This window comes from Gastrolobium bilobum, unplaced genomic scaffold, assembly GCF_033153095.1.
Source record: "Gastrolobium bilobum isolate Gb01-03AN ecotype WA unplaced genomic scaffold, APGP_CSIRO_Gbil_v1 utg37107, whole genome shotgun sequence".
NCBI lineage: Eukaryota > Viridiplantae > Streptophyta > Magnoliopsida > Fabales > Fabaceae > Gastrolobium > Gastrolobium bilobum.
The window spans coordinates 1-52,030 of NW_026896058.1; the positions used below are offsets into that span (position 1 = coordinate 1).

General features: G+C 33.9%; 6 protein-coding genes and 2 non-coding genes across 8 annotated transcripts; 3 read left to right on the top strand and 5 right to left on the bottom strand.

Annotated features, from left to right (window-relative positions):
- Positions 1-7,664: 7,664 nt before the first annotated feature.
- LOC133297526 (large ribosomal subunit protein uL14x/uL14z/uL14y) lies at positions 7,665-9,421 on the bottom strand. Its single transcript, XM_061496693.1, has 3 exons — positions 9,079-9,421; positions 8,319-8,360; positions 7,665-7,920 (listed from the first exon to the last, which is right to left on the bottom strand). The coding sequence occupies exons 1-3, from the start codon at positions 9,374-9,376 to the stop codon at positions 7,838-7,840; spliced, it is 423 nt and encodes a 140-aa protein (XP_061352677.1). The 5' UTR covers positions 9,377-9,421; the 3' UTR covers positions 7,665-7,837.
- Positions 8,831-8,966, bottom strand: LOC133297532 (small nucleolar RNA snoR137). The gene has a single exon (XR_009749652.1). It is a non-coding gene; the product is annotated as a small nucleolar RNA snoR137 (small nucleolar RNA).
- A 154-nt stretch (positions 9,422-9,575) lies between the features above and the next one.
- On the top strand, positions 9,576-11,663 carry LOC133297521 (uncharacterized). Its single transcript, XM_061496689.1, has 3 exons — positions 9,576-10,365; positions 10,441-10,690; positions 10,798-11,663. Exons 1-3 carry the CDS (start codon positions 9,584-9,586, stop codon positions 10,978-10,980), a joined length of 1,215 nt encoding a protein of 404 aa, XP_061352673.1. The 5' UTR covers positions 9,576-9,583; the 3' UTR covers positions 10,981-11,663.
- LOC133297530 (protein CHROMATIN REMODELING 8-like) lies at positions 11,624-14,190 on the top strand. Its single transcript, XM_061496700.1, has 4 exons — positions 11,624-11,659; positions 12,102-12,488; positions 12,672-13,080; positions 13,807-14,190. The coding sequence occupies exons 1-4, from the start codon at positions 11,624-11,626 to the stop codon at positions 13,926-13,928; spliced, it is 954 nt and encodes a 317-aa protein (XP_061352684.1). The 3' UTR covers positions 13,929-14,190.
- Positions 14,191-23,835: 9,645 nt separating this feature from the next.
- LOC133297531 (small nucleolar RNA snoR137) lies at positions 23,836-23,971 on the bottom strand. Its single transcript, XR_009749651.1, has one exon. It is a non-coding gene; the product is annotated as a small nucleolar RNA snoR137 (small nucleolar RNA).
- A 1,899-nt stretch (positions 23,972-25,870) lies between these two features.
- Positions 25,871-26,764, bottom strand: LOC133297516 (thiol-disulfide oxidoreductase LTO1-like). The gene is made up of 3 exons (XM_061496681.1): positions 26,452-26,764; positions 26,073-26,333; positions 25,871-25,983 (listed from the first exon to the last, which is right to left on the bottom strand). Exons 1-3 carry the CDS (start codon positions 26,762-26,764, stop codon positions 25,871-25,873), a joined length of 687 nt encoding a protein of 228 aa, XP_061352665.1.
- Positions 26,765-29,037: 2,273 nt separating this feature from the next.
- LOC133297517 (uncharacterized) lies at positions 29,038-29,669 on the top strand. Its single transcript, XM_061496683.1, has 3 exons — positions 29,038-29,051; positions 29,127-29,379; positions 29,457-29,669. Exons 1-3 carry the CDS (start codon positions 29,038-29,040, stop codon positions 29,667-29,669), a joined length of 480 nt encoding a protein of 159 aa, XP_061352667.1.
- A 369-nt stretch (positions 29,670-30,038) lies between these two features.
- LOC133297515 (probable inactive histone-lysine N-methyltransferase SUVR2) lies at positions 30,039-37,653 on the bottom strand. Its single transcript, XM_061496680.1, has 10 exons — positions 37,567-37,653; positions 36,365-36,617; positions 36,238-36,273; positions 35,610-36,114; positions 33,319-34,532; positions 32,921-33,183; positions 31,600-31,666; positions 31,431-31,481; positions 30,969-31,065; positions 30,039-30,387 (listed from the first exon to the last, which is right to left on the bottom strand). Exons 2-10 carry the CDS (start codon positions 36,545-36,547, stop codon positions 30,356-30,358), a joined length of 2,448 nt encoding a protein of 815 aa, XP_061352664.1. The 5' UTR covers positions 36,548-36,617; positions 37,567-37,653; the 3' UTR covers positions 30,039-30,355.
- Between the last annotated feature and the right edge of the window lie 14,377 nt (positions 37,654-52,030).

A 52,030-nucleotide genomic window follows, 5' to 3' on the forward strand; every position in this document is an offset into this window, starting at 1 on the left:
GCTATGTTTTGTCTGCTTGACTAGGTCGATCTTGCTCACATTGGTGTATTTGATTATTTGTAACCATTATTTTCATAGTGGATTACATCTGGACTAGGTACCGTGGGTTTTTACTTCTTCATTGGAGAAGGTTTTCCCACGTTAAATCTGGTTGTGTTCTTCTTCTCTCTCTCTCCTGTTTTCGTTTTGATTTTTCCGCTGCGCTGCCTGACCTGGTGAAGTTCAGGCTAAGGTATTGCCGAGATCCGAGATCAGGATCTTGTTGATTGACTTCCGCACAAATTAAATCTCATAATTGAGACTTATAGCAACCAAGAGAATCTGGATAGACTTCAACATGGCGTCTGGCAAAAAATGCCTCCAAGCTAGCTTTGAAGTTTTTCACCTTCCTGTCCATCCTCTCTTTTCCTTTTATGTCCACATGCACCTTGTTGGTTTTACCCCTCTTGGTGTTTTTACTAGGACCGAATGGAGTTGAAATACAAGTATTTCATCTCATTGTTCATAGCTTGAGCAACACTTGATCAACAACATTTTCTAGTGCATTATTGTAACTAGTAGGATCAATGTCACTGGACAAACAACTTGAGAGTTAACAAGGTTCTCTCCCACTACGAATGTACTGCACTAGACCTAGTGTATTTATAGGTAAAACAAAGAGTGGGTCAAATGATGGATCTTCAATTTCTTGAGGATCCGCTTATACTTGATATTGTTCCTTTACATGTGATACTAATATTTCTACTAGTTTCACTTATATTATCATGTTGAATTTTCAATCATGGTTCTCTTGTTTGTTCACTTAGAGATATATTTATCCATCTTGAACAATCAAGGGAACAGTGAAATGAAGCTTTAGAGATTCTTGAAATTCTTGATCTGAGATAAACCTCATCAAGAATAACTTAACTTAAGAGCTTATAATTTCTTATCTATTCCTCCTTTAAGAAAATCATGTAAGTGCTCACTTAGATTATCTTGTCCTTAAGACTAAATAAGAAATCATCCCTAGTTCTCTTAGGGTAGCCAAAAGATATGCACTCTTCCATACAAGATTCCATCCCATTTGACTGTTGTTGTAAGACGTGTGTCGTAGCACCCTAAATCCGAATATGGTTTGATCTGGGCTTGCACCCTTTCCATAATTCTTTAGGTGTCTTTACAATAAACTTTTCAATCGAGTTTAAGAAGGTACATTTCCTTCTCTTAGGCATCTCCCTTGAACAACATTGACAAAGATGAATAATTGAACATGATCTTCACCAAGTCTAGAAATGTTTGATTTTTGCATACTGCAACTTCATTCAACTAATGTGTTCTTAGAGTTGACAGTTACAAAAACTATCCCCTCTTAAATCAGGTAACACCTGAACTTACCAGACATGTAACCAACACTTTAGTCAGACCAAAGTGTTTTTGATTTGAACACCTACATGCTTTTCTGCCTCAGACTAAACCTCTTGGAATTTCCAAAAGCTTTAGACTTATGGCGCAGGATTGCTTGGCCACTTTACCTTCCAAATAGGACTAACATGTAGCTGTTAGTTAAAAGATTTTGAACCTTTTACTAAAATATGAGATAATATGACTCAATCACAAAGGCCAAAGTGATGTTTCATTTGAAACTTTTATTTCTTTGGTGAAAGTTCTTGTTCATCATCCTTTCCATTCAACATAACAAATTTAAAAAGGGTATAGGACATAGGTAATAAAGACTATTTAAACAATGTACCAGAACAAACAAGACGAAGATGAACTTCGAAATGTAACCGAGGAATCAATTGCATTGTCAACCCATGTTTTAACCAAAACAACTAACAAAAATTGAATTCCTCTTGAAATCTGGAACAAATAAACAATCACCCAAAACCATAGTCTTATAAATAACTTGTCTTACTGCAAATGCAGACACAAGTTCCCATTTTCAAGCTTAGAATATCTGTCCATTGCTGACAGGTATGCCATGTTTGAACTACTACAAAGAGTAACAAACATAATCAGTGATTCCTGAATCAATAATTCATTCACTGATCAGGCCTTGATATGCCCATGTCAGGTTCTTTTCATCACCTCTGGACAATTTTTCTTTCAGTATCCCTTCAGTCTGCACTTGAAGAACTTGCCTTGCGGCTTCTTCATAGCAACTGGTTTGACAACTGATAACCAAGTCATTTTGTTCTTGTTACCACCCTTGGGTTTCCCTTTGGATTTAACAAGACTCTTAGCAAAACCTGCACCGACTGCGTTCTGTCTAGCAGAGCTGCTAGACGCAGCAAACATGTCATTAAGAGTCTGAAACATTTCTACTCCACTCTTAATCATGTACACTTGCTTCTGCAAGTATTTGGAAAGACTGACAATAATATAGCAGCGAACTACCATATCTGCCCTTTCCAAATCTGAGAAATGCATCTTAGTTTCCTAAGACGCATCCTCTGCAGGTTGCTATGGCCCTCGCATTGTCAGAACAAATTTTAGCTTCCATGTTTTAGAACAATATCAAAAAATTTGCTTTTCACTTATTCATAGTTGGTACCATCTAGAGGTTTTCGACTCAAAATCATTTCTAAGATATTTTCTGAAAAACATATAAAGCACACAATTACAAACAAATAATGCAATAAACAAATGAAGTGCGAGTAGATTCTCATAACTACTCTTGTTTATTGTTAACAATCCTCCAGTTTATCTTTACAAGGCTTACGATGGGCAAGTCACTTGTAAAAACCAAAATTGTTATTTGGGCCTTCAGTGCCATTGCCAGAGCCTCGATGGGAGGGTTAACAATTTTACCAAAGTTGAATGTAATTAACCATTGTTTAATTTCAAAATTATCCTTAGTGTCTAAGCATTGCCGACGATGGGCCGTACAATACTTTACTAAAATTTTGAAATTATTAAGATTTAATCTAGTGAAATCTGATTATCCTTATCCGATGGGGCTTCAGCGATAACCATTTCACTAATAAACCCACAAATGGAGCCCGCAGGTTTTAAAATTAATTAATTTTTAAAACCTTCACCCATTCAACATTTTTGTTTGAGAATTTACATAAGCCCAGTCGAATTCATTGTTTAATTTCAAAATTATCTTTAATAACTTAGTATTATCGACGATGGGCCGTACAATACTTTATTAAAATTTTGAAATTATTAAGGCCCAATAAAATCCAATCATGCTTATCCGTTGGGGCCTCACATGATTATTTTATTGATAGGCCCACAATGCGCCTGGAGGTTAAATTAATTTCTTAATTTAAATCTCCTCTGATAGATATTTAAGTCCAATCTAATAAAATCCAATCATGCTTATTCGATGGGACTTCACATGATTATTTTATTAATGGTCCTATAATGCGCTTGAAGGTTAAATTAATCTCTTAATTTAAATCTCCTTCCATTCAACATAAGCAACATTTTCTAATTTCCAAGAATTATTTAATTGAGAGTATCCTTTGTTTGATTTCAAAAACTATATAAGTAAGAGCGCCGATAAACGTGCACTAAGCTTAACATAATTTTGAAAGTATTAAGGTCCTGAAATCCGGTCACTTTACGTCAGCGTGTGCTCCAAACAATCATGATACATGAATGTTGTATGCAGCGTGTGTTATTCCATGACCATTTCAGAAAAACCCACAAATTACTCGCAAAATAAAAGAATTCTCTCAAGAAATTTTCTCTAATTATTTTTCTAGATTTAAATCATCCAAATAGCTGACTTAATTATTAATCTAGATTGCAACAATCATAATAATTATCATTTATGAGGATAATTTGAAATCAAAATAATTTCCATAACGATTATTTGTCTTGATGTTAATAATCCAAAATTAATTAATTCAATTATTAATCTAGATTTTTAATAAAAATCATAATAATTATTAATTAATTTCTTAGGATGATTTAAAATCAAAATAATCCTATAATAACTATCATACTAGTCGCTGAAGACATAATAGCTATTATGCTCATGCAATCATACAAGTTATGCAACAATATGGCACCACCTATTCTATATGGCATGTTATCGCAATAAAGCATGTTATCTATCATATAATTTATACCAATCAATAAAAGCATTAAATAATAAATCATAATTACTTTAATCCATGGCCTTCCTATTTTAAAGAAAATAAAATAAAATTAAATAATACAACTTTGGAATTCATCTTTCGCCTATCCTATAGTATCTGTCTCAAGCCCCTTTAGGGTTTCATGGGCCCAAAAGCCCAAAGACCCAATCCTTTGGCGAGAAACCCTAGGACGCGAAAGAGGAACCCTAGCCGTCAGGTCTGCCGCGCCGTCACCCGAAGTCAAATCAGGCTGAAACTCCAGGGGAAGGACCTCCACGTAGAGACGAGTGCACCGCCGCCGGAACCACCCAAAAAGGTGGCCGGACGCTCTCTCACTCTCCCATTCTTTGCCGGAGAGTGGTGGCCACTCTCAGAATCTTGTGGAGGCGCGTGGAGGAGCGTGTAAACTCAGATGGCGGTGAGACACCCACCGTTGCGTTCGTCTTTCCGTCCTCTTTCCAACCATATATAGATCGCCTCATTCCGAGATCGGGAAGACCTCGAAAAATCTCCGACAGTACTGACTGCGCATCTTACTCGCGGTTTCTCGATCTTGAACTTTTACAAAATATTGGAAAAATACACAGAAATTCCAAAAATAAACAAAAACAGCAAGGAGGAAACCTAATCATATGGGATTAGCCTCCTTGTTACAAATCGAGAAATACACGAGAGATCCTAACCATGGACTAAAGCATTTTTACCGATTAAAATTTAAACTTTTATGAAAATGAATTATAAAATACACATGCTAGATTCATACCATAATCCTAGAACCCTAGGTGCCACATTTCAAGAAGCAAAACTAATTACATGAATAGTGAAACTAGATTCACATACCAATGTACAGCCAAGGCTCTGATACCATTTGAAGGAAATCTTAGATTTATGCGGAAGCGGTTTAGGACCTAGTACATTGGTATGCTTACCGAATCATCCTTGTTTCACAATTACCTCTCGGTGCGCAGGTCTCGTGTACTCTTCACGAACAGCTCACCTCAGCGCCGCAGCACGAACAACCTCCTTGAAGCTGGACTGTGGCAGATCTTCCAGACTATCTCTCGAGGAGGAAGGGGAAGTGTGTGGGCACTGATTAGATTCAGAGCTTGCCTCTTTCTCACAAAAAAGACCTTGGAGGCTGATGACTTAAGAGGTACTATTTATATGGGTTCCAAGAAACCTTAGCTCATTGGGCTCTAGGTTCCTTGGGCTCTTCTCATACTAATAACCCATTTGGGCTTTAGTAAAAGAGCAAACCCAACAAATTTCACCTTGTAAAAATTTTCATGCAGTTGTCGAAGTTAATACTAGTAGTGATATAGAATATTCAGAATCAGAAGTAGTTATGGCAGTTATAACTTGCTGATAGGTACAAAATAAATGGAGTTTGTTAGAAATATTGGTTGAGCAATGCAATCAGAAGACATTGATGGACAGGGCTACAAACTTTAACAAAAAAATTTCACCATTGCCTCTTGTTGAAGTAAAAGTCGAGAATGTTGATGTGAAATGAAATTGCAGATAAATCTATTGCACTTATTCAAATAAATCTTACCAATAGGTCCTTTGAATGGAGTTACAGAAAATAATCAAAACGTAACATTCCTTCAAATTCATCTTCTTGCCAACTTATATGCAGAAATATATTTAAGTGAAAAAAAAAAAAAAAAGAGAAAATGTGAACCTGATCTAAAAATAGTTAGAATTTCGCCAGACACTTTTCTTTTCTATTTTTGATCAAACATGTGATGAATACTCTCTTCTGGGTCAGAATAAAGAAAGACATTTTTGATAAACATGAACAAAATGTTGTCTCTTTGCTTTTTGTTAAAAATAAAAACAAAATACTCAAGCACGTGGATCAACGGGTAGAAAGTGTAACAACTTAACAAGTGGTCTTAGAGTTTAAGTCCTTGAAAATATAGTTGTGTTAAACCTTGGTAAGAAGAATTTTGCTGTTCCTGAAAACCGGCTCAAATTAGACTAATTAAATAATCAATAGATAATAATAAAAATAAAAATAAAAAACAAGAAAAAGGAGACATACTGGATGACTTATATTTGATTTTCCTTTTCAGTAATGCATTGTAAATCGATTACCAAAAAAAAAAAAGTGCACTGTAAATCAAGCCACTAATTGAATAAGTTGTCATAAAACACGGTCACCAATTGAACCCTAGGACTAAAGACATGAGTAACCGGGACTAATATCAGGCCTTGAAAAGAAAAAGAAACTTGTGGGCCAGTTGCACCTAGAGCTGCAAGCAACTCATCTGCAGAATCGGGATAGAGAAAATTTAATTTGCAACGTTAAATCCAATAATGCACAGAAAGGATAGACAATTATTATGTGACTAAAAAGTAAAAACACACTTATTTTGCATAATCAAATCGATAAATTGCATCACATATCATTCACATTTCAATTTTTTAAGAAGCTGTTATTGCGTTACTGAACAATGCTTTTATATCTTTTTATTCAAGATATAACCTATTGTCTAAATTACTTTGATACAAAAATTACTATCAGTTTTTTTTAGAATAAATATCTTTTCTGGTACTCAGCAAATTTTACGATGCTTGTTTTAGTCCTTAGCAAATAAAAAGGCCCATCGTGGTCTCTAACAAATTCAAAATAAACCCATTTAGTTGAAATCAAAATCCTTCACAAATTCAAAAAAGACCCATATTAGTCCCTAAAAGGACTAAAATGGGTCCATTTTCAATTTGTTAAGGACCACGATAGGCCTTTTTACTTGTTAGGGACTAAAACGGGCATCGTGAAATTTGCTGAGGACCAAAAAATATATTTACCCTTTTTTTTAATAAATAAGGGGAGCACTGCCCCAAAAGAAAACTACACAAAAGAAACTACAAAAACTATCTTAAAGATACTTTTTAGTCTTTAAGAACTTGTATTAAGCATAGATGATACCCATCCCAGTACACCTTTCCCACGATAGCCAGTGTTTTGAATTACTTTACATTAGAAATAGTAAAATATAAAAATCATGTTCCAAAAATAACACTTCATTCATGCAAGGATCCGATTCCATATCCTAAAAATATGGTGCCGTATTCTGACTTTTTTTTTTTTTAAACGTAAAATCCACACTTAATTTGTGTATGAAAAAAATAATCTTATCATGTGACCAAAAAACAAAACCTTTAGAAATAACTTCCAATTAAAGCATTGCTAAAAATATTTTAAATAGAAAATTTTTACCTCAAAAATAAGAAAATCCAAATATGCACTAACGTGATCATTTGGTTAAAATGACTTTTAAGGAAAATGGGTATGAAACCAAAATGAAATCATAACTCTTGACATGTTTGGCATGGCTCAGAAGAGAACACAGTTGCAGTAGTCATGCAGAAGTATGATAATAAATAATGTAAGGCTAATTTAAAAAGGTACCACCCCTGTTGTAAACGAATTACGTTTAGCTTTTTTCTTGTTGAAAACAGAGAGACATGATAATTTGACTCATACTTTCTTGAACGTAATGATGTCAATTCGCGCAAACAAGACTTCGAACAAACTGTTAAAAAACGATTGCTTAACAAATTAGAGCGGGATGAGAAACAGGAACAATTCTTAACTAATAATTAATCTCAACTCTTTAAAAAGGCATCTGCTGATCAAGTTATGGAAAAGTAAAACTGTCAATTCCAGTGCAATTTAAAGCTTAAAACAAAATCTGAGATAAACTTAAGTCCTACAAAGAAGAAACATGAACTCATATAACTAAAATTCCCACTCAAACGATAGCATTGGCAGCACTAGCAATCCTTGGCCATAGATCAGCACACTCCTTGCCAATTGGACCAGTGATGGCAGAACCTACATTAACATGAATGACAAGCAAATTAAGACCCGAACCAAAAACCAGAAATGCATAAGTGAGGTCAAATGGCAAAGATGAAGAAACTAACAAGCACGATAGATGTAATCATCTATTTTCATTTTTTCTTCTTTTTTTAAAACAAGAAAGGGTGTCGTACTCAATATGAAAGGGGTTGGGTTACAACAACAGAACTACAGTAAGAATAGCAAAGAAATATTCGGAGAAAAAGTTTCGATTTATATACTTGGAAGAAGAGTATGATATTTGAATATTACATTCCAATTGCATGTGTGGAAGACAACAAAACACGTAAAGATCACCTACAAGGGCCACTACAGCCTGAATCTATATTACATTTACCCATGAAAATCGAAGATGAATAATAAAAAAATACCTTTCATTTCCCCCTTGGGATTCACAATAACACCAGCATTATCTGCAGAAACCAACATCACAAGTCAATAATTGTTGACTAAAACAAATACACCAAAATTAAGAAAACAAGAGCACGCAAACAGATCAAACAAAAACAACAAAGATAAATTCAGCAAAGAATTGTCAACAAAAAAGGGGGGAAATTAAAAAAAAAAAAAAAAAACTTAAGCTGAGAAGCTGTCTGAAGCCATCATGAAATTGGAAGGAAAAATCCTAGACATACCAAAGTCCAAAGCAGAAAGGTCACTAAAACTAGCTTCGACCAATTAGGCATACAGGGATCAACTATATCATATTGTTTAATTTAAAAACTTAAAACGGAGCATTAACACATCCTAAGGGATCAATCAATGAAGAATTGAACTATAATCAAAGAGTATCCCATGATATGCCTCAAGCTTCATGAAACATCCTCAGTACTTCTCGACCAAACAAAAAAAACAAAACCACCATAAGTGGAGGAGAAGGCATTTATTTACCAGCAGACAGGTAACACAATGCAAAGAAATAAACACCATGCTGTTAAAAACTGGCAATTCCACAACTATATGCTTCCCACTGTGAATGACCAATCAATAAACTAGGCACCCAGCTTTTCAGAAGCAACATTTTTTTTTTCAAAAACAAAAAAATTATATTTTATTTCTTTCGGGTACATCGTATTATATGTCACGAAAATTAAAACATGGTACAGAAACGAATCTTATATCAAGTGGTACCTTCGAAGTACATATAGACGCCGTCCTTTCTGCGAAAAGGCTTGCGCTGGCGAACGATGACAGCTGGCAACACCTTCTTCCTCAGATCGGGCTTCCCCTTCTTCACGGTGGCCATCACCATGTCGCCGACGCAAGCCGAAGGAAGACGATTCAGGCGACCTTTGATTCCCTTCACCGAAATGATATACAGATTCTTCGCCCCCGTGTTGTCGGCGCAGTTCACCGTCGCAGCCACCGGAAGACCCAGCGACATCCGGAACTTGTTACCCGCCGATCCACCACGACCTCTCTTCGACATCGTTGCTCCTTCTCTCTCTCTCCTTGTGTCACAGTGTGTGTATATATGCAAAACAACGAGGGTTTTCCTGTTCTAGGGTTTACATGGGCTAGGGCCGATTATAATGGGCTCTAATTGGGCCTTTAATGAAGTGACACATCATAGATCACGAAAACACAAATATCCTTTTATTTTTTAAGTGACGTGGCTCCTCTGATCACTTCAACGATGTCGTGTTACACTCTCTCTCATCATCACCTTTTAGTTCCTCCGACGACCGCCGTACACGGTGGTTTCTATCAGCGAAGACGTACCGGACGCTGCCCGAGGATGTCACTCAACAACAACAACCCAAACCGTGATTCATCTTACGTGATGAGCCTAAGTGCACTGACGAACCTCCTCTGGGGACGGTCACTGCCGCCGGGGATACTCGTCGCCGCCGTGCGCACCGCCTGGAACTCCACGTGGCAGCTCATGATGTCGCAGCTCGCTCCGTCCGACTCCTCCGGCGGGTATTCTAGGCCCGCTTCTAAATTCCGATTCTCCGGCCGTCCTACGGGTAGCCTCCACCTCTACGTGGGCCTGCCATGCCCGTGGGCCCACCGGACCCTCATAGTACGCGCGCTCAAGGGCCTGGAAGAGGCCGTGCCGGTCTCGGTTGCGTCGCCGGGCATGGACGGGTCATGGGAATTCAAACCGGTTGGTAATTCGGGCTCGGGTCGGATTAGCCCGAGTATGGATGAGGCGAATGGGTGCAAGACGTTGAAGGAGGTTTATGGGCTTCGAAGAGGTGGTTATGATGGGAGGTCCACGGTGCCAATGTTGTGGGATAAGGATTCAAAGGATGTTATCTGCAACGAGAGCTATGATATTATTGAATTGTTCAATTCCGGGTTAAACGGGTTAGCCCGAAACCCGGGGTTGGATCTCTCGCCCCCTGAATTGAAGGGAAAGATTGAGGAGTGGTATCAAGTGATATATCCAAATGTGAATAATGGGGTTTATAGGTAAGGTTTAAAAATCGAGACTTGATTATTGTTGTTACTTGTTTCGTTAAATTGTGTAATTTTTTGCAATTTCAGGTGTGGGTTTGCACAGAGCCAAGAAGCATATGATAGAGCGGTAAATGACTTGTTTTGTACACTAGACAAGTTGGAGGATCACTTGGCCAATTCTCGCTACTTGTGTGGAGACACACTCACCCTTGTAGATATATGCCTATTTACTACATTGATTCGGTTTGATATTGCCTATAATGTTCTTTTTAAATGTACCAAGAAGAAGTTATACGAGTATGTCAGTCTACATGCCTACATGCGTGACATTTATCAGGTACATGGACGAAAATGTTTACAATTTATCCATCAATTGTGTTGTTAATTGTAATTTCATGCTGAATACTAACTAAGCTGCGTGGGTGTTCATGGCATGATGGAAAGATTCCCAAGGTCGCAGCTACTTGCAATTTCACAGAAATTATGGATGGTTACTACAAAACCCTGTTTCCTCTCAATCCAGGGAGCATTAGACCAATCATGCCTTCAACTTCTGAGCATGAAATCCTTTGCACGCCTCATGGCAGGGAATCCCTATCATCATCTACGCCAGCATTTGTTAAATAGTGACCCACCTACCAACTCAAAGTTAAAGGTTGACCCTAAAGCACAAAGTATGATCTATTAGCCGTTGGTTCTGTATGTAATAGTATAATAATATGTAGCATGCAATTTTATTTTATTTTGGTAATGAAGTGTATAGTTTACTTTTACTTAATTTCATCACGTACTGTTTATGTAGCCTTAGGGCATGTTTGGTATGATGTATAAGACCTGGTAATATAAATTTATACTGTACGTTGTGACATTTTTAGTTGTTAGTGTGACCATCGTATAATATAAATTTATACAACAGAATCCTTTAATACATCAAATGATGTATAACTTAATCAAGTCTAAGAGGGTGGGATTAGACCTGATAAGGGATTGATTTATTAGGTTAATCCCTCTCTTCCCCTTCTACCCGTTTCTTCTTCATCCCCTTTCTTCCCCCATTCACGTTCACCTCTAACCTTCTCGGGTGATCGTGCGCTAGCATTAAAACGTGGGATAACCCAAACAGAAAATTAGAGGGGTGAAACTGAGGCAAAACCCAAGACGACGGTGATACCAACTACTCTCTGCGAAAACGGAATCGAAGAAGCAGAAGAAGAAGCAGCAGCTTTTTTAATTTAAATTGAAATCAGTTAGGAAAACAAATTGAGATTAAATGCCGTTGAGTTATGGTGAAAATGATCAACGTCATGTGTTTTGGCAGCTAGGTTTGGGGTTCCGCTACATGATGATAACATCAATGTGACGATAATTCAATGGAGGAAGAACAGATCAAATTTTGCTCACTAGTTTGGGCGTAAAATCTGCCAATCCCGAAGACATTGAGCGCGACGTTTTGGAGAAGGTATCACCTCCTGCCTTCATCGGTTTTTCATTTTTTTGTTCAAGTTTACTGTTTCTGTTTCCTTTCAAATTGATTTGGAACTCTATTTGGAACTAGGTGTTGAAATTTATAAGCACAGTGGTGTTTAGTTGAACAAAACCTTAAGATTTAACCGTAGGGAGCACCAAGGAAGAGTGTTCTCATTTATCTGAACATGTTGTTGATCCATCGTCTATTGCCAAAGCCGAACTTCATCAAAAGTTGAGGGCAGTAGAGTTTGTAATAGATGCTGTCGCTTCTACTATTCTAGTCGAGAGATGTTGAAAATGATGGAGAATGTAGTGATGTTGGTAAGGGCAGCCCCGAGCAAGGGATTGCTCAGGGTGATTCCTCTGATGTTTCGAACCTTCAGCGTGTTGTCACTGCTGATAGACTGAGGAGCCTGAAGAACACAAAGGCTCAACTAGAGAAAGAGCTTTCAAACTTGTGTAAGGAGGATAAAGCTTCCCAAAGCGTCAAGCATGAAAAAGAAGTGATCTTGAGTTTAGTTAAAGAAGAGCGAAGGCCCAAGAGGCAGCTTAAAGAAGATAAAAAATTGCACAAAAGCTCAGGAAAGCGGCTTAAGACAGTCTCATCTGATGACGATGGTGATTTTGATGCTGTTTTGGATGCAGCCTCTGCAGGCTTTGTTGAAACAGTGAGTTAATTGTTAAATTTACAGTTTTTTGTCCCATTATGTTGCTTCTTTCTTATTCTAAAATGATTTTATATTGTAAATATTGTATTTGACGTTATAAAGTACTATGAATGAAGCAAATTTGAAGGAAAAGTTGGTGGAAATAGAAATAGAAGAACTAATTTTCTACTGCTTATATTTAAGGAAAGGGATGAATTGGTGAGAAAAGGAATTTTAACTCCTTTTCATAAGCTGAAGGGTTTTGAGCACCGCTTTCAACAACCTGAAACATCAAGTAGTCATAATGCAGCAGAGGATGAAAATACCAATGATCTTGCTTCTTCCAGTGTTGAAAGAGCTGCCAGATCAATGTCTGAGGCAGCAAGAGCTCGCCCAACCACCATTTTGCTTGGGTCTGAAGCTGTCCCGAAGCTTGATGCACCCACTTTTCCTTTTCGCAGGCTCAAGAAACCACTAAGTTTTCCCAAATCTGCAGACGTAGAGGTGGAGCCAAATAGAAGTTCAAAAAAGATAAAGAGGCGGCCCTTGCCTGGTAGGAAATGGACCAAGCGTGTTTCTTGTGAAGATACACATCTGGAAGAAAGTCAAAGTGGTATGTTCAAAATTCAATGTTCTCATTGCAAAAGTTGGTCAAGTTCTTATTTGTATGGAAGAGAAAAGGCACAAAGAATATGAAAAAGTAAGGTAGTAGGTGTTCCTATAATTCCATTAAGTTTCCTAGCTAGTAAAAAGCTGCTGGCCTCATGATATATCTGGATTCTTAAGAGGGACTGAAAGAGATTGTGATCTTTACTTGTCAACTTCATCTAAAATTTGAAAATGTCTTGCCATAACTAGTTGCATTTGGTTATATTTTTCAAAAATGTATAGGCCAAAATTAAGATCTTTTGTAATGTTTGTTATCGGTGTTTGTTTATGTGGAAATGGTCATGTACTCGTGTGTCTTCTTTTGTGCTGATTCTTTGTTTTTAGTGTTAGATGTGTTTGTTTTATGCAGTTTTAAAATGCCAGTTTTTTATTCTGAATTATTGCTGAGTAAGAGTGTATGTGAATAGGTAATTGACATGTTGATAATTCATTGACCTATATATCCAATATTTCGCTAGATCAATATTGCTTTTATTAAAGATTATACTAGTTAGTAGTGTACTGATGATGAAAGATATGTATTGTCCCTCTGTCAATGTGAGGGAAGGTTGGTGTGTGATCCATCATAATCTGGTTTCACTTCATTTCACTCCTCTAGATTGCTTTGTTTGCAGTAGTATTATATACTCTTCTATTTTTGTTCATATTCATTTTGTTGAATGTTTTGCAGAAAATGCAAATGTTTACTTGGACACTTCCAGTTGTGAAAATTTAGAAGCACAAGATGTTGAATTTGTTGATCATGAATCTTCATATGTAGCATTAGAAGGTGGGCTTGCTGAAAATCCCTGATAACATATTTGAAGCTTTGTTTTACTATCAAAAGGTTGGTGTTCAATGTCTGTGTGGGAATTGCATTGCCAAAGAGCTGGTGGAATTCGCCTGTTAATAAAGGATGTGTGTAAATGGAGGGTTTGAATTGATACAGTCATTACTTGTTTTGATTGTTATTTTATTGAATCTGGTTCTTGTTATTTGTATCCTATTATAGTTATGTTGAAGTGATTTTGTATGTTCCTTATCCCTTGACCTGAAAACCTCATTTCTTGATTAAACACTCACTTGTTTGTTTACACTGATGCAGTTCTTTTCATTTGATGGAAGTATATGAAATTTTTGAACACAATTCTGTTATAACTAATGCTCAATATCTTTTGATTTGATTCGATTCATCCCATGGTTTAAAAAAATGCTAAAAAGGAATCTCATTTCTTATAATCGTCAACATGGTTGGCTTTTACTCTGAATTGATATTTTTATTTCTTACCTACACCTATAAGCGCAGCATGTGGCACATAGAGAGGCGATTGATGTTTGACAATGAACTTGGTGTCCAAAATGGTAATGAACTATCAGTAATCACTTGCTTTTTTATTTTCTTTTCATACAAAATAATATTTTTCCGTTATATATCTCAAAATTTTACTTATTAGATTGTTCTAGGAGAACTTATTTAAATACTATTTTGTAAAATTAATATTAAAAGAAAATAAAATTTATAAATATGTAAAAAAAAAATAGCATCGAATATTTTATAATGAAATTTATTTTAAGAATTAACACATTTTGATTACTATTTTCTTAAAAATTAGAAGGTTAGAAAATGTAAAAAGTTGAAGTAACTATAAATGAATAAAAATAAAAGTCGGAATTGATGTTATTTTTAATTTTGCTGGTACTATTTTTAATAGTGTACTTGCTATCAAATTTTTTATGGTACTATTTATGAAATTGTTGTCAACAGGTGTTATATTTGATATTATGTCTATCAATTTTTTAATTTAATATATATATATATATTTATATAGGGATAAGGAAAAAAATTACTTCATGTTATAGAAATAAAAGTATAAGTGGTACCCACAGGTAAGAGGAGAGAGAAAAAAAAGTGGTGGGACACAAGTACATAGCCTCTTTTGTGTGTGTAGGAAAGTTGTTTATCTCATATAAAATGAGATAAACATAACCCATATATATATATATATATATATATATATATATATTGTACTAATGAATCTTTTTCTAAAAAAAATACTTGAAACTTTTATTTTTACAAAAATTAATATATTTTTTGGGCAAATTAATTGGTAGTTTTTTTATAAAAATTAATATCATATGTATATTTGAAAGTATTATATAAATTATTTATTAAAGTGTATTTTTGTTTAAAATATTTATTTTTATCCTATTTAATATTACACAGTACATTATCAATATCAAATATAAAACGATGAATAATATAAAAATTTAATAAAACGTTATACAAACAGATTTTTTAATATCACATCTTATATAATCAAGTTTTATTACACAAAAGATACCCTGAGGCTTATATTTTATCCATTTGCTCAACTTGTTAGCGCCAAAAATTGTTCCTGTAGTTGGAATTCAAATAATCTCTCATATCATATCTAGTTCTCAAGTCGGAAGATAATTCCACTGCGGCTCTGCTATTTACTATTGTACCCGATTGCAAAAAGCCATATATCCATGATGATATCAATGATGAAATCATCAAACATCTTTTGAAAAGCAAAGATTTATAATCGGCAGAATAAATGGTCTAATTATTGATTACAGAAAATTCGAACCATTTAGGCAGTGTTTATCCAACTGTTCATGAACCCTTTTTTCTGTTTTTAACAGGAAACACCAAAAATACCAATTCGTCTCTCATACACTTATAATATATCACAACATAAAATTCCAAACATAACCGAACCGTACGTTCGCATTCAACAAAGGTTACAAAGTCCATCCGATGCTGTAGTTCAACAAACGTCGATTTTTATATCTTTTAAAATGACATACATTTTTTCCCGTTTTTAAAATGGTAGTTGAAAGTAGAGAAACAACATTCATGTGGATAAATTAGTACTGAAGGTGAAGGGAGGGGCAGGGGCACCTAATTATGGGTTCTTCGTACACAGACAGATACAATAATGGATCTGAAAAAAGCTATTAGCATTTGTAACCAAAGGTACGAGACAAACACCATGCGACTACTGATTTCAAATGGATGAATAAGGAGGACTTTGCTTGAAATCATTAGCTTCTTTGCCGTTCAAGCAATGTCCTCCTTAATCATCCATCTCAAATCAAGCAGCTCATGGTATTTGTCTTGTAACTTGGGTTACGGAGGCTAATAACTTCTTTCACATCACATCCATTGAATTATCAAAAGATGATGCCTTTCATCTCCCCCATCCCCCTTGGGATTTACAATAACACCAGCATTATCTGCATAAACAAACATTTAAGGAAAAAAATTAGCACACAAGACACAGATCAAATGAAAAATTACCTCATGGTATTTTCACTAGCCTTGATGAGGTAATGAAATGGAAGGAAGTTTAAGGGTATATCAAAGCATCCCTGTAATCTCGTAAAGCATGAAAGTAATGTGCTGAAAAGGAAAGCGTGGAGGCTTACCTTTCCCTATGACACAAGCTTTGGCGAAGATGGAGGTGCTGTGGTGGCTGTTTCCCTGATACAAAATGGTTCTCTCGTTTCTTCTTGGAGCCTTATGTTTTTATGTTTTCATCTGATGCTTATAAAATTTGTGTTGAACCCTTTATCTCTTTTTTCCTATTTTCTTGTCATGGCTTATTTAGGCTAACACCAAATCAAGTTTCATTTTTTTGCTCTGTGTGTACAGGTAAGGTAAGGTTTTTGTCTTCTTCAAGAGAGGTGTCGAGCTGCAGCCATCTTTATTGGACACGTCTTTTTCAATTTTCTGAAATTTCCTTTCTTGTGAAAACTGGAACAGCTACTAAAATGTCACTATTCACCAACTTTTTTACCTAAATGCCACACGAACAGTGTTATTTCTCAATCTGCCACGGGACAAGTTCGCTTCCCGGTGTAACGAATTCGGTGTGTAACGAATTCGGTTTGCTGACGTGTCACGTTATTAGTGGACACCAATTTGATTTTAACCAAGTTCGCCGAGGCGAACTTCATTTTTTTTTTATTTTTTTTTTTTAAATTTGATAATTGTTATCCACTAAAAATGTGACATGTCAGCAAACCGAGTTCGCTACACCGGATAGCGAACTTGTTTGCATGGCATTTAAGTAAAAAAGTTGGTGAAATGACATTCTGATCAGTATCCGTAGAAACTTCCCTGCTTCCGGTCCTTTCATTTTTTTTTTTACCTCTTTCCGTTTCTGTGCATTTCCTTCCACCTCTTTCCAAGCAATATACACTTTTGTGTAGTTTTTGTCAATCACCCAAAAATGGGATCTCTGCATCACAATTCACAGCTTCGAGCAGGTTGAGTGTGTGCATGCAGGTTCCTTTCTTTTTCTGCCATTGTTCACGTGATCTGATTGATTACACAATATCACTGTGAAATCACAGACTCTGTGATTATGGATTATGGCTATGGACTGGGCTGTATTTGTGGGCTTAATATTTAGGTCGAACATTTTTTTCTTTTCTTTTTCTATTTTTTTCTTTCTTTTATTTTAAAAGAGCACAAAATTTTTATATAAAGACAAGCAGCATGTTTTAATATGGTGTTCACAGATAAGCTTTATTTTTATTTAATATTTCGTTTTTAATTCCAAAATATGTTTCCTACCAAAACCTTTTTTCTTTTATATTTTTAGAAGAGGGATATTCTCACTACCAAAATTTTTCACTACCAACTTACTACCTATCTAATCACCATTAGATTAACATTTTCTCTCTCTTCAAAAACTTTTTAACATTCTCTCTTTGATCCAATGGTGATGTGATAGATACTTTTTAACATATCTTATAGTAGTAAGTTAGTAATAAGAATTTTTGGTAGTTAGAATATTCTTACTCTATGCTTTTATTTTAAGTAACATGAATGTATTTATATTTCAAAAGTTATAAGATTTATCAATTCATTTTTATTGTAAGGTTTTTTTTTTGTAACCTATGTAATATATTGCAAGATTATATTAGTCTTTATCTTTATAATTTTTTAATCTTATAATCTCAAAACGACGTCGTTTTGAGCTCACTGAAAATAACTTTATATCTAGTGACTGGAGAAATACTTTTCTCATATATATATATATATATATATATATATATATATATATATATATATATATATAAGCATGTAAAAAAATCACATAAGTCACTATTCAAAATTCAATAAACAACTTCATATTTAAAATATATAAGTCACATATCTATATAAGACATAAATTCAAAAACATAAAAAGATTCTAACAACTTTTATAACCAAGTTCCATGACATCAAAAGAATAAAGTTTTACAACTCTTAAATGAAAATATAGCGGCCTTGCTCGAGAATTTTTTTTCCATAAAAAGATAATGTGCATATGATTTGAAGAAATGGAAATAAAGTTTTTTTTTTATATTTTATTTTAGGGTTCGCTTTTTCTACAGTCAATCAATGTAGATAACTTATTTACATTGAGCCTAAAACGACATCATTTTAAGGCGGAAATCAAGGTATTTTTGTAATTATAATTTATTTTAAGATTATAATAGTCTTTTTCATTATATTTTTTTAATTTTTCAACTCAAAACAACGTCGTTTTGAGAGTGAATGTAGATAACTTATCTACATTCACTTTAGAAACATTAAAGCCTTTATTTTATTAAAAAACAAAAAAAAAACCATGTCATAGGTTAAAACGTGTCCCGATTTAGTTTTTTTGGTTTAAGTAAAAATGTAAAAACTTGTACTTCTACCATTTTTACTCGTAATTTTTACCAATTTTAAATGAAAAGAGTTTTTACTTGCTTTTTAACACATATCACTATACTAGTTTTTAAGGTATAAAGCCACTATTCAAGATACATTTGTTTACAATACGAGGAGAATTTTGGGTACTACATAATAACATGAGGTTTTAATTTTATCCTTTTATTTTTTTTTAAAAAAACCATCTAATTTTTTTTTCATTCTAAATTAATGTTCTAATTTATTAAACTATTACATTTTCTTGATGCCATTTTTTTAATACCATATATTAACATGTTGTCTTACATCACACCAGTTACGTTTTGTCACTTAAAGGATGATATTAATAGAAATAACATGTAGGAAGATATAATTACTTTTTCTAAATAAAATTTTGTTAATAACTTACATGACTAATTTACAAAGCAATTCAATTATGTGACAAATTTAAAAACTAAAAAGAAAAGTTAGATGATGAAAATGTGTTTATTTTAAAATTTTATAATATAACATTTTAATCAAATTCAAAAGCACAAAATTCACATGTTTAATGACAAATTTGAATTTGCTGTTAAAGTGACAGCTGATTAGGTTCCAAGGGAAGGTGCAAAATTGCATAATATGATACTTTTGAGATAAGATGCATGGTCCAGCCAAGGCCATCCTCTTGTCAACAAAATAACACAAGAAGAAACTTGTAGTAATTAATATTGTTTATAGGAAAATGATTCATTTACAAATATTTTTTACAAATTTTTACAAATTACATTATATACTCTCGAAAGTATATAATGTAATATAATGTATTTCTGAAATATATAATATAATTTATAAGACTTTTTATACAACAAACATTTCCTTAATCCTATAAAGCATATCATAAATATTGCGAGATGTATACATTTTATGAGACAAGCTACTAGTCTACTCCAAGCTATAACCATATGCTATGAAATTATCAAGAGTAATTTGAATACCGTCTCTTTTAATGTTGCTAGAAGAGAGAGTGAAAATGACGCAAACCATTAATTGCAATCTGAAAAAGCCTGACGCAGTCTTGAAAGTAGTGCTCATAAAACTGCGTTTACATGATGTAGTCTTTTTTTGGAAATATTCCATCGGTTCATTGCTTCGCGATTAGTCCGATTCGAGGCGGATCCAGAATTAAGACTTTAAACTCCTCCCAAAAGTGGTTTCGTTTATTTACATTAAAAGTATAAATTTCGTCCAGATTCGTACTTGAACGGTATCGTATACGGAGGATTGTCTTGAACAATTATGATATATTAAAATCATATGGAACATTAATATTATTGTTCAAAAGTTACTCCAACAATTCAGTAGTCGCATGGTATTCGTTTGTTATTACGGAAATCTACTACCAATTAAAATTTTCAGATCCATAACGTGATTGCTTCGGGATATAGTTATTTCAAAGCATCTGCCTCTTCCTCGGCCACCCAGGACACGGATGTCAACTATCATATCGCCATTAGGAGAATGCCAGCTATATACAGGAAACAAATGCTGCTCAGCCATGTTCGCTAAAAAGAATAATGATTATTTTCAACTAATTGGAAGGGGAAGGGTGAAAAGTTGAATTGTGTAAGATTGAAGAACTGATGGAAGCAAAAAGATTATAGATGCGAGGAGGTGAAAATCTTTAGGGTGTCTTTGGCAGGTACAAGAGAAATTTTTTGGTGACCGGTAATCGTGATTAATGAGAATACAGTAGAAATTGAGTTTACTTGGAATCTTACGAAAGAGATGTTTGGTTCGCCGAAATATTGGGTAAAAATTACTGATTCCATAGTTAGTTTAGAACGAAATATGACTTGGAATATGAGGTTATTTTACAAAAATAATCCCAAACTATTTTTACTTTTGTAACTGATAAATTGGGTCTAGATTTTTATGTGTATTGGGGTATTTTTATCTCAAAATTTATTGTTGTGTTTTCCCTTTACTTGGTATTCTGATTGGTATTCCGAATTAACATATTATTTTTGGTAATCTGAGTAGTGACTTTTCTTTATAAATCAAATTACCGGTAATCTTTGGATATTCAAGAATCGTAATTTATTCCTTCTACCAAACGTAGTAATTACATTTACCAAAGAAGGATTACCGGTAATACTCTTCAAAAACTTGAAACAAACACCCCTTATGGGAGAAAAGGTTTAAATAAAAAGTTTTGACTTTTGAGTTTTTCTATATTATTATTTTCGATATAAAAGCAGAGGGAGACCAGTACTTCTTCCTACAATCGAAATGGCGAAGCTCGTTTGGTCGCGGATTCTTAAAAACGGATGAATCAAAGTGAAGAGTGTGAGCGAATTGCTTGGTGGCTGTTTTGTAATCTGAAACTGAAAGGAGCATGTTTTAATATAAAGACAAGCATGGATTATGGCTATGGACTGGGTTCTATTTGTGGGCTTAATATAAAGACAAGTGGCATGTTTTAATGGGAAAAGTTTTTATCGTTTCAAAGGAGGTAAAGTATGTAAAGTTGTGTTATTTTAATTAAGGGAAATAAATAAATAAAAGAGGAGAGATAATAGACAAAAAAATATATAAATGACACAAATTGTGTGACAAACATTTTTCCCTGTTTTAATATGATGTTCACAAAGTACTGTTTAATATATAATCAGTAAATGAACTCTCTATTTCTCTGTCTGTTTATAATGTTACTAAAATACCATGTTTTGTCAAATTTTTTATCCAAATGCCACGCAAATAATATTTTTTACCAGACTGCCACGTGTCATAATTCGCTACCACTAGTAGCGAATTTCGTGGCTAATAATTTCGTGACACGTGATCATATTACAGACCAAATTCGCTATCAGTGGTAGTGAATTATGACACGTCAGCTTTTTCCTGCGAAAGTGTGCCACGTGTCAAAAATTCATTCGCGAACATAATATGCTACATAGGGTAGCGAAATACTACCTGCTTGACACTTGTCATTTTTGTTGACTGTGCATTCTGATGTTGCATAATTCGTTACATTATGTAGCGAATTATTTGCAAGCATATTTCGCTACACAGTGTAGCAAATTATCCCACGTGGCATTCTGAAAAATTTACTGTTGGCGTAGTAGTCTGGTAATTTTTTTGGTCAGGCGTCGCAAAATGGTCACTGTTCCGTTACTTGTGAAAGAATCAGTATCAATTTTTTTTTTTTTTACTGAAAGTATTTTTTATTTAAAAATTTTTTGAGAACCGGGGACAAAAGTCATTTACTTTACTTGCAAAGTAAAAAAAGAAGGAAATATTGTAATATTTCCATAAATACAATACATGAAATTGAAAGAGAAGAATTTTATTTTGGTTGGTGATAGATCAATTTTCAATTTAGTACTAAACACTCTTTAAGTCATTTTGACCGGACTAATAATGAAAGCCTTTAATAGTTTTGTATAATGTCATAATTTCAAATTTTATTGTCATCATATAACTAATTCTGCACAAATATAATAATACATCGTTTAGACATTTCTATGTTGTATTAAAATAACGAATTTTTCTTCTACTATCGCATGAGTATAGATTGCGGGCAATTTTTTTCTTTTAGAAAGAATCTAATTAAGAAATATTCATGATAACCATTGGCATAAATAAAAAGATTTTATTAATCTCATGTTAAAGGAGATAGTTATCTCATGTCATAGAGACAAACTAGTGGACTTCACTACCGAAAAAATAAAAGAAAAGAAAAGAAAAATGTGACACAATTATCGAAGGGTGTGTAAGAGAGAAAACTTATATCATGTGACATAAAAATAGTTTTTCCCTAAATAAAATTAATAAAATTATATGTGAACGAGCAATATAATACTTAAGATTGGCCAAACTTTCTAAGGATGCTTCTACTATTGGTTGCCCCTCATATATAAAGGTACACACGCCAATCCTATGTAACCAAATCAGAATTTACTAGCTTGTTCTTCGAAAAGTAGAATCACACTGCGTATAAAATAAAGTCTCGAATGGAATTCCTAGTAAGATTTTAGGTACACATCATATCATGCTGACATGCCTACACATCAAAAGGTTAAAAGGAAAAATTTAAAATAATTTAGCACAAAAGATGTACGTGTCTTGCCAAGGCAAAACCCAAACTAAAGAAAATAATCCTAATAGTTATTTACAAATTAAATCTTAACTTTAAGATTTAGAATTGAAACCTTTTTTAAAATGGTAGCTGAATGCAGAGAAAGAACATTTATGTGGATATTTATTACTGAAGGTGAAGGGAGGGAGGGGCAGGGGCACCTAATATGGGTTCTTCGTACACAGATACATAATGGATCTGAAAAAAGCTATTAGCATTTGTAACCAAAGGTACGAGACAAATATCATGCGACTACTGATTTCAAATGGAGGAATAAAGAGGACTTTGCTTGAAATCATTAGCTTCTTTGCCAGTCAAGCAATGTCCTCCTTATTCCTCCATCTCAAATCAGCAGCACATGGTATTTGTCTTGTAACTTGGGGTTACGGAGGCTAATAACTTCTTGCACATCCATTGAATTATCAAAAGATGATGCCTTTCATCTCCCCCCCCCTTGGGATTCACAATAACTCCAGCATTATCTGCATAAACCAACATCACAAGTCAAGTACTGTTGACTAAATAAATACATCAAAATTAAGAAGAAAAAAATTAGCACACAAGACACAGATCAAATGAAAACAACAAAGGTAAGTTAATCAACAATTGTCATAAACAAATCTCAAACAAAGAAGCTGTCTGAAGCCATCATAAAATTGGAAGGACAAATCCTAAACACTCCAAAGTCCAAACCAGAAAGGTCACTAAAAATAGTTTCGAACAATCAGTCATACAGAGATCAAATAAATCATATTGTTTGAGTGAGTTAAAAACTTAAAATGAAGCATTAACACATTCTAAGTGGTCAATCAATGAAGAATGTCCTCAGTACTTCCCAACCAGACAAAAAAAAAAAACAGAACAACCATAAGTGGAGGAGAAGGCATTTATATACCAGCAGACAGGTAACACAATGCAAAGAAATAAACATCATGCTGTTTAAAACTGGCAATTCCACAACTATATGCTTCCCACTGTGAATGACCAATCATTAATCTAGTCACCCAGCTTTATAGAAGCTAACATTTTTTTCAAAAAATAAAAAAATTCCTTTTGGGCACGTCGTATTATACTAATTCTCGTAAAATATAACAAAAATGAAAACATGGTACAGTAAAAAAAATGTAGATCAAGTGGTACCTTCGAAGTACATACAAACGCCGTCTTTTCTGAGAAAAGTCCTGAGATATATAATCTCACATTTTCAACTAATGTAGAGTTTATAAAGCCTTGAGCACTCTCACCCTTAGAGCTAGCTTTTGGGGTGGTGTATCTCAAGGTTCTTTATATTATATCAGAGTCTCGCCACCCCCACTTTCTCTTGTGGTGTTTCTTAGCACAGGTAGGCTGGGCCTCTTGTATTGTCCACTCTTCAAGCCCAATGGGCTCCCATGTGAGGGGGCGTGTTGAGATACGCCTCCCACTTTCTTTTATGGCGTTTCTTAGCACACGTAGGTTGTCCAGATATATATTCTCACATTGGTTGTACGTGCAACTAATGTGGCCTTTATAAGGTCTTGGGCACTCTCACCCTTAGGGGGCGTTTGGTTGCGAAGAAATTTTATGAATGATAGGGAAATGATATAGATAGGGAAATGATATAGATAGGAAAATAGTTGGAAAATGAGTTTGATAGGAAAATGTTAAAAAAAAGTTGTTTGGTTAGAATAAATTTTACTGGGCAAATTAAGTAATATTTATAAAGTCTATGTTTGGATGTAAGTAAAATATAGATGGGAAAGATGCATGAAATTACAAAAATAACCCTCATAAATTTTACTGTATCAGACATGTTGTAATATTTTTTGGAACTTATTGCCCATATACATGTTATTGTTTCTATGTTATAAGATAGGAAAAGTTACTCTCCATTTCCTGTATCAGTTTTGGCCGAATTACCACCACATATTGTAGTGTTCTTTATAAAGTAAAGCATTTGTGATTTGTGATTTGTGATCTGTAATAGTAAGCATTTGAAGATATCCTTCCATGAGACGATGAAATCATATGTAATTGGTCTCTTTTTAAAATATAAGCATGGTTCATCATCATAATTTCAATTTTTTTTGTGGCTTCCCTTTTAATTTGGAATCTATGTAGTAGGAGGGTCCAGATCAGTACAAAATTGACATCATAAAAAAGTAAATCGAGGCATAGTTACTAACGAAGGTGAACATAAAACATTATATGAAATAAGTTCTTATGAAGCAAATGAGTACATCATTAAAGTTGTTACATAAATCAATAACAGTGGCTGTTGCTTGTAAATATCCATCTACACACATAAATGCATTTGAGTAAAACGCTGTCAATGAACTTATACACCCTAAACCAAACAATGTCAGGCTCCTATTTTACATCTTGAGGTCATCCAAAGGGCATGTTGGAAGACAATAATTCTGAATATTCTTCACAGTGGTGTCAATCATGCCAGGCTGCTTCAAGTCACATTACCACACCACTTCGATCACAGGTCCTGCTCATGACCAAAATAAGGACTTCACCAGCTTGAGTAGCATCACAAAAAGTAATATGCCATGAAAGAAAGACAGACCATAGACCATGAAATTAATGAAAAGCATCAATTGAAGTGGTATAGAATATTTAAGATATATAATAATGGAAAGACTCAGAATGTTTGATACCTTAACATTCATTCTAAGTATAATTTCCTGGTGTTGGGGAGGAAGTTTTGCGATGTTCTCCAAGAGAATAGGTGCCAAATCTTCCTTTTCCTATTCCAAATTCACGGGGCATTAGATTGTCTCCACAAGTTCCATGATAAGCATTCCATAATGGAAAACAAATAATTTATAATTTGATAATTTAGATACAGTTGATTGAAAGAGATGAAAACGAATTTTTAAAAGAGTCCCAAATAAAGCTCTCTACTGATCAATTTTGTCTATCTGATAATGATATTCACCTTGAGGAAGCAGATTTAGAATTGCTATAGGAGGTGTTCAGAGTGAGAATTACTAAGCTAGCAATAAACAATTGCAGGCCAACTTGTTTATACGTCTCTTGCAATCCAAGTCCTATAACAGAAACTTCAAAAAGAAAACCAATCAGGCAACAACATGGAAAAGAAGTGTTAACACTAAGACAAAGGATGTAACAAAATGAACCTTCACTGTGACAAAGAATAAGGTGAAGGACAATAGAACCGAAAGTAGGCAATAGGAGCAAGATGACCCAGAGAATCTCGTGGTTAAAATGTACAAAAAATACGCACTAGCAGCTGCCATGGAGGTTGTGATTCCAAGCAATACAAGTTGAGCATTCGATTTGTTAATCCCAAAAGCTAAATTGTTTGTAGCCAATTGGAGACTAAGAGCAGCAACCAAGCCATACGCAGCCATCCCAATCATAGGAAGAGGAACACCTGCCAAATGCAAAAGAACGTTCATTCACACTATCTTTCAAACACTTTACCAGCAATGCAGTTCATCCACACAAAATTGAAATTCTGATAGAATCAAATGGCTATAAGGTTATGATACCGAAAACGACGGCGTAATCACTGTTGAGTATGTCGGAGCAGGCGGCGGTGCCGACGGGGCAAAAGGCTTCGGATTCGGTGAGCTTAAGGTAAGTGAGGTACGAGGTTTCGAGGAATCCGATTCCGGCGAGCCCTGCAATCAGCTTGTAAGCCCAACCGTCAGGAGGCATGGCGGTATCTGAATCCGAAGAAGAAGAGGAACATTTGAGAGGCAGTAATACAGGTTTCGGATAACCATGGAAGCGAGTCAGAGCTCCGAGACTGAAGAAACGAGAAGACGATAGTGACAGTGTGCTCAAGCTGAAGGTAGCCATCGAGAAGCTCTAATTGGATGGATGCTTTCTTCCGGTCGCCGTGTGGAAAGGTGCTCTTCAACCCACACAAAGAAGACAACGGCTGCAGACCACACAAGGAAGCAAAAATCCTATCATCTCTCCTGCCTTTTCAGAGGGTATAATGGGTGTGAAAAAATTCAGACAACAGTAGTTTATCCATCTTTTAACAAAAAACCACCTACAAAAAAGCTTTCTTAACAGTGCCAAAAGATGTCATTCCATGAGAAAATTGAAAAGCAATGCAAATTGGATGGATGGCCTTTTCTACTGAATCTATTCAACCAAACATTGGTTTTCTGAAATCCTTGTTTCATTTGCATAGGAAACTTGGCTAAAATTGTGAACCAAACAGCACCTTAGAGTTAGAGCTAGCTTTTGGGGTGGTGTATTCGTGTATCGTGAGGTTCTTTACAAAAAGGCTTGCGCTGTTGAACGATGACAGCTGGCAACACCTTCTTCCTCAGATCGGGGTTCCCCTTCTTCAGGGTGGCCATCACCATGTCGCCGACGTAAGCTGAAGCAAGATGGTTCAGCCGACCTTTGATTCCCTTCACCGAAATGATGTACAGATTCTTTCTCATCATCCTCATGGAAATGTGAGGATGAACTTATGTTAAGGATTTCTTCCTCATCATCCCCATCCAAAGCCTTCTTTTTCCAATGGAAATACCTCCTAGAGAAGGAGAAAGAAGAGTCATGAGGGGATTTGGCTGCCATTATAGTCTTTATCTTGAACAGAAAAAGAACATGGAAAAGAGAAACTTATCAAAAGGTGGTATTTTTTTGGGTTAAGAGTTACATGAGCAATAAAGAACAAAGGAGAGTAACGAAAGAAAGTTTAGCAAAGGGATTGATTAAGGTAGTCTGATTCTGTATTCTTCTCTCTCTCTCTTGCTCTGCTCTCTCTCTTTATTTTCGGCCTTATGGGTAGTGTGTTAAATGAGCTCGTGACCAGCTGCTAGATAGATGCTACAGTGTGGGGCTTCCTTTCCGTTTTTGTGCATTTTGTTGGAAATCGACAACACACAAATTTAAAACGGAAAAGAAAAGATAGAGAGCATAGACACAGCGATTTATACTGGTTCATCCAATTTAGGCTACGTCCAGCTTGTCTGTACTATATTCACCTCACCGCCACTCGTTACAACTTATAACTCTCTCGGTTTACAAGCCAAATATAAATAGGATTACAAAACCCTAACAACAGCTATTCATAGGCCCAAGCCCAAACTGCAAATTATAATAAAACAGAGGCCCACAACAGTATCTAGCCTCTAATTAGCCCATTATCAACCAATGTGAGACTCATCACACTTGAATATCCCAACAATCTCCCCCTTAAGTGTGAAACCCAACATTGATATGCTCCCCCTCAACCGAGTACGGGGTCCAAGTACTCAACTCGCCTCCTAGCCACAACCGAGTACGGGGTCCAAGTACTCAACCCGCCTCCTAGCCAATCACATGGCTAACTCGAGCACAACTCAGCTCTAATACCACTGTTAGGCGAGTCCAGGGGAAGCCCGTGGCGGGGGCCACAGCCACAACCGAGTACGGGGTCCAAGTACTCGACCCGCCTCCTAGCCAATCACATGGCTAGCTCGAGCACAACTCAACTCTAATACCACTGTCAGGCGAGTCCAGGGGAAGCCCGTGGCGGAGACCACAACCAATGAGCTAAGCTACTCCAAGTACACCGAGTGAGTTCGACACTACATCTCAACCCAAAACCTTAAGGCATTGGGTTCATGGGTCCTTCCACTTATATACTCTTTACTTAGCTCATTACCAACCAATGTGGGACTCATCACACTTGAATATCCCAACACCCCCGTCGGGGCGACTCCCTCGGACCCCCGCCCGCTCACCTGGGAGCGGGACCCCAGTTGCCTTTCTGCTGACCCTGACAACTAAGACCATCATCAGCATGCGAAGTATGAGCCATACCCAGCACATTTCCTTCCACCTTGCTTCAAAGCAAAACTTTTGTGTATTTTTTGTCAATCACCCAAAATGGGATCTCTGCATCATGCTTGTGCAGCACACTGAGTTGGGTAGGTGCCTTTCTTTTCTTTTTCTGCCATTTGTTCACGTGATCTGATTACACAATATCAGATTGGATTTGAAAATGAAGTGTGAATATGTAAATTTCTCTAACAATATTTGCTATTATATGATTGGATAATAATGCAAAAGTGTTTTTACATATACAAAGAATCAAAATTAAATCCTTGTTTTTGCAAATGTGAATAATGGGGTTTTATAGGTAAGGTTTAAAAATCGAAACTTGATTATTGTTATTACTTGTTTAGTTAAATTGTGTAATTTTTTGCAATTTCAGGTGTGGGTTTGCACAGAGCCAAGAAGCATATGATAGAGCGGCAAATGACTTATTTTGTACACTAGACAAGTTGGAGGATCACTTGGCCAATTCCCGCTACTTGTGTGGAGACACACTACTCACCCTTGTAGATATATGCCTATTTACTACATTGATTCGGTTTGATCTTGCCTATAATGTTCTTTTTAAATGTACCAAGAAGAAGTTATACGAGTATGTCAATCTACATGCCTACATGCGTGACATTTATCAGGTACATGAACGAAAAAGTTTACAATTTATGCATCAATTCTGTTGTTAATTGTAATTTCATGCTGAATACTAACTAAGCTGCGTGGGTGTTCATGGCATGATGGAAAGATTCCCAAGGTCGCAGCTACATGCAATTTCACAGAAATTATGGATGGTTACTATAAAATCCTGTTTCCTCTCAATCCAGGGAGCATTAGACCAATCATGCCTTCAACTTCTGAGCATGAAATCCTTTGCACGCCTCATGGCAGGGAATCCCTATCATCGTCTACGCCAGCATTTGTTAAATAGTGACCCACCTACCAACTCAAGGTTAAAGGTTGACCCTAAAGCACAAAGTATGATCTATTAGCCGTTGGTTCTGTATGTAATAGTATAATAATACGTAGCACGCATTTTATTTTATTTTTGGGTAATGAAGTGTATAGCATACTTTTACTTAATGTCATCACCTACTGTTTATGTTGCCTTAGCTTATTTTTATCCATTTTCTCAACTTGCTAGCGCCAAAAATTGTTACTGTAGTTGTAATTCAACCAATCTCTCATATCTAGTTCCTCCCGGGTCAAGGAAACACCAAAAATACCAATTTGTCTCTCATACAATCGTAATATGATACTCACCAAGGAAAAATAAAACATAACCTTGCATATATCACAAAATAAAATTCCAAAAACAACTGTAGGTTCCCATTCAAAAGGTTCCAAAGCCCTACGGATGCTGTAGTTGAACGTTTAAATATTAAGCTTTAAAACTGCGTCACGATATTGTTTTTAGTGAACAACTATTTTGGTAGCTGTAAACTCACACAAGTAACTATTCAGAAAGCTGTACAAAGTAACTTAGTTCCCAGCCACCAACTAAATAACAAACCCCAAAAAAGGAAAAAGCACCCCTACAGTAGGCTGCGACTCACTAACAACTCATCAACCATGGCATGGTTGGAGCAACAAAACTGGTTTTATGGAGAATGGCTATCATCCAGCAATTGACACAGATCTGATGAATCCTGCACAATGAAAGAGTAAAAATCAATTACTAAAATTAAAAATCAAAATAACGGTAAAAAATATAGATATAGATATACACATCAAATATAAAATAAAGATGAATAGATGCAGTCATTGAAAGAGTTTAACTAGAATCACTAGATAGTTTTCCACCATTAACTTGTATCCAAGGGATTCATCAACTTCACTAACATGTCTTACACCATAACTAGTTGATGACCTTTCGGAAATTAGTTTTTGCAAAAAAACCCAAAGGTGCTTTTGGTATTAGATGACACCACCAATCAGATATAGATGTGCTGAAGGAAGAATAGCATATATCAAATAGAACCCCGGATAAATACAGAATTGCATGAAGTATATTTCATAATTATCATTGTATCTGAGACTTGAAATACACAATGCAAAACAAATATTGAAAAAAAGTAGAAAAGGCTATACGAAGTATATTTCATAATTATCATTGTCAATTCGCATACGAATTGACAATATCCAGAGAAAAGGTAAAGGACCACATTTTTTATGAAGAAAAGAGAAAAGAAATTTTGCACATTTCCCATCAGTGGCAGATTGAACTTACTATTTGGTCGCTTCATATGCCTGCAGAATTTACTGCCACATCTGCACTGGAATAGCTTGGCAGGATGATCATGGTCATCAAAGTCAATGCCATAATCCTGCAGAAACACCATGAACATAAGTTTTTTCTAGAGAAAAAATCGATTCCTAGATTAATCAAATGATTTGATGAAAGTGAATTACACGAAATGAGCAGACACTGCTCATCATAATTCATAACCATACTACATGATCTGCCAACTAATCAATGCACATAGCATTTGTCAATTCAATAGCCCTAAACAACTAGAAAATCATTTCAACCATGAATATAAATCGAATTATCTCAACCTTGTTAGTTGTTGCTAATTAGTTCCCTACTTGAAAAAAAAGAGCAATTAATAAGCACCACAAAGAATTGAAGATGTTCCTCTAATATAGGATCATTCACCAAACACCATATTAAATAACCAAACTTACTCACCCAAGTGAGCTCCTCCTGGGCTGCTATTTTTCTGGTAGTGAAAAAGGCAAACTGCACATAATGAAACATTAAAAACATCAGTAAGCAAAATGTTCTACAGAGTCCGTCATGCCAACAAAAGGAAAAGAAAAACTACAGATGGAACTTCAAGGCATTGCTAACTTCTCACATGATAGTAGTAATGATCTGGGCCCTCAACTTCGACTGGGATCTCAACCAAGTTTGCATCAAGACATCTGTAAAAGTGAAATAGAATTTGATAGGTTCTGAATTAACAAAAGAAAAATAGAAGGGGACCACTAGGAGCAAGCTCCAAGCACAGTATTATTAACTGAAAAATAGAAACAGTATAAAAGTAGGACAGTAAATATAAGAATATCAGAGAAGCAAAAAGCAGTCTTTGCCTATGGCTTCAGTCACCCCCGATTACTGAGATCATCCAATTCCCATCACACCCTTCTCCATTCCCTTCATATTCACATTAACTTCCATGATCCAAGCATCCTCTACACCAATTCCCTGCTTCCACCTGTCCATTCACTTAAGTCTCCTTTTTTTCTTGCACACCAACCTTGTCCACTACATTTCCCAGCTCATTCCCTAACCTACCCTTATTCCCCCTCTCCTTTGTTTGGTATTCGTGAAGTGGTGGAGGCCCGTCAGAATTACCAATTTCCAAAAAATGCATCAAATATCTGTCTAGCAACTTTTTTCGAACAGAAGTTAACAAGACACAGTCAAAGTATCGAACCATCTGTGGCATGCAGATGGAAAGAATCTCAGTCTACTCATATTCAGTTATTAATTTCTTTATCCGTATTCATTAAAATTGGACCACTTCTACCCTAATTCTGTTTCAGATTTTGTATTACATATTTTTGTCTACACAGAATTAAATATTTCTGGTTCATATCAATTACATGGATAAAGTTTCCTGTCCTCTTATCAGAAGTGCATGTGTTAGAAACAAAGAGAACTACTTCCACTGTAAACTCAAGTTATTTATCTAGTTCATATAAAATTATAAATACATATAAAATTTGATGACATTTTCCCTGAAATGATTTTTTCTTTTTTTCTTTTTTTGCTTCACATAGTTTGTAAGTTGAAATTTTCCTGCCTGGTTTTGTATTCTTATGTTGGGAATTTCTTTATTCATTGAAGCACCAAATTTCAAAAGTGAATATAAATATCTTTGGTCATATAAATATATATCAAACAACTATATAAATGAATATTTTGTCTTTAGTTTTTCCAAAAATAAAAAGCGCAACCAAGCAATGCATTCCTATTTAAAAATAATAGTAAAAATTTGTATTGGATTAATTGCAAAGTGAAAGTTATTTGTTTGAAACGTGGCAACCAAAGCTAAAGCTGTAAGGTTTAAACATTTTGCTGCCCATGATTCACTCAGTAAATTGCTTGCTTGCTTCCCTTATACTTGAATCTTAGGGTGCCAAATTTGAAACAATGCATCAGAAATTTAATACCTGTGATTGATAAACCTAGCAGCGTTGCCAAAGGATGCTGCATCCAAGCACAGAGCTTCTTCATCTTTAACAAATCCTGAATCCCAATCGGCATCCAGTAGAATTGGGTATGTAAATTTCCCATTTTCGGTGTATTTCATGTTCCTCTCATGCAACTCTTTAATGGTTAATATTTCTCCAACAAACTCACAAACAAATGCACCTTTTGGCAGGTCCTCCAAGGTACGAAGACCCCATCCTTTTCCTTCTGAAGTAAAAAATACCTAAGTTCCAAATAACTATTAGAGAAAACATTTGAAGAATGTCGTATCAAGAAACACCTTAAGTATATAAATCAAGCATCAAAACTGAGGAAAATGTATTTGTTTACTAGTGGCAAAGATCACTTAAACACCCACCTCCAAGTTGCAAGTTATTCCTCGCTGGATAACCCTATTGCCACATTGTTTACCACAGCCACATTTGCTCCAACATTCTTTAATAAACTTCCTCTTTAAGTGTCCTTTACATGGTTCTATGCAACCATCATTCTTAGATCTTTCAAGCGGACAATCTTTGCAATAGAAGTAATGTTGTTGAGGGTTGCAGCTGATGGCAATGCATTCTTCCAGGAACTCTTCTTTCAGTAGGCCTTGAGCAGTGTATGCAAATTCACCCCCAGTTTTATTTGCACAAGCACAGGGTGTAGACAACAAGACACAATTGCCCATACAAGTTGAACAACAGTCCCCACCCCCAATACGAGACAGAGAAATGTTAACATAAGCATCTTGGAATACAAGGTTTTGGGGTATGTAGTTAAAAGATGGGGGGAAATCATTAGTTGTTTCATTCACCCATGAAATTTGAACACTTTCTTCTCCTTTTGTAAGGTCATGAACATCATGAAAAGACCTTATATCATCGGCTGTAAGCTGATGCTGTGGAACAACCACTAAACTAAGTGAATTTGGACACATAGGATCCTCCAGCTCCTTTCTGACATCACTTTGAGAAATATCATTTGTTCCATCCACCTTGGAAACCAGTACAGAAACATCTAGACAGCTCAGGTGGGCTGGAGAAAAAGGACTTCTGGGTGGAAACAAGGCAGCAGAAGAATTAACATTAGTTGATCCATTTGAAGTGGGAAGAAATATGTCCAAATCTTTATTTCCTTCAACACTCAGAGTGTCATGTGCCTCTGATTCCTTCAACACATCAGCACTTGATCTTATCACAGAGCCATCTTGCGAATCATCATTTGAACCAGTTCTGAATTCCAACAGGCAGTCACATACATCTCTCAACAGTTTCAGAACAGAAAAATTTGGGTCAGTGATTTTATATGATCGCGAACATTTAGCCTCCATCATTTCTAGAAGTTGATCTCGATTAGGCATTTGAAAATCTGGTCCCAAAAGAGCTGAGCTGCAGCTCAGAGAAATTTTTACCTCTCCCAGAGTTGACGAGGCTATCTCTACATTTGAAGTCACTTTTTCATTTGAGGAAGGAGGAATATTTTCATCTCTATGTCCTTCATCTCTACTTTGTGATGATGCCACAGTGACATGGCCACCTTGCTTTCCAGCTGCACCATTCTTCATTGATGAGACCCTTACACTTGATGATTCTTCAAAAAAAAATTAAAAAAAAAAATCATTAATCAATCTATTTATGAAAATGAAAGTTTGTTGGCAACACAATAACTAAAAGAAAAATAGCAACACAATAATTAAAAGAAAAATAAAAGACACAAAAGTGACATTTTCTTTGGTTTTAGACAATGATAAGACCAATTCAGATGTCAGAACTCTGGCTCATTTTAGATATACAAAATTTCAGTACTTCTGTAGTACTGAACACTCCCTGCATCACCCACTACAATTAGAAAAATATAACTCACCTAACTGTATTTAGTCCACTGACAGCGTTGATGTTAATATCACACAAGTCCCACTTATTTCTAATTTTATTAAAGGAGCACGTACCACGCAAGTCCTGAAAATTTACTCTACATATACAAGCAATGACCAACATAGAGCATCTTGTGACAAACTTTCTGGAAACACAAAAATCAGTATAGACTTGTATATTGCATATGCCAATTAGAGCATATGGTGAGGCCACAGTGCCTCACTTCTACCAGTTGACAACTAACGTGATCCAATTATGCAAACACCATAAGAAAGATGCTGGCATTTTAAGAGGCAAAAAGAAACAATACTCAGGTTCAGTTTAACTAAAAAAAATTTACAGCCAAAGCAAAATTTATACATTGACTTCTTACTTCTTTTCAGGCACTGTGGCATTAAAGACTTTTCCTGTATTTTCGTAAAAAAATATTTCCATCCAATCCACAATACTACCAAGCAAAAACGGTAATTACTATTGAATTCATCAAAAGTTGACCATGCTTGGACTGTAATTTGGACACCCCAAACCTCAAGGTTTGGGGTTTGCAAACTGAGTTTCATCCACAAATAACATGTTTGGCAAAACCAGGGCTGGATTGTGTTTGAACACGTCTTTGGGTATCAATCAATGGTTTGAAAGGAAGTAAAAAAAAAGTTTCTTTTCTGATGGGTAAAACCATGGTTTACAAACTATAATCCAAACAAGCCAGTTACAACTAAGATATCATGCCACTAAAAACGAAAGGTAGACAAAAAGCATGAAACTTGTCATCGAGGAATAGTCTATTGAATACCAGGAGGAATCACTGCAATGGGACGGGGAACCTCATAATCAAGCAATTCATCAACAGGCTCATCCTTGGGTATGATCAGCGTATGAATACCAGGCATTCTGTTGTTTGGCAACAGAAACTTTCCAGTTTCAACTGTTGGTTCTTTAGATGGTCCTGATGGGGATGCTCTTTCAGACATAAATCTTCTTTTGCTGCGGGTAACTTGTGATGATGCAGGTTGCTTTCCCCTGTCAACAATACCATCTCGTGTTGGAATTGGGAGTGCTTCAATCCTCGCATTTCCATCGGATGAGAATATTTTCTTTTGAGACTGCTGTCTAGAACGACTCTCGGATAATGTGTTGTCTTCTAATTTTGGCTTTTTTAATGGAGGGGTATCTGAGCTGGGGGCACTATTAGTCAGAGGATGCAAAGGCTGACTCTCTTGACCTCTTAAACGCAACCTTTTCAAAGGTCGGGCTTCTTCAACATGCATCTGTTCTTCGTCGACCTCCATCTCTTCTTCCTGGTTGTTTGGAAAGGCAGAAGTCATTTCAGCAGCTATAGACATTGAAAAAAAGAAAAAGAAAGAAAGAAAGAAAGGCTGATTAACTCAGCCAACAAAGAATTATGAGTGAGTGTTATGTACATCAACTTTCTTGGTTTTCTTTTTCTGTTCTGGCACCTGTTAAATTATATCAGATAATCAAGTAAGTATTCAGAAGAGACACTCTGGGGAAAAAGGAAAAAGATATAGAATAAAGTGGGAAATACACCTCATTTTCATCGTCCTCAAATATAGCATCTGCCAGAGCTCTATAGTTTTCTTCCTCAATAAGTTCCCAATTCTTATCATACAACTTCAGGAGTTTCTTTAATACTGGTTTCACTTTCGATTCACCAATCCCAATAACTGACATTGCACGGTAGGCCGCTACCACTCTTGCATTGGGTGCCATTTCTAATCAGCCAAAAGTTACTTTCACTACAGGCTCCCAAGTGTAAAACGCCCCTAACTTTCAAAGATTTCTGCAATGGGAAATACAATATATGATTTATGAGCAATTAAGCTACAAAACCTAAACATTCTTCTGGTAGTAACTTAGCAAGCAGCAGCAGGGGAGAACACAGAAATATCAGTCACCCAAATTTTCAATAACTGGAAGAAAAAAAAAACAAAAAAAAAAAACTAAGCATATAAACCAAATTCAGACAGACAACAATTAACAAAAGAAATTAAATGACAAAAAAAAAAAGGTTCCTATTTTGACATATAGATATAATATCTTATTCCATCATCCTTTGTAAGAAAACTTTTTTGTAAGTAGTAGAATATAACCCTTCCTAGGTTTTTTTGTTTACAATAAACTATCCAAAGGCATCAATGAGTCAAAACTTCTCCATCATCATACTCTTTCTAGACTTAAAATTCAAAGCGAAAAACAAACAACATTAGATACATAAATGTATAGCTGAATAGTTAGGGTAACAACTGCTCATATCATTTGGCGCATTTAGAAAGAGCTAAGACAATGGAACAACAGGTGCTTCTGGCTCCTCAAGCAATACGCGTTGAGTAAAAAGACAAAGCTTAGAAATTTAAGAGCTGTAACTATACAAGACACACACTCGTTTCCCTAAGTGAAGTGAGTGAATGAACCCACAATTACACACAGAAATTTCTTAAAGTTAAGCTTTGAAAAATGATCACAGAACATGAATTTTTTACATGCGCTAGCAAGGAAAGCGAAAACCTCAAGAAGAACATGCAATGGAAAATTTGCACACAACACAACATTGATCTTTCCCACCCAAAACCTGGAATTGACCCCAAACCACATTGAAAAAAAAAAAAAAAAAAAGCACACACACAGACAGAGACAGAGACAGACAACATATTTCACAGTAAAAAACGAAAAAAAAAAAAAAAAAAAAAAAAAAAAAACCTTGGACCTTGGAAAAAGCATAGGAAGAATACCTCAGAGAGAGAAAACAATGTACTGAGGAAGCGTCACCAGCAAAACGAGGTTTCAGAAGACCAACAGTGGAGAGAAATAACAAAAATCAGAAAAACATTGTGGTGAATAAAATAAGGGAAAAGCATATATCCTTTTAAAGGATATAATTATATCCTTCTAAATCTTAACCGTTGATTTTCAACGGTTATAATTTATTAGGCCAAATTTAATGGGCTAAATTTATTATTAATTAATTAATAATTTTAATCCAAATCCAATAAATTATAACCGTTAATGAACAAAAATTAATGATTAAGATCTAAAAGGATATAAACTTATATCCTTTTAAAAAAGATAGATATTATTTTCATAAAATAAAAGAACACAAAAATTAAAAATTAAAAAAGAAAAAGTTAAGAGTATATATAGGAGAAGAAAAGTTTCTACATTTCTGAATGCTGCTGACGAAGTATTTGGGGAAAATAGGGCACAATAGTTAAACTCTATAGCTTTCATCTTCCCTTTGTTTTTATTATTGTTTGAACATCTCTTCCTCCTTTTGCGTCCATTATTTATTTATTTATTTATTTTTATTTTTTTGATATCATCCATTATTTATTTTCTGTCAAAAGTATCAATCACTTCTACAACCAACATTTTTGAATTTTGATCTTATTGCTTTAATTTGCAAGATAGTGCAGTTTTAAAATAAATTATATTGATATAGATACATTATCTTGTTATTTAAAAATACATTTAAATTGATGAGTTTTATTATCTGTTATTAATTGTAACAAAATATTTTTAAATTATCAACATTAGGTCGAAATGGGTTAAAATAAAATGTGACCCAAATCTGACCTTAAAATATACTAAAGGATGTATTGGATTGAGATTTCAAAGGATTTTAATATATTATTTTTAGACAAAAAAATCTGTTAGTATTCGATTAGAATTTTAATAGATTGAAAGAAAGTCATGTAGTATTCGATTAGGATTAGGATTTTAAAGGATTATTTTAGAATCCGTCCAAATCCGTTGGTATTCATTCAGGATTTTAAACAATAGAATCACAATCTCGTGGTATTCAAAAATCCGACGATTTTAATGAATTTTCTATTGGTGTGGATTTCGTGAAACTTTTTAGTGAAAAATATAAATAGGATGCCTCTCTCACAATCTCATCTTAACCCCTAGAATTTTTTGAGATTCTTCTATTGTAGTGTTTTCTTCTTCCTTTGGCAAGTTGACTGCTCGAAATTGAGTTTCGCCATGGGAGCTTCATCAAAACTAAAATATTTTTGAGCGATTTTCATCACAAAACAACTTAGAAACAACAAATCAATGAGATTTTAATATAATCTATCTCAAAAATAACATATTTTTGAGTCATTTTTTAGAATTTTGGAAGTTTAAAAAGTGATTTTTCAAGTTATGGGTCGCGATTTTTCTTGGCACAAAAACGTGTGTTTTTTGTATTAAAAATAACATAAAACAGTGAAAAAATAACATGAGAACTAAAACCCTCAAACTAATTTTCGTTTTACATCAATAGGACAGGCCATATCTAATATTTTTTTACGTAGACTTAGCCTATTTAAGTCAAAGCCTAGCCTAACCCAACCCATTTACACCCCTAATTTGAGTGGAGATGCATCTCATGAAAAATCAAATAAGAGGTTAAATTAAAAATTCAAGTATCTGAAGAAAAAAAATTAAAGGGAATCAAGGGTCCCAAATATAATAATAATAATAATAATAGAATAAAGTTTCTAATGTTATTTTAAAAAAATTTATTTAATGTTCAACAAAATGAAATCGTTTTGGGATTAAAAAATTATAATAATAAATATTATTATAGAATAAATTAAAATTACAAATATAACATGATTTTGTTTTAAAACAGCGTCGTTTAAATAAATATTAGACAAAAATTTTAGCATTATATTTGCTCTTATTTTTATTAAATATATATCCATGCCTTGTGAAAAATAAGGCATAGATTTTTTTGGGGGGTATTCTTGTAATTAAAGTAGAAAAATGACAGCAAATCAAAAGCAATAAATGAAGGGCGTGATGAAGGAAAACACCTCAGTAATGAAGGTGTCAAAAAAATCTGTAAAGCCACTGACAGTAGAAATTTTCAAGAAAGCATTTCAAAATTCCAAGTGTTTTTTCTATCATTTATTACAATATGTTTAGAAATTTAAGTGCTATAACTATGAGACACACGAATCGTTCCGCACTGTAAAAGTTACCTGCGTTTTTAAATGCTTACTATTTTCTTGATTGTGGCAAATAAGGGCAAGTGTTAACTCTAATTACAGAGGTGATAATATGGGTTAAATCAAATTGATGGGTCAATTCGTCAAAATAAAGCGGGTTGGCTTGTCGGATCAGTTTTTATTTATTTATTTATTATTATGTAGTATTTTATTTATTTTTAAGTTTTTGTAATATACAATTTTTTTTATTTTAGTATTCCCTAAAAAAAAAGAAAATAAAATTTTTATTTATGACAAATATTATCTATATGGGGAGAGATCATTTGACTCCAGAGTAAGATTTAAAAGTCTTACTCTTCATCCCAGCCCTTGATTTCCGTTCATCCAACGGTTATCATTTAGTAATTTAATGCATTAATTAATTATTAATTTCAAATAAATGATAACCGTTGGATGAACGAAAATCAATGGCTGGGATGAGGAGTAAGACTTTTAAATCTTACTCTGGAGTCAAATGATCCCTCCCCTATCTATATATGAAGACAAAAATAAGTTCTTAAAGAATGTTTAATTGAATATTAATATACATTTAAACTTGACATTGAAAAAAATTAAAAAAAGTGTGAAAGAAAAATAATTAATATTATAAAATTAATAAAATATAATTTACTTTTAACTTTTAATTATTTTTAATTTTTTGGACGGATTGACATGTCAATTCACCACAAAACGAGATGGATTGAAATTTTCAACCCACATTCAAACAACGGGTCGAGACGGACCAACTCATTTTCAGTAGATTGACAGATGGGTCGGAGCTGGCGTACCGTTTTGCCACCCCTAACTCTAGTTTCCACCATCCCTTGCTCTTTTTATTATTTTGAGTTACCGCCGACTCCACTAGTGACTACAATTGATAAAGAGTAAGAGTCACTTAATTGCATTTGCTTTTATTGTTTCTTTATTAGTAATGTTTAATTTAATTATTTTCAATTTGAATTTTAATAAAAAATGTTACAATATGAGAGTGTATGGTATAAGAGCATTGCTTTCACAAATATTTTTTTTAGAGAAATATAAAATTATTAATATAACATCATTCAACCGCTTAAGTTTTTGGATTAAGTTAATTTTTTTATGTGATATCTGAGCTCGGTGTCACAAGTTCGATTCTCACCGTCTTTATTTAATTAATAATTAATTAAGTCTTATGGATTTTCTTAGTATAAGTAAGTGTGTCAGGTGGCACAATTCATGAATTCCCAAAGGCTCCATATGAAACTTGAAACAGGAAATAAAAAAAATACAAAAAATAATGTGTTCCCCAAGGGGGTCTCGCGGAGAACTTATTACAAAAATTGAAAAAACATATAAAAGCAGTTTTGTGAGGACCAGTCAGCGGAACTAAACACCCTCTACCGGAAAAATAACTTTGGGGGCATACCAAGCATGTAAAATGCATATGGTAACACCCCTCAAATGGTCAAATAACTTCTCAATTGTATCTCTTGTAAATGGAGTAGCTGTTTTTGTAGTACAAAAAAAAAAAAAAAAAAAGTAGTAGCAGTTTTGATGGCTCCGTAGAGGTGCTAAACGAGTCAGTGGGTTTATAGGGGCATTTGGCTCGGCTCGTGAAGACCTGAGCTTTTATGTCTAAAATTGATTGTTGGAACCAGGCTACGACTTGTTTAAAAGCTCGTTTAATAAAAAAGCTTTAGGCTCCAATTCAAAAGCTCAGCCTTAGAACCTCTCAGGCTGACATAATATATTAATTTTTATTTTTATTTTTATTTTATATTTTTTATACTACTTGTGATAGTCATCTCTCTCTCCTCAATCAATTTCATCCCATTTTATTAATTAAACAGACTTTTTGAATGATTTTGTTTTATATTATGCTGTTTGGATATACATTAAATTTATAAATATTTATGGAATTACTAATGTTGTTAACTATATATTTTGTTTGGATAAATTTTTGTTGCCTTATTTTGTTTTAAACAGGCTAAACCAGACTTTTATTTTTTGTAAATAAGACAGGTCATAGACTGAAATTCTATTCATAACAGATAACAAATTTGATCAGGCTGACACATTTAAACACAGGCTTAACCTTTTAAGACCAACATTCGGCTCGGCTCGTTAACACCCCTAGCTCCGGGTTTACTAATTAAGGAAAAGTTTTAAAATTTTAACATGATTTGCATTAAAATCATTTAATTATTTATAAAAAAAAAATATCACTTATATTGTTGTGGTTTTTTTTTAACCAAGTCCACTTTTGACACTGTTAAATACTGGGCTTATATATTTATTTCGCCCCTGCCAACAATAACAAAATATAGGAGATGTAAGTGATCAATAAAAGAGAAGTATTAGGAGATAAGTGATAAGATATCAAACCACAAGATAATTTTCAAACTTTTCCCTTGTAACAATATTTTTTTTTAAAAGGAAAAAGCTTGAAGTGTGGAACAATATGAAACGAAACAAGCTAATCTGGTATATGACACATGCAAATAAATGGTGTTCTGTTTAATGTCCACTGTATTTTGTTACCCAAGAAAAAAATGTGAATGTCTCATTGTGAAAAAAATTTAAAATTGATACGATTATCGTTATGTTTTTTTTATACTCTTCCGACTTATTTAAATTAGAATTAAATAGTGTAAAATAAGATTACCAAAAAAAAAATAGTGTAAAATCTTTTTTTTTTTAAATATAAACATATTTGTTATTGGTGTATTTTATTATTTTAATTTTTTAAATATTTATTTTATTAAAAATAAATAGATAGAATTAAAATAAAATAAAAAATTAAACTATTAGGATAATAATAATTTATTCTTTAACAACCATCTACATGTATAACAATAATGCATTTAAATACAACGGTCAACAAACATAAAGTCACATATAAATAACAAACATAAAAGAAGTATGTGAAAGATATTTGAACAAAACACTCTTTATTTGGAATGACTATATATCTTATTAATTTATTCAGTTCCAAATTGATCCTAAAGCCAAGTTTTTTCTTTTTTAGTGTATTTTTTTTACTGTTTGTGAGGTCAAAACTGAGATATTAACTCAAAATATACCATTTAACCCTCTATGGTTTCACATTATCATGTACTCATTAAAATTTACCATTTAGATCCCTCGTGGTTAAATATTTTTTTTTTCTTAATTTTTAACTTACATTATTATAATATTATTAATTAACATTCTAATAAAATTAAATTAAAAATTGGCTAGAATTATTTACTTTTTAAAATTTATTTTAAAAATTTTTTGTAAACCAATAAAATTTCTTCAAAAAATTACAAAAATAAAATTATAAAATAAGACAAATTAAAAACATATAATCATAAAAAAAACTAAACTAACCCCAAAAGATTATCTTTTAGAATTTATTTTAATTGATAATTTGAAAATAATAAAATATAAATTGTAGAGAAACAAAATAAATTTTTAATTAAATTATTTTTTAAACATAAAATAATGAAAATCAAAATTTTAGATTTATCTTAATCATTTAGCTTGAAGATCTTTTTAAGATAACATATTTTTAATATCACTTAAATAATATTATCAATTTTAAAGATAATTTTTTAATAACAATTTTTTTTAATATACTTTAAAATAAATAATATCATTCATTTTTATTTTAAACTTTAATTTTTCTTCGTATTTTAATTTTAATTGATAATATTATAATAGTATAGCATACAAATTTGGTATATCAAAATTTTTATATGTGTAAAACTATAATAAATTTAACTTTTGGTACTATTATCAATAAAACATAAAATAAATAATAACTTTTAATTTAAAAAGAATCTTATTTTATTTTACAATAATTGTGAAACATAAAAAAATTTATGTTAAGACCATAGAGATTTAAGTGATATATTTTTACAATTATAGTGGGTATAAATGATAATGTGAAATCACGAGGGGAAATGATACATTAACCTTACCTCAATAGGTCTAAGTAATAAGTTTTAAATCACATGGAGTGGAATGATATTTTATGAAACCACAAGGGGTGAAAATTAAATTAATCCTTTTAAAAATGTATGTCAAATTTTTTTCTAACAAAAATTATTTTTCATTTTGATCCAATGACAATGTTTAGCACCAAAGAATGTATCGAACAGGAGAAAGAGGTAATGAAGTTACTCTTTTGGGAGAATATTTTTAGTGCTAGCATTGAATTTTTGGTACATATTTTCTTCACAATATAACACGTGTTTTATTTTTGTCAAATTATTAATAAATAATTTATTTTAAAATCAAGTGAAAGAGTGATTTGTGTCACGTTATGAGTGGAAGATGTACTATAAGCTCGGTGCATTCATAATATTAAAGAAAATTTCATGTTTTGGATGAAAATATCCTACTTATTTGTCGTAACTCTGAAATGATACAACTAATGACGTACCCTATGCCTTATTTGCTTCAGAACTTGTTTTTTGGTAAATATTTTTTTTTAAAAAATGTATTAACAAAATAATATTTTAATTTTAATTAAATTATCAAAAAAATTATATAATGCAAATTTATATATTACTTAGAAAATTCTATATTTTAAAAAAATATTAAATAAGTGGCATGCAACTTACACATGATTTTTTTATAAAATATATAAGGATAGATATATGCAATTACTCTAAGATAGTATGTTTTTAATTTTCGTAAATATTATTTTTAATTTAAACAAGCCCCCTTCGCTAGTGGGCTAAGTGGGGTTGGGGGAGTTAAGTGGAGGGTTATTGGGCTGTCCAAGGGTTTCGACCCAGGTCGGGTGGGGCCTGCCCATTGAATTAAAAATAAATTATTTTTAATAAAATTGTAATAAAATAACATAAAAAATAACAACAAAAAACTTTTGATTAAAATAATATAACTTAAAAAGTATAATTTAAAAGGAATTTTTATTTTTTGAAAATGTAGTATTCTACTCTACTTTTTCAGGTAATACCCTCTGTTAACACAATATTTGTTTGAAAAACTCATTCCTCAAACACCAAATTCATATATTCAAAAGGGTTAATTTCCAGATTAATAGATAAAGTTATTTTGTCAAATAACTTATTTCTAGCATTTTTCTAGTTCTAGTTGCTTTTATTGCAAGGAAGTTGTGAAGTTGAGAAATGGACCATGAGAGAATATCAAAATTGCAAAAAAAAAAAAAAAAAAAAAGGTCATCTTAAAAATCTACTTATAAATACAATAACTATTGAAGCTCTCTTGCTTCCACATTTTCCATAGTTCAGAACTGATCAAAATGAACCAAAATCATTTCATCTTCCAATTTACAAGAGACACTTGAACTTGGAGAGCTATGATTGCTCACACTTGAATTTATAAAACTATGATTACTTTTTTTTTTTTTGGATTACAAAACTATGATTACTTGTAGTAGAAGTAAAACCATAATTTTTTTTCTAACATTGGATGTGCATAGTATATTTCAAACTTAGTGGCATGCACTCACAAAAATCTTTTCCACATAGGCGTTGTTTCAATTGATCTTTGAATGCCCAAAATGTAAGAAAATGAACTAAATGATCTAATCATGTTTAACATGTAGGTAGTAAACAATTTGATCAATGCGGAATAAAATTGATATAAATACCTCCAGTCATTGCTCACTATTTTGAATCTTTGAAGATGAAAATAAAGACCTCTCTTAGATCTTCTAAACTCTGGCTCTTAAGCACTAGATGGTGTATTTGCTGACGTAGTAAGAGTGAGTTTAGGGACCCAAAAGGCACTCTAATTTATAGACCCCTTGCCATCAAAGGATCAATCATGGTGTGCTTAAAAATAGGAATGTTACATGACCGTTACAAGAACGTTACAAGTGTTACAAAATTAATGGGATTAAGATTAAAGGTGGATCACAATAACGGTCGTCAATTATGAAAAACTAACATTCTCCCACTTGATCCACATATCCCATAATTTACTTAATAAGAAATAAAATACATGAATCACGTCGATAGGTCCTCTATTGTATGTGAGTATTATCTTCCGTGTATCACATGCATTATATTTCTCAAGTCCATATAACTTAATGAATAAACCCAATGTTTATTCTAGGTCCATACTTTATTGATATTTCTCTAATGAATAAATATGCGCATAAACTAAATGAGAAAACATCACAATCAGAATTTCATTAAACATAATATCGTTCTTACAACGAAAATTACATATGAGAACCAAGTCTCATTCTTTCTACATGATCCTTAAATTTCATTGGTGGCATGCCCTTAGTTAAAGGATCGGCAATCATCAATTCAGTGCTAATGTGTTCAATGACAACTGTTTTATCTTTAACACGTTCTCTTATGGCTAGATACTTAATGTCGATGTGTTTGCTTCGACTTCCACTTTTGTTGTTCTTAGCCATAAAAACAGCAACTGAATTATCACAATACATTCTCAATGGCCTAGAAATAGAATCCATGATTCTAAGCCCTGAAATGAAACTCTTCAACCATACACCATGTGAAGTAGCCTCAAAACACGAAACGAACTCAGCCTCCATAGTGGAAGTGGCAGTTAAGGTCTGCTTGACGCTTCTCCAAGACACAGCTCCGCCAGCTAGCATAAAAATATATCCTGAAGTTGATTTTCTTGAATCTATGCAACCAGCGTAGTCTGAATCAGAGTACCCAATCACTTCCAAATTTTCAGTCCGTCTATACATAAGCATGTAGTCTTTAGTCCCTTGCAGGTACCTCATTACTTTCTTTGCAGCTTTCCAGTGGTCTAAACCTGGGTTACTTTGATATCTCCCTAACACTCCAATTGTGAAAGCAATATCAGGTCTTGTGCAGACCTGAGCATACATAAGGCTTCCAACAGCTGAAGCATAAGGAATGTTCTTCATTTGTTCCCGCTCAAGATCATTTTTCGGGCACTGGCTTAAATTAAACCTGTCACCCTTCACAATGGGAGCTACACTTGGTGAACAATCACTCATCCTAAATCTTTCCAAAACTTTGTTGATATAGGTTTCTTGAGACAAACCAAGAGCACCTTTTATTCTGTCTCTATGTATTTTGATACCAATAACGTAAGAGGCATCACCCATGTCCTTCATATCAAAGTTTTTAGAAAGAAATTGTTTCACCTCATATAGCATACCCTTATCATTAGATGCAAGTAAAATGTCATCTACATATAGAACTAAGAAACAAGTCTTGCTCCCACTGACCTTTTGATATATACATTGATCCATAACGTTTTCTATGAAACCAAATGAAGAGATAACGTCATGAAATTTCAAGTACCATTAACGGGATGCTTGTTTCAATCCATATATAGACTTCTTAAGTTTGCATACTAATTCCTCACTACCATTAGAGAAAAATCCTTCAGGTTGTTTCATATAAACCTCTTCCTCTAAATCTCCATTAAGAAAAGCCGTTTTTACATCCATTTGTTGTAACTCTAAGTCAAAATGTGCAACTAATGCTAGAATGATGCGAAGAGAATCCTTCTTAGATGCAGGAGAGAATGTCTCCTTGTAGTTGATTCATTCCATTTGATTATATCCTTTAGCTACGAGCCTTGCCTTATATCTCTCAATGTTGCCTGATGAGTCTTTCTTAGTTTTGAAGACCCATTTACAGCCAATGGCCTTGGCACCATCAAGAAACTGAATAAGATCCCAGACTCCATTTGATGCCATAAAATTCATCTCATCTATCATAGCATCATACCACAAGTTTGATTCTTTAGAACTCATGGCTTGTGAAAACGTTTCAGGATCATTTTCGACTCCTATATTATAGTCACATTCTTGTAAATACACAACATAATCACTAGGTATCGCTGACCTCTTCATTCTAGTAGATCTCCTTATTGTTGCATTATCTTCTTGAGGGGTTTGTTGTTCAACTTGCTGATCAACAATTTCTTGATCCTCATTAGCAACTTGATCCACTAGATTATCAGCAGGTTGTGGATCCAGAATGACTGGTTGTACAACACCTGGTTGAGCTGGAGGGGTATTGTTAACAACAACCATTCTCAGATTTGGAGTGGATAACTGAGCAACTGTATGATCTTCCTCAGAAACAGAGTTTCTAAATTGATCGCTCCCACTAATCAAGTCATTCTCAAGAAATTTAGCATTTCTTGACTCCACAATCCTTGTACTATGAGATGGACAATAAAATCTGTATCCCTTAAACCTTTCAGCATATCCAATGAAATACCCACTAATGGTCCTTGGGTCAAGTTTCTTTTCTTGTGGGTTTCTGACCTCTGACGTGCATCCCCAAACGCGTACATGTTGCAAACTCGGTTTCCAACCCTTAAATAGCTCAAATGGCGTTTTTATAACAGCCTTAGTTGGAACTCGGTTTAATATGTACACTGCTGTTTTCAGTGCTTCCACCCACAAGGTCTTAGGTAGCTTTGAGCTACTAGCCATACTTCGCACCATATCTAATAATGTCTGGTTCCTTCTTTCTGCTACATCATTCTGGTATGGAGAACCAGGCATAGTGTATTGGTATTCAATCAGGATTTTAAACAATGGAATCACAATCTCGTGGTATTCAAAAATCCGACGATTTTAATGGATTTTTTCGTGAGACTTTTTAGTGAAAAATATAAATAAGATGTCTCTCTCACAATCTCACCCCAACCCCTAGGATTTCTTGAGATTCTTCTATTGCAGTGTTTTCTTCCTCCTTTGGTAGGTTGACTACTCGAAATTAGGTTCCGCCATGGGAGCTTCGTCAAAACTAAAAAAAGAAAACATATTTTTGAGCGATTTTCATCACAAAATAACCCAGAAACAACAAACCAACGAGATTTTAATATAATCTATCTCAAAATAACATATTTTTGAGCCATTTTTGAGAAAATTTGAAAGTTTAAAAAGTGATTTTTCAAGCTATGGGTCGTGATTTTTTTTGGCACAAAAATGTCTTTTTGTATTAAAAACAACATAGAAAAGTGAGAAAATAACCGGGGAACTTTCGTATTATTTTCGTTTTACATCAATGAAATAATATCAATTTAAAGAAAGATTGAAACTTCCATAATATGAACCCTATATTTCGTAACAATACATTCATGAACGAAATTCCTTCACTATAGGAAACGATTTCAAACAATTTTTGTGTCAATAGATAACTAAAAGCTTGTTTCTCAAAAGCTCCAAAGCAATTTAAGGTTTCAATGTATCGATTGAAAAAAATTTGAGAAATTTTCTAAACTTTCATGTAATTAAACCCAAAATTTCAGATTCAAATTTTTTTTAATATTCAATGAAAATATGCATATGATATATCGTTAGAAAATTCCAAAAACCCCAAGGTTTTCAAGATCAATTGCAAAAAATTTCAAACGAAATTTTATCATGAACTTTAGGTTCTATATGCAAATTTTGAATTATTTTTATCATGAAAAAAATTAAGTCTTATAATCATATATGTATAGCTTTGATACCAAATGAAGAAGATGATTTTTAACCCATTAGATATGTAAAAAGCTGTTGTTTAGATATCATAATCAAATCAAAAATCTTAAGGCATTAGGTGCATGGTCCTTCCACTTATATGATGTTCGCTTAGTCCATTCTTAACAAATATAGGACTTCACCCACTTACATTTGGGATTCCTCAACATATACTGTATGTTTTATCATTTGAGTTGAAAAATTTGTTTTTCATTTGGTTAAAAATTTAAATAGTGTATTCATTGCTTTCGCCTTAAAAGTGTCATTCAAGTCTCAATGTTTCGTTGAATTGTAATTGAGGTGGAAGAACAACTCCATGATGACGTTTCTCATATCTCTAACACATGGGAAATATTGTTTTGAATTTAGGAGAAATTAGGAAAGACTTGAGTGCTATGCGTGTTGACTTGAGAGCTATGTGAGATGGTGTTAGAAGAAAGTTGAATGAAATCAGTGAAAATTTGAAAAAGATGAGCGAACAAAAGTACAATTCTGAGCCTAATTCAAGTTTTTCACATTCAGGATTGAATTTTGTTGGTTAACATGAAGGTTCAGTGAACACTGATTCAATTAGCACTGAATCTGAATACAATGATGATAAGGTAGTTCATTCATCAGCTTAACCTATCTAAGAATTTAATGGTTATTGCAGGCTGATCTTATTAGCTGAGTCAAATGAGGAGAAGGCTAAAGGAATATAAAAAAGGCTAAATCAAATAAGGAGAAGTGGAATGGACTATAACCAGGACCATAATAGATATTCTCTGCTGGTGTAGGCACTACGTACTTAAAGTCCTCTTATTTTTGCAGGAACTACTAACACCCATTTCATAAACTTGAACATTTTGAAGATTAGACCTTTGATAACTCGATTGCTGGTTGAAAGTGGCTGAGCAAAATGAAAGGATACCTAAAAATAATGAAGGTATTAGGGGGGCAAAATGGACAACTTAATATAATATTTAGCAATTTTAGGGGTGGATTGGGATGGAACAAATCAAAAGGGAGGAAAATGATTAAAAATAAACCAGAGAGTTATATGATTCAAAGAGAAACCACATGTTTTTTTTTTTTTTTTAACTTTTCCCTTATTTTATTTTTTTCATTATAAAATCCCAATAATTTCATCAGAAATATGAGCGACTATATGTATGGATTTCACTCCCTGGTTCCTAAATTGATAGCTCGTAATAGGATTTTGCCAAGTGAGGGTAAGAGATAGAGAAAGCGATGACTTACTGTTAAGAACCTAATCAAAAAGGAAAAGAAATGGACAAAAAGACAAAACTGAATATTTGTGTTAACTCTAGTGATATCAGTGTGTTATCAAGAGGACAGTAAAATGGTTACAACGTGGAACAATAGTAAAGATTCAAAAACCAATGCTAGAAAAGAAAAATAAACCTCACACCAACTGGAGAAGCTCTGATTTCTCTTAAGTTCAGTCCTAAATCCTAATCCCCTTATTTATAATGATGTCTTAATGTGCATTTCCACATTCTCTTGCCCTTCATTTTATCAGACATAATTACTCACCCCTAACTACCTCTCTGCTCAATGAGCAGTTAAATTGTTTTCAACACTAGCCCCACTCCTTTATCTAGAATATACTCTAAATGGAGGTATCTATCACTTGCACACACACATTTGAATCGATCAAGTGATTTCAAGATAATTTCAAAAGGATTTCCTCAATCAAATGGTGTTTACTCCCCATGCAGACCGGCCATTTGAAAAAGAAGAATCCTCTATGCAGCCATTTGTATTTCCACCATATAACAATAACAATATCTGAATATAAAATTGAACTATGTCGCGTTCATACTTTATCACATAATTTGCCTACATTAAGATTGCCTTCCTTCTCATAAGGACAAACCCTCTGCAGAAGCCCAAAATAAAAATATATCTCTTTGTCTTTGGAAGTGGGGACGGGAGGATGACGGATTTTTTACCCTTAAAACTTTTTATTAATAATTAATTATTAAATTGACTTTCATTCTAAACTATTTCAAAAATTTAATCCTTTCTAAAATTATAACATCAATCTGCCACTGTTTGACCGTTGACCACCAAGCCTACCTTGGTACACTCCTCTCTACCCGAGTATTTTTTGAAATTTTTTGCCTATCCTGATAAAGAGGGGTGTACCCGGATATTTTTCTTAGCACCTAGGAAATTGCTTAAATTATTTACCGGGTAGGGATGGGTGTACCCGGGTAAATAATTGAAAGGCTACTTGGACCAAACTACGATCAATGAGCTCATACAGGTAGTCTTCCGCAACATCATCTGGATCTCTAGACCCTGTTTCCTGTATAAATCCTTCAGCAACCCATTTTTCCAGCAGTGGCCTAACAGGAATTTCAAAGTCTTCAGGGAATATCCCAAGATATAGAAAGCATGTCTTCAATCTTGTTGGCAAGTTATCATAGCTGAGTTTGAGTACTATATCCTTGATTTGGCTCCCATCTCGAGTGAGATACCAATTGACATGGCCCACCACTTTGGACCATTCTCTGTGAGACTTTTCTTTATTTGCTAGAAGCCTTGCCAATACGAAAATGGAGATAGGCAAACCGCCACAACTTTCAACTATTTGTTTACCTAGAGACTCTAGATCAGTAGGTTACTCTTCTCCCCGAAACACTTTCTTGGAGAAGAGCTCCCAGCTTTCTTCATCGTTGAGAAATTGAAGGTAGTGTGGAGGATCTTGGCTGGTATGCGAGGCCACCTCTTTCAAATGACTAGTAATCAATATTTTGT

What these genes read in the sequence shown, in the direction of transcription:
- LOC133297526 (XM_061496693.1), bottom strand. Translation starts at nt 9,376, where the DNA reads ATGTCGAAGAGAGGTCGTGGTGGATCGGCGGGTAACAAGTTCCGGATG. An exon ending in CGTCTATATGTACTTCGAAG is followed by an intron (nt 8,361 to 9,078) that starts GTACCACTTGAT and finishes TGGTTTCTGCAG; the next exon opens with ATAATGCTGGTGTTATTGTG. An exon ending in TCCCAAGGGGGAAATGAAAG is followed by an intron (nt 7,921 to 8,318) that starts GTATTTTTTTAT and finishes ATGTTAATGTAG; the next exon opens with GTTCTGCCATCACTGGTCCA.
- LOC133297521 (XM_061496689.1), top strand. Translation starts at nt 9,584, where the DNA reads ATGTCGTGTTACACTCTCTCTCATCATCACCTTTTAGTTCCTCCGACG. An exon ending in GTGAATAATGGGGTTTATAG is followed by an intron (nt 10,366 to 10,440) that starts GTAAGGTTTAAA and finishes TTGCAATTTCAG; the next exon opens with GTGTGGGTTTGCACAGAGCC. An exon ending in ACATGCGTGACATTTATCAG is followed by an intron (nt 10,691 to 10,797) that starts GTACATGGACGA and finishes CATGATGGAAAG; the next exon opens with ATTCCCAAGGTCGCAGCTAC.
- LOC133297530 (XM_061496700.1), top strand. Translation starts at nt 11,624, where the DNA reads ATGCCGTTGAGTTATGGTGAAAATGATCAACGTCAT. An exon ending in CTGCAGGCTTTGTTGAAACA is followed by an intron (nt 12,489 to 12,671) that starts GTGAGTTAATTG and finishes CTTATATTTAAG; the next exon opens with GAAAGGGATGAATTGGTGAG. An exon ending in TCTGGAAGAAAGTCAAAGTG is followed by an intron (nt 13,081 to 13,806) that starts GTATGTTCAAAA and finishes AATGTTTTGCAG; the next exon opens with AAAATGCAAATGTTTACTTG.
- LOC133297516 (XM_061496681.1), bottom strand. Translation starts at nt 26,764, where the DNA reads ATGGCTACCTTCAGCTTGAGCACACTGTCACTATCGTCTTCTCGTTTC. An exon ending in TGATTACGCCGTCGTTTTCG is followed by an intron (nt 26,334 to 26,451) that starts GTATCATAACCT and finishes TGCATTTGGCAG; the next exon opens with GTGTTCCTCTTCCTATGATT. An exon ending in CTTTGTCACAGTGAAGGTTC is followed by an intron (nt 25,984 to 26,072) that starts ATTTTGTTACAT and finishes CTGTTATAGGAC; the next exon opens with TTGGATTGCAAGAGACGTAT.
- LOC133297517 (XM_061496683.1), top strand. An exon ending in ACATGCGTGACATTTATCAG is followed by an intron (nt 29,380 to 29,456) that starts GTACATGAACGA and finishes ATACTAACTAAG; the next exon opens with CTGCGTGGGTGTTCATGGCA.
- LOC133297515 (XM_061496680.1), bottom strand. Translation starts at nt 36,547, where the DNA reads ATGGCACCCAATGCAAGAGTGGTAGCGGCCTACCGTGCAATGTCAGTT. An exon ending in TTGAGGACGATGAAAATGAG is followed by an intron (nt 36,274 to 36,364) that starts GTGTATTTCCCA and finishes ATAATTTAACAG; the next exon opens with GTGCCAGAACAGAAAAAGAA. An exon ending in CATTGCAGTGATTCCTCCTG is followed by an intron (nt 34,533 to 35,609) that starts GTATTCAATAGA and finishes TTTTTTTTGAAG; the next exon opens with AATCATCAAGTGTAAGGGTC.